The sequence below is a fragment of the Vanessa tameamea genome, chromosome 26 (genome assembly GCF_037043105.1).
Source record: "Vanessa tameamea isolate UH-Manoa-2023 chromosome 26, ilVanTame1 primary haplotype, whole genome shotgun sequence".
Taxonomy (NCBI): Eukaryota; Metazoa; Arthropoda; class Insecta; order Lepidoptera; family Nymphalidae; genus Vanessa; species Vanessa tameamea.
The window spans coordinates 6,262,764-6,330,224 of NC_087334.1; the positions used below are offsets into that span (position 1 = coordinate 6,262,764).

Consider the following 67,461-nt stretch of genomic DNA (forward strand, 5'->3'; position numbering starts at 1 on the left):
AAGTAAGAAATGACCCATATTAATAAAGTTTAATCAAAGCCGGTCTAAATATGTTATATTTTTTGGAATTTATTCAAAAAGTGTATTTCGAAAAGTTATTGGTTTGAAGTATTTAGCATATATCTCAATAAATCTTTTATATCGATTTTCTCTCTACCGCTTGATGGATAAGTGATTTCCGAGACAAGTTTTCGCGAAAGGGATGTGAAATGTTTTCGATATATATGAATGAAGATGAGATGCTATTGAGAAAGTTGGAAGTTGTGAATCTTAATTGATGTATTTTCACTTGCTTAATTCGTGTTTAGAAGTCATCTCGGGCTCAGCGATGATAAATAACGTCGTGAGGAATCCTGCATGGGTATTCCGGATTGGAGTAATGTGGTTGAAGTTACTAACCTTCTTCTTAAAAAATGGAGAAGTTAGATCAGAATTAAAAAAAAAATTGTCAAACAAATAAAAACAGCTCAACACTAGTCGCTGTTCCCTGCTTCTGTCACTTACCCCTTTACTGGAAAAACCGTGGCACCTACCCGGAAGGGGATACGATATTTAAATATAAGAAGAACCACCCTTTTTTAAAGGGAGGCCTCCCTCAGATTTATAGATCTGGCCCCGACTGCGTAATTACTTATCTTTGAAAATACGAATCAATCGGGTTCGTTTTAGATCGGTTTGTGTTTTGTTAATCTTGAACTCGTCTTATTTCATGTCGGTAATGTTTAGAATGCTAATGTAATATTCGTTTGAGTTTATTTGATGATTACTTACGACGGATTATTTAATTGTGATTACTGCTGATGTTATGATAGACTAGGGACTGAACGTAGCTTCGTTCAGACATTGTTGATTTTAAATATCGAATCATCGAAATATTTTTGAATAGATAGAGATACCTAGAAGCAAATAGTGGGTGGGTCAGAAATATCAGGGTATCTTGGTGTAATATACGAATTTAAAATTCGAATCATATAATTGATACTGATATTTAAAAGCCAATAACGAATCACTTTTAAAATGTCTTAGTGTTTTTCGACTACGTCTTATAAAGTTTATAAGTTTATACAAAAAATAAATTGTCCAATGTTATCGGAGTATTTATGTTAGTATACACTAACATAAATACTCAGATACGTACTCGAGTTATTAAGCCTTATTCAATAAATCACTGAAAAAAAAATACCAGAACGAATGAAGTGCTTCGCATAGCTAACATTATGACTGGTATAGATAAACTCATATTATGCTTATAATTCTAATAATAATCTTTTCATAATGTATTAATTTAAAAATACTTGATTCATATTTATAAAATCAGTCATATATCAAAAACGTTTTAGTTCACATTACATTAAAAACAAGAGCAAAGGGAAATGTTAGTTATGTCAAGTTACTAATAATTACTTAAATTTATCTCAACATAATAAATAATGAGGATACGAAATCTTAATACTAGGTATATGTATATTAAAACAAAATTCTCTAAAAGTATTCGTTATAAAGTAAGTTTCCTTATTCCGTCACGCGTCATAAAACTCCCCGGTTTAAACGTCGCGGTTTGCTAATCGTTAAGTTTCGGTATATTAATACCAACTTTCGAGAAATTATTGAACGTTTCTTTAAAAATAAATCTGTATATTAAGATCTCTTTAAGATTAGAATATTTTTGGAGACATTTTAAGTTTTACTAACATCTTAATTTATCTTTATATACAAAAAGACAAATATAAGTTTATGTTTAATGTATACACTTATATAACATTTCCAATTAGAATTAAATATTGTAACTCCTTTTTAACAGTTGATAATATAAGGACGAGTCACTCAAGACGACGCGTGCCTATACGTATATAGCCTATTTCAATCGAAGTAGGAATAAAGATTAACAAAACTTAAACGTATGTATTTCATGCGATTTGCTAATAACTCAGCTGTATTGTCCACTACTAATAGTTAATGATTAATATATCTTTATTTATAATAAAACACTGTTACACTTAACTACTTATATCCACTTTAATTTTATTTCCAAGATAACTTTCGTCGACGTTCAAAACGTAATTCATATTGAATATCATCAATTAATCAAGTTCTCAACCAATGTCTATTTGCTGTCAAATGTTATGTCCTCTTATGGATGGAATAAAGTATATATTTTATGTACGAACATTTGCATAGTCAATGTTTTAATGAGTAGTTCAAAATTCAATTATTTTTGACGATTTTTTTTCATTGAATTATTTGATCTATCCTCAAAGAATGTGTTTATTCTAAGACGGTATTTGTTTTCTTATCTAGCACCGACTTTAAATTATTTAAATACATTAGCTTAGGATATTGTTATTATTATACTTTATTGTACACAAACATAATACAGAAAAATCTTTCGACTGCAAGAATAATAATAACTTATGACGATCTCTTCCAGACAATCTGAATTGTGAGAGAAAAAAAACATAAAAAAAAATAATTGAGATTAAAAGGTGTTGTGTTTTGCCTATACTTTCCTTTATACGTTGTTTTTTTGTTTTTGTTAAATTGTATTTTTTACTAATATTGTTAAAGTAATAATTCATATTAAATAATTTCAATTGAACAAAGAAAATATCGGATTATTGCATTTCGTCTTAGAATATTTTCGCTCTGACCGATTTCGGCCAACGTGAAAAATCCCAAGGTTGATCATCCAACTGCACAGGACATAAGTATAGTGCACAAGTGTGTGCGTAAACACAGGTGTACACACTTTTAAGTTTTAAATCATAATCTGTTGGGATGGCCAATCCGTCTCGACCGGAAATAGTTCACGGTGACGGATCAACAGCCTAACGTGCCTTTAACATTGTAGAATAATGAATATTTCGATGATCTTTTATTTACACTAAAAGTATCCATATCTTATGAGTTCTATATTGAAAAAACATATACAATAAATTATTTACGTTTTAAATTTTTGTTTTTTAAATTTGGCTCTAGAAATTTCGACTTGTGCCTCGGGGAGAACATAACCTGTTAAAACAATGTACATATATGTATTAATTTTTTTTCTTTAATGCTATCTTACACTCTTGAAGCTGTATTCCTTACCGCTTATGACAAAATACATATACCATGAAATTGCGGATGGTAGCTAATAAATTCATTATTGAGGACCTTCGTGTTTGCAGACATCAATGGTGACGGATTTTAAATAGGTTGGCTAGACTGCACTGAGTTTTTTTTTTTAAATTTAAAACGTAATACAGAAGTTATTATAGAGATTTAAGTGTTGCAAATAACGTTTGAAAAAGTATCGTATTAATGACTTTATAACAGTTTGGCCATCCAAAAAAACATTTTTTTTAAGAATTGTCATTTTACAACTTTGTGGTTGGTTTTTTTTTCGGATCTAGAAGGGTCCATGAACCCTTTGGCGGATCGCTTTTACCAAATAGAAAAACATATTTACATTAATTTCACTAAATTATGTTATGATAATTTAAAATCGCAAGAATGACTTTAAGTCATAAATAGGTGGCTAAACATTGTTTCTATATTTTCAACATCGGAAATGAGGAACTTCATTAATTTTCAAAAACGCCGTAACACCAGTCTTTCACTCATAAAGGTCAGATTAAAAAGAAATTTTCATATTTCTAACTTTACCACTGAACCATATTGATCTGAAAACAATATCTTTAAATTTATTTTAACTCTGTATTTTGACGATTCAAAAGTGCTGCCAAAAGTTTACCTTCTTGAAAAAAGTATATTTTGATTTTTTTTTTGCTTTATTAACTTTGACATGACGGGTACTCTATATAATGAGAGATCTAGTTAATTCTATGTCTAAAAGGATGTTATCGTTCAGCACGGTGTGGTCGTACCTTTGCGGGCTACTCTACAAAACGTCTTGCAAGTTTTGATAACACGAATCATGTTCGAAATATGAAAAATATCAGACTATTGCGTCATGAGCACGTCTTCGAAATATCTTTAGTATTTCGTATGAATATAATAGTTTTTATTGAATTTAGAATGTTTATGTTATCTGCTATGATTATAATTTGTTTTACATTTAAATAACATTTTTGAATGAAATTTATCAACATGAAAAGCGAGCTAAGTTGAAACATCGATAAAAATACAATGAGGGAAATAAAATAGCATCTTATAAAGCGGGCGTGGGGAGGGGGGCGCCACTTTTCTTTCTCTCGCCAAAGCCATTCCAAAATGTGAGAAGTAATAGTGAGGATACGACTCAGAAATAGTTTAATTAATATATTTTATCGATGGGGTATCTCATCGCTATCACCGAATTTCATCCCGAATTTCACCCTCTTAGGTGGAATAAAACTTTTCCATCACTCATGATTAGAAGCCTATGTTTTTAATCGTATATAAATGAATAATTAATATATTCATATCTATATGTTGTGTCATGTTAAAAGTATTTTGAAGTAGTGTTTTTGTCTACTTCATGCGATTTCTGTTTTATCCGCTGTCATGTACGAGTATGTAATGTATGTGTCATATATGTAGCCTTGTACTTAATTTTATTGTTTGTACAGAAGGTTGACAAGAATACAGTCTTAACCGACCTGTCTGTTTCTGAACTAAATGTACCTTTTTTGCAATAGGCCTTCTTCTTTCTGTATTTAATAAAAGTGAAATCTCGGCATTAAAGCACTATCTTAAACAGGTTGATATCATTGCAAATATTAGAATTATATCTTGCATTAAAATTAAAAAATACCTACCACGCTTCTTTTAATCTATATTATATTATTATATTTAATAAAACACCATTTTTATTAATCAATAATATATAAAACTTAATGCATTGTTAGTAGCGTAATAAAAAAAAATCAAAAGTCATGTCCGTATAAATCGTTGGTGAGAGAGTACGGCAGTGTTTTTTCTCGTTTTATATTAAAATCGGGCGAGCCAAGGAAATTGTCAGTCAGATAGGAAATTGCCAGCGCCTTCTCTCAGCATCGTGACCGGCGTTTATAGCGCGCCTTTTGATACCTACTGTTTATTAAAGTTTTTTTTTTATAGTTTTTATTTTGTTTTTCTTTTGATATATTTTTTTAAGTAATTATTTTAATTAAATTAAATTAAATGATCGTTGTAAATGTGTTCGTAATGTTTTAGAAACTACGCGATGTGTGTTGTATGATTGTGTCTCACTGAGGTAACCTTCGGGGTAATCTGTTGTACGTATGATTTAGAGTTATTAGTTGTTCTATTTTCAAAAAAAATTAAAAGTAATAACGAGTGACTAATGAATGAAAATAAAACTAGAATAAGATTACACATTCAATTTAGAATGCTTAGAAACGAGACGATACTGGCATTTTGTATTTTTAAATGTCTTTAAAATGTATATACAATTATGAAAATGTTTTTCATTTAAATTACCTACGTATCTAGATTCATTGGCAACCTTTAACGAAATAGGGTTGAAGTAGTTTTGCTATGTTGTAAATAACTAAGAGCTAATTAAGACCAGGATGTCTATAGAACTTTAACCTGTATAATAGTCATAATATATTTAGTATGTATTTATTTATCAAGACGTATTCCATAAATAACTGTATAAGATTTCTGTCTTATTCGAAATATGAATTATTTTTAACAACTATGTAGAATATTAATAATTTCATAATTTTTTTAATTACTTGAATTCCGTTAATGGTAATAAAATTATTAAGTAATACTTTTTTTTTATATTTCGAACGTTACTCATGGAAGCGAGAAAATATAAAAGTATTTTGTTTTAAGTGTTAACAACAAATACTGTAGAAGGACCTGAATCAACGATGGTTTAATTTTGAATGGTAATATAGGTCAGTAATTTCAATGATATACTAAAATATTTTAATTAAAATATAAGAAAAAAAAATGTGGGCCTTTTAAAAAGATGTCTTTGCGCAATAGGTACAGACAGATAATAAAATTAAAGGCCTTGGCACCGACTCGAGAAAGCTACACACCCCTAATAAAAATAAATTTTACGCATATAATTATGTATATAAATATGTCATTTTAAGTATATTCTGTTTTTTTTTTTGAAGATTGTTATTAAAAACACAAATTTCTACCATTATAAAGTAATTAATGTTCTTCTTGTATTATTCATTGTACGTACCGTGCAAAATTGTGCATTCAACAATATAAATACGTATATTTCTTTTGATAAATTTTATAAACGGAAGCAAGTAAAAACTCTATATATTTCAGGACTTTTCGCTTGCCAAAGACAATTATCAAAGAACCAGTTTAAGTGATCTCTGTTATATTAACAATTTACCCCGAAATCATCCATTTTTACTTCGAAGAAAGCGCTGAGGGAGGTCCAGTTATAAAGGATGGTTATTTATTTTATTTGATGCGTCATTTTTGCCTCGACTCCCCTTTCGCGGATCGTTTTGAAGAGCGTTGTTACTTTCAAGTGGTCTGGAAATAAAAAAAGAAAAAGAAAACTTAAACAACAAATAATCATTTGTGTAATTCTATGCATCAATCTTAAAACGAAAACTTAATTAAAAATGTTTTCTATTGGCCTTTTGAAGTATTCATCAGTCAACAAAGTGTTAAAAAAAAACAAAACAGGGGAAGGGCAGAACGCTTGTTAAATTTAAAAGCAAGAAGTTTCCAAGCAAAAAGTATCATTTTACGTGGTCGAAATTTACGTTAAATATAAATATAAACGGGCGTTACAACGCGGCAAGGAGGTCCGAGCTATCTTTTTGCGAGACTTTCAAATAATTGTATAGATAACAGAACAAAGAAATACCCCCACCCGAGGGGGAGACATTTTTAATGTCTCAAGACCCTCTTTTGATCAGCGTAACGCTTAGCGTTTAATTAAAACAACAAAAAAAACTTTAGTTTTTTTAAGAAAAGAGGTAAAAAAAAGTTTCTTAATTTTTCAAACGATATATACTTTAAATATATACTTCACTCTAGTAGGTTCTTATAAGTACTACATACTAATAAGGTTATTAAATCGAAGGCTACCATTGATTATGAATGTAGATTCTAACGACAACCGACAAGAAACTCAGCAGTTTTATTCTCAAATGAAAAATGAGACAACTATATATTTATAAGCCCTGTATTGAAATCAATCAGTACGAACTCTACGTTTTTTATCGTCTATGTATTTTTTATTGCGTTACAAGTCTAACGAGATTTTTTTTTAATCATACTTAATTCTAAATTTAAAAACATCTTATTATTGAAACAAATACTTCAGGGAGGTTGTATTGTCTAAGCTATATGTATATTTTTTCTTGAACTTTACCCTATAATTAGGATATAGCTCACCAAAACCGAAATCGTCGGGTTCAAACCAAGAACATCAAAATAATCTTAAATATTGATATTATACACAATAAAAATTTAATAATGAATAATTTAAAAAATCTTATAAGCTACTAATAATTTCATGTTTTTAATTGTATTAGTGATTAAATTTCCTCTACGGTTTCACCTCCGTCGAGTTGAATAAATTTAGATATCATATAAAAAATCATAACAAATAATGCACGTAACCAGAGATGTAGGAGTGGATGGAGGTGTTCCATTAAATAGGGCATATTTTTGAAGATTACGGATTCAAACCCAGATTAACATTCTATACAGTTGCATCAGACTTAGACGAAATAAATCTTCGTATTACACGTGTAAATTGTGATGCATTGGTCACAACGCCGCTGTCACCTGTACAGGGTCTACGCATTTTGATAACGTTATTATGACATTGGATTACGAAGAAGAAATGAAATGTTATGATTCCTTAGTAATAAAACAATTCGAATGTTTTTAACTACATGATAATGCCTACATGTTACATAAACAGAACTAAACTGTGTCCACAGTGCGCTATATTGGTTTAAGTCTGTTCCTGCTCCAATCATTATATAATGCGCCTTATATACAACCTTTAATCTTCCACAATAAACGTACTATCAAATGTCAAAAATATTTTTTAAACTGAACTGCTAGGTATCTTTTAAACGTTAAATAAGTTTGTATACTTTATTTTATTTTAATAACAACGCTATCGAATTCTAATTTCAAAATTTAACAAACAAATCTATCCTTATCTGACAGGCTTAAGAAATAAATTAAAATACATAGCTATTCCTGACGATAATAAGATCCCCCTCCAAAAAAAAAAAAAACAAGAGAAAGAAAATCTTCAGCACGAGTTAGAAAAGAACAGACGATCTCCCTGCGAAAAATTAAGATTCAAATAGTAAGAAAATTAAAATTCGAGGAACGGTCAACTCTTTCTCTCATTCTAACTCATTAATCGTCTATATTGTTGTCCCTTTCGCGGCAGGGTGAAAAAAAGTAGGGTGATCGTCTCAATGGGTGGGGTTACCAGATGTTATTGGAATGGTAATGATAGTGGCTCTTGACGGTTCCGTTACGCTTCGTAAAATGTAATTTGCATTTTTAAGAAAGTTGGTGTTTTTAGTAAACAAAGTTAGCTGTTGAATTTATTCTTTGTTACAATGAATCCATTTGGTTAATGGTTAATTAAGAAAAAAAAAATCTTTTATATCCTGTTATTTAAAACTTATATTAATTTATTTTTATTATTACTGTGTACTAAGGAATCCTATTCAGGATTGTCTCTTCCAGTAATTTATTTTGCTTTTGAACAATAGTGGATTGGTTATTTTTTAATATAATAAATTAATATAAGTATACGGTGAAAAATACTTATGTGGATATAGTTTTCAAGGCACTATGAAAAAGTTAGAATAACCTCTTCGCATCTACAAACTAGTTTCGCTCTAAATAAGCCACGGTAGTTACTTTTATTATTTAGGTATATTACTATTGCAAAATATAGTATTGTTATTTGTGTTTAATTTTTATTCTGTTTCAATTAATTAATAACAATGTTGGTCAAATTTAATACTTAAAATGTAATAATATTTTTTTTATTCCTTGTTTTTGAATTATATTTCATGTATATTTTAAATTTAAATATATTTATAAAGACAAATTTTGTCTTTAATAAGATTGTTTAAGTAATTTTTAAAATAAGTAACGTAAATAACACTTTATTATGAAATAAATTGATATAACGGTAATAAATAGACCGTTAACATTAATTATTTAAAAAAAAAACGTTTTATAATAAAATTATGAAAGATCTCATAAATATTATATATTTTAATTTTTAAGTTCCAGCAAATACACTTTTTTTAACTGTGAATTGTTTTTTTTTTAACAATGATTTAATTATCTTTTTAATCTGTGTCCAGTCTATCATAGCGAGGTAGCTGTCTATACAGGGGCGGGCGTAGCTCAAATTGTCTTAATTTTTCATCTCGGAGACGGCCCTCCCTCCTCCCTCTCTCATAATTGTTTTTAATTTAAGCACGGAATGAGAAAAGCCGAGGAGTTTCAAAGAGAAAAATTACCAGATCAAATTGGATGAAATAAAAATTCTGTGTTGCGTTTTGTTTAGTTAACATTTTTAAGTGGGTTTTTAAATTCATTTATTAAAATTAACCTTAATATGATATGATAATCATCAAGATAATTCTCATAAACACTAATATATATATATAACATTTATAATCAGCCTGTAAATTTCCCACTGCTGGCCTAAGGCCTCCTCTCCCGTTGAGGAGAAGGTATGCACGCCACGCTGCTCCAATGCGGGTTGGTGGAATACACATGTGGCAGAATTTCGTTGAAATTAGACACATGCAGGTTTCCTCACGATGTTTCCCTTCACCGCCGAGCACGAGATGAATTATAAACACAAATTAAGCACATGAAAATTCAGTGGTGCCTGCCTGGGTTTGAACCCGAAATCATCGGTTAAGATGCACGCGTTCTAACCACTGGGCCATCTCGGCTCATATATATATATATATATATATATATATATAGAGTTATTTAATATGAAAAAAAAAACTGTATATATTTGTATGTTATATATATATGATTTTTACTACGCCCCGTTTTTTTTTGTTCAATAATTTTTAAGAGATTGTTGGAACCAATAAGATCGCCTTTGCTCATTCACTATATAAAAGTACACTATTTACATAAGTATGCAAGTAAATTTTTCTATTATAATGTATCACTAGGAACAGATAATAGGATAGAACACGTGAAACTTAACTGATGGTTGCGGTTTCAAACCCGAGCATTTTCATGTACCTACTTAATTTGCCTCCATAATTCATTTAATGTACGACTGTGAAAGAAAACATCGTGAGGAAACCTGCACGTGTCGGATGAAAATCTGCCACATTTTTATCCACCAACACGCATTAGAGTAGCGCGGTAGAATAACCTTCCTCAGAAAGGAGAAGAGCTCTTAACTCAGCAGTGTAACTTTCACAGGCTGTTATTTGACTAAGATTAAAAAGCGAAATGTAGTTTAACCATGAAATAATATCTCAAACTATGTATATACATACGTACGTACGTTAACTATCGACATGATAATATGCAGACAAAACAATTTCACTTTTTTTTATATTAAACAAGTATTCAAATAAGATATGAATGTTCGGAATGGACACTAGCCAACCTAAAGTTAGACTTGAAGAAAAAAATAGCATTGTTTCAGAATATTCCTGGCTTGGTGCCAGCGACTCTGTCTGTCTGTCTCCATCCGTTTCCGCAAAACCCAGAAAATATGTTTCAATGCGCGTTTAATGTTTTCTTTGCATTTGGCGTCTTTACAAAATGTACAATTTATACTTTTACCGGAGATATTTATTGGTGGTGGCGTTTTAAGTGTATGTAAGGGCTGGAACGCACTTGTTCGCTTAGTATTTTAATCGGTTATGAAATAACGGATTGCTTATTATTTGATATCTCTACAGTTTTTTTTATTAATTAAGTAACTTATTATTCGGTTTGAAAATACATAATGTACAACGATGTACAATATTGGGAACAAATAATTTATACCTTTGTCATTTACTCTGTACCAAAAAAAAAATAAAAAATATATACATAATGCAAAAAGATCTTTTTTAAGAATGTCAAAGGGATTGTGGCACACGTATAAATTAAAAAAAAATCTCAATTATATACCGACAATGTCATGGAAACAGATGTAGCTTACCTAAGGGTGGTTGAAGTTTTTAAAAGGGTGATTCACCCTTATTTTTTATTGGAGTCCAATTAACGGACTGCTACTAGAAACTGTTACTGAACTGTTTAAATCGTTACCATTTTTTAGTATTACTATGTTTGAATGAAGTAGAAAAACTTCGCTCTAAGTATAAAAAAATTGTATCTAAATTTATCATAATTAAGTATTCTTATGTAAGTTGCTATTGTACGTTTTATTTATTATATATTTAGTTAGTAGTAGTTTAGTTAATTAAGAATAATTAATTCGCGAGTCTAACAACAGTTTTTCGTGATACCGTAATAAACTTTTGTGTTTAAAATGGAAAATATTCTAATATTTAGATACTATTATTTTAAATGCGAAAGTAGCTCTGTCTGTTAACTCTACACGATTAAATTACTGAATCGATTTAGATGAAATTCGGTTTGGAGATAGGTTGAGCTCGAGGACTTCCTCGAGCTTAGACTCGAGCTCTTAGACTATTTTTTTTAATTCATGTCTCAAGAGAGTTAAAAAGGTATTGACGGTTTGTGTGCTATAGGTAGTTTCATAAATTTCGTTCGGGTAAAGCCGCAGGTTCAGTATTAGTATCTATTGATATAATAAAATCTTCTTTTATGCATTTCTATCTAATAAGGGAACTGAACTTAAGTTGATTTAATATTTATTTCGGGAATTGTATTAGAAGAATATTGTTTAACGATTTGTTTTATTAGTAAATAAAATTTAATATTAATTAATTTTTATGTGTGAATAAATAAAAATATTTTTTATGATCATTTTAGTTTTATTTCTGTATCTTAAATTTATTTGTATTTATGTGACATTTATCCGTGAAATTCTTATTTTAAACTTTATTAATTTTACCTATAATTAGTTCTATAGGTGATTAGTTAAACATTGTCGTCTTCTTCTTTCAAATGACAATCCACTGAAGAGGGAAATAGATAAACAGTGTTTAACTAAACACTTTATAATTATAAGATAAGTAATCCTCAGATTTTTATTTTTTTTTCACTTACGACAACTATACACTGACATTTTTGAACACGGTATCTGGCTGTGTGTGATAAAACCGCTCATTTATCTTCAATCAGCCTGTTCATCGTACGGAACCAAGAATAAATGATAATATATTTTAAATGTTAGGCCGATAATATTTTATGATGTCCATTAAAATGTAACTTTTGTAAATGTAGGTAAATTATTTCTTACGTTTAACTAAATTAACAAAATGATGTACTTTATACATTTCACGTAATACATAAAATAAAATTAACTAAAACTCTTTTATATTTTATACATTAAGGGAAAAATATTCAAATAAAGGTAATTAGCAGTATCCATCAGACCTCTCCCGCGGGTGGCAAACTTTCTGGGAGGGAGAAAAATAAATCTAAATTAGCCCAATCCTTCGAAATCCTCGACTTTTTTGTGTTGTTTTCAAGAATAATTGCTTTGTGTTTAAGACGATTTTCTTTGTAATTTTTTTCTTAAATAACCAAAACCTACGTCTTTACAAATATAGATATCTAAAAATTATTTGGTTTTAATTTTTTGTGAATTAAAAAAAAGTCAATTGATGAATTTTCATACTTTTTAATTAGCTTTAAATGATACGACTCAATAATATACTAATATAAGATTAAAATTCACAGAACAGTGCATTTATAGGCAATTAAAAATGAACTATTTATACCAAGTCTTTAATTGGGAAAATCGATGTTTTTACAGCAGATAAATTGATTTATGTAGCCATTTATAAGAGCTTGTAAAAATCGTATTAATTCGAAAGTTCCCGTTCCACGTTCGGAAGTGACGTAATAGCTGGCTTCCGGTAAGACAGGATGTACTGCCGGATGGCACATAGTGTCTATGAGAGTATAATCTCATTATCTATTTACGTACAAGGGCTACTTCTTTTCAAAGTAAAGTAATAAAAAAAAAACATAGCAATTACATTACTTTATATTTTTTTATTTTTTCATCATATTATAATATTTTTTTCACTTCAATGTTTATTTTTACTTTTTAAATAATAATTACGAAAATTTACTTTTGTTTATTTAGTTTAAAAAGTTAAAGACGAGTACATAAACTTGAAATATAGTCTATTAAACTATTCCGCGCTTCGAGCGTTCGAAGTTGGCGGTGAAAAATTCGACTTCCGAACATGGACGTTCGCAAATTAAAAAGTTTCGAACACTTTCCCTCTCGAATTGCCAACTATTCCCGCCGCCATTTTGGTTGAAAGCTTAACTTTTTAATTTTCACTCTGTCATGACGTTTCTGGATAAATGGGTCTAATTTTTTTCTCGTTTATTTGGTTTTGGTTATCGAAGAGAGTATTTTTTCGCAATTATATTTAAAATGATAAAGTTTGTAATTACAACTAATTTAAAATATTTTTTACGTTAATACGTACTGGCATTCCTTGAAAACTTTATTTGCACTTATTTATATAAATTAAAAACACACAAAAAAAGGCATAAAACTTTCTTTCATTTGTTTTGTAACAAAAAATGCAAATACAATTTTTACTAAGCATCATAACTAAAGATCTTTGTCATGAAATAAATTTAAAAAAGAACCCTACAGCGTCGTAGAGATCAATGTTATTTATACTAAGTCACTGATACAATCCTGTTAATCTACACGGAGACAGCTTCTGACTGGATTTATACTCATCCCCCGTCTACTAACACTAAGTACGGACAAGATGTTGTATCTTATGAGTTTTTATTAGAAATAAAGTTTGCTATAGTTAATATGTAACATACATTTTTAGAAGCATTTTTTTAATTCGAATTATTAGTTATAAAAGATATTATTCTATAACACACTTGAGCTAATGAAAAAATAATGAATTACTTAATAATATATGTATTATATGAATACTAAAATATTTATATGTATTTTTAAAACGTGTAATATATTATTGGAATTTTCTTAAAAAATCTCATAAATGTTCAACGTCTTTCTCTTTTTCTTCTTCAATCTTATTAGATATTTCGAATACAATTTTCAGACGATAAAAGTATTATTCTTTTTTTTTTTTTAATTAATCTATTTTTTAATATTTTTTTATCTGTTGTCGCTTTACCAGTGAATTTATTTATCTGTAATCGAAGAAGGGTTGCGTCCGGGAAGAAATGCAAAGAAAATTATACCTTGATTGTGAACCCCTTGCTTCCAATTGGATATAATGAATGAGAAACAGCTACGCATTTATTTTGGAAATTTATGGAGCCATTTTGTTTTTTTTTTTTTCAAACATAGATTAGCTAATTAATATATAAACCATTATTTTTTTCACGTATGGAAAAAAAATCGCACCTTTTTGAAACGTTTCCTTCTAAAATTTTGTTTCGTCTATGCTTAAATTATTTCTCAACGAAAGTAATTCCTTGACATAATGAAATATACCATTTGGTGGTAGGGCTTTGTGCAAGCCCGTCTGGACGGGTACTCACCAGTTATTCTAACGACAAATAGCAATAGGTAGTTAGTATTGTCGTGTTACGGTTTGAAGAGTGAGCCAGTGTATAGGCACTAGGGACGTAACATCTTAGTTTCTATCGCATCCCTAATATCTATGGGCGGTGATAACTACTTATCACCAGGTTGTCCAATTGCCAGTCCACCTAACCATACTATATTAAAAAAAATTATGTCATATAAAATCATTTCTTTCGTACGTCGAAATAACTTTTTAATGGTAAACAAATATATTTTCAAAAACATTTATTTTATATGAATGTGTATATTATACAAGAGCGACCTTTGCTTCATTATATGAAAAAAAAAGAAAATAAAACTTCATAATTTCAAACCGCTTAAAAGAAGTATTATAAAGATTAAGGACATATTTTATTTCCTCGTTCCTTACAAATTTGAATCCAGTAAAATCCAGAGACTCATTACGAAGAGATAAAATTTAAATTGCAAAATTCCCCCTTCGAAAAAAGGGCTAGTGGGCGTCAAAAAAGTACCTAAGGCCCTGAGGGCGTCCAAGGAGGGATCGCCTCTCCCTCGGTATTAAATATTTTTCCTTCGTTTCTTGCTATCGCGAAATTTTCGTTTCTAATCGCGTCGTATTTCAAAATGGCGGTCTTTTATTTTTTAAATACTGTAAGACAAAGGGTCTTGAATAAATTCTTCTTTAAGAAAAAAAAAACGTAACATTTTAATTTTTACGAACATGTCTTACAAAAGTTTTCTGTTTATTTATCAGTGTTTTCAAATTGATTTTAAAGGTACTACCGATAAAAAAAAAGATGAACTACACCTCTACAATCTACAGTCTACTATCAAGAATCCCACATTATAAACTAGAAAAAAAAATGTATACATTTTTAAGAAATGTTTGTACGTTTGAAAATTTATTGTTCACATTATAAGCCCGGAGCGGTTCGCGATGTTTTTAGACAAATGAGCACACTTAAAGAGCAAATTGGCTCTCAAAGTTTTCGCCGCGGCCCCGAATGACGTGTCAGAGTGAAAAATACACACCGTGACATACTTAGGATTATTGACTCGTTATATTTAAAACCACATTATCTTTCAATAATCGCCTAGACCTAATTTGTAGAAAAGTCTTAAATGTATGGAAATATGTATGCATTCGTAACGTGATCAACCAGTGATTGAAATGTGATTTTAATGCCTATATATTATATATAATTTAATAATTATTTACCGAATATATCGATTCTTCGCAAATCCGGGTGAAATATATAAATATAATAAAAATATTAGTAATTATTAGAGAATGATTTCAGAGATTGTGTTTAAGGTCCAACATCCGTTACGTATACACCATACAACAGTAAATGTCAAATGTTTAGTGTATAGTATTTGATACTAATACAACGATCTTCAGTTTTTTTTTTTTTTTTTTGTATAAAAATTTTACACGTATTTTGTGAGGTGTTTTTCTTTTTTTTTTTGAAACAGGCAGACATTCTTTTCTAAACTTCCAATGGATGCCTGGTAGAGAAAGATCTAAAGAAGAATAAAGGTTTATTTTAAATAATATTTCTATTTTATTTAATACAAGCAAAATCTTCTGTATACGATGTCTGCCATGTATAATATTATATTAAGACAACCTCCTAATCGTTGCATTTTTTGGTATAAGTTCATTGTATATTAGTTTTTTTAAATTAGGGAACACAAAGTAAGTCTCCTCGTTTATTAAATTTAATATTAAGAAAAATATTTTATAATAACATTGTAAGAAATACTCTGTATGTCCGAATAAAGATTCAAATTCATTAAAATAGGTAATTTATCTACAATTTCATTACGATATCATTAAATATTTAAAAGCAAAATATCCATCGACAAATATTACTTTTCTGCGATGACGTATAAAGTTAGTATAATTTTTTCTAAAGGGGAGACATGTTGTGACGTAATACGCGTATCATTAGAAATCCCCCTTTATTAAAAAATCGTGTTCTTTTGCAAATAAAATCAATTCCGTTTTCGTTTCGCAAGTTTTTCTCGTCGCCCTCGAGTTTACTTGTAATTATATTTGTCATTACAAAGTTTTAACAGAACCCTTCCTTAACGAAGAGATTTAAGGAGGTATTTTTATTTAAGAATGTTAAAAGCAGGTACAGATGTAAAACATTTCTAATATTAGTAACAATAAATTATAAAAGTCTTTTATAATATATATAACGGAGAGGAGGTTTTCCTCCTCTCCGTTTTGAAGAGAAGATTTTGGAGCTTTGGAGGTTTGGGTTTGGAGGTTTTAGACCACGCTTCTCCAATGCGGTTTGGTGGATTAATAATCAAACTGATGTTTTTTAAAAAATCTATAGTACCTACCTACTTGCCCGGTTTTGAAACCCTTATCATTGATTACTATTCTCGTGTTTTACTGCACTAAGCACTGGGCCACCTCATCTCAAAATAAATTATAGCGCGTGCATAGAACTTATGCTGCAATTGTTACGTATTATAAATTTTGAATTGAAAAACAATCTTAAACTTTGATTCAAAACATTATTACTTTTACATACGAAGTGTGGGCTATATTCAAGTGGGCTATCGAACTGTGTAGTTACGATGAACTTATATGAATTTAATGAAATACTACAATAATACATGCGTTGATACGCTGAGCCCGTCTTGTATCAGGGAAACAATGTTAAGAGCTAGAGCGACCAAACGATCTTAATATTTAAATCTTATTCCAATTTATATATTTGTCCCATTTGGAATAGTAGTGTAACCTTAAAAGTATAACACCTCGCCTTATTGCCTCCACTGGCGACAGAGCTGGTTTTTTACCCAGAGGATTGGAATTGCGATTCAGCGAGAAAAGCTGCCACTATTCCACGTGATCGTGATTTGTACATTTTTGAAATTTATTTTGCCTTCATTTTAAAAAGTCTTATGTAATCAATTTTATGTATATATTAAATACTTTTTGAATACTATGTCACTGTAGTTTTACGTGTGATAGATAAAAGTTATAATATATCTATAAAACAGCGATAATACAGAAAACATAGATAAGAATATAATGTTATATGTTATAAAAAGTTCCTTGTAAGTTTTTCTAAATGGAGTTCTTTCGATTCGTCATCTTACAAGATTGAATTCAATGTAAAGTTTTCTTAGGCTTATAATATAGATTGCTGCGAAAGGACTCTACCTACACGTCTTTATACGACGTGTAGATAGAAGAACAATGATTTTTTCCGGCTAGGAAAGTTGAAAATATCTTCTTTTCTCTCATATAATAAGCATGTATTATACTTATAAACCTTGCTCGTTAATCGATATGTTTCTTAATGTAAACCGCATTAAAATTCGTTGAGTAGTTTAAAAGATCTAAGCGAACAGACGACGGGAAGCGAATTTGATTTATATACTATTTAGAGATACTATATAATACTGAAACCATTCGTTCGACAATTTATTTCCAAACAGTATATATATGTATATAAGAAATATGAATTAAAAATAGTTACTGTATAAATCTTGACCGCGTGGAATTGTGGCAAGAATGCTAGCAACATTTCTCCGTTGAATCGCAATTCAGATCCTCTGGGCTAAAGACGAACCAGCCCTCCTGTCACCAGTGGAGGCAATAAGGCGAGGTGTTATACTTTTGATGAAGCTTTTTGCACCACTACTCCAAGGGCCAAGTGTTTCGACAGCATATGGGGCAAAAAAGTATTTTGACATAAGACACTTTTTTTGTTGTATAACATTTAAGCACTTAATGATATTAATTTTTATGTTAATAAAAGTGTATATAAGATATGATTGATGAAAAAAAAATACAGAGTTTTTAACGGACTTTTTCGGTAGGAACTACCAAACAGTAGCTATTTATGTTTGTAATATGACAATTCAAAAGTACATTATTTTATCTACGTATCGACTTCGTTACTTTTTATGAATATATATCGATAATGATCATTAAAAATGTATCGTATAAAGATTAAGATTACCTTAGAATTAAGTTTAAATGAAACCATTATTAAAGTTCTTCATAAAACAACGAATTCAAAGTATTTTATTTACGTATAGATGTATTTAATTTTCTATTTGAAAGATACCGAAATAACGCTTGAATATAATTATAATTTCTTTACATCAATGACGCGATAACTATTTAAAAGCACAAAATATCATAAAAGCCATTGAATGAATACGAATTTTCGCTTCAAAATGAGTAATATTAAGTATAAAGGGTTCTTTATTTTTAAGGAACGCCATCGCCCCCTCCACGCCACCCCCACCCCAAGACGCCCACGAGAAAAAGCTTTAGAAATTCGAACAAAAATGCGAACCAATGACGGCCACCCTTAAAAATATAATCGATAGCGAGGGTGGTGACTTTGATAAAAAACCGAATTGTATTTTTAATCTGTTACCCTTTTTGACTTCCCAAGCGGAGCCAATGAGTTGAATATATTTTGTTCTTAATAATAGTTTATAAAAAAAAAACCTTTACCGCGGACAGTGTTCGAATTTTAAATTTTATCGGTACGAACGAGTTTATGAAACTTATATGTGAACTTTTTTACTTGACGTTCTAAATTTAAACTGACGGTAGATAGCAATATTAATTTATATTAGCAGGAGTGTTCAATATATTTGAAGAGTTTTATTTTTAATAACAAATCCCGGGAATCATTTAACGCAAACATTAAATTAATAGGTTACACTCAAATTATAAATTAGTTTAAGTTTAAAAAAAAAATACACTTACCTTTTTGAGTGATTTATCCAACATTTTAATTAACAGTTTGGTTTAATTTAGTATCGAAGCACAGGAACAAGGATACTACGACATGGTCAAAATGCAACTGACTTAACCCTTTCGAAGCCATATGGGGTCAAAAGTTGTCTTACCAGTTATCTTGCTAGGGGACCGACAAAAGATAGTTAAGGGCTAAACTGGACAATAGAATCACCTTTAGCAAAGGGTTAGGCGATTTTTAATAATACCGGATTTCATTATAATATTTGGACCTATTTAAGTAACCATTGGGTTCTCTATTGTTGTTGCGAAACTGACCTGACCGGTTTTGACGGTTTTTAGTGATGTGCGTGTCGATAAAAGTTTTGTCGATGTTTTTTTACTGGGACATAAGTAATATATTTTTTAAATAAAATATACTACAGTAAAACGTTGGATTATTATATACGAGTAAATACAATGTGTCTTATTTATTACAAAATTATAAATTAAGTAATTAAAGAAATATATGATAGATACAAGTGTTCGAATTTTAAATTAAATATCATAGTATTATTTGTAATATTATACAAAAATATATTTCACTGCTAATTTAATATCGATAGTCGATAACAGAGAAGCCGCAAGACATCAGATTAAAAAAAAAAACTAACAATTAAAAATAAAGAATTGTCCACACTACAAAGGCCGAATTTGCATTCCGGTATAACCGGTTCTCACGGGGGGTAGCACGTCATGTCTCTGTTTGACACCTCATGGACGCGGGGTTACTTTGACCCTGTTTGACCGATTTGAAATATGGAAGTGTTGAGTTTGAATTGATATTATTAAAATATTTTATACATAATAATATTATAAATGTGAAAGTAACTCTGTCTGTCTGTCTGTTGCTCCTCCGCGGTCAAACCACTAAACCTAATTTGATGAAATTAAGTATGAATCAAGCTTGAACTCCAAGGAAGGATATGGGTTACATGCCTAATATCTGATAACCACCCCTAAAACACGAGCGAAGCCGCGCCAACTAGTAATGTATAATTCAGATGGAACGCGCGAAACATTTTAGGAAAAATATGTTTCGTTATTGCGTCTAAAGTTCGGTCACTTTAATTAAATACATTATTAATGTTTTTATTTATTATGGTACCGTTAGTTGGACCGCCCAATGGCAAACTGATGGTAAGTGGTCACATGTTCATCGACTTTGGCACCGTGTGAATTATTAGCCATTTCTTACATAACCAACGCACCATCAACCTTGGAAAGTGACATGTTATATCCCTTCAAACCGGAATATAATAATACTAAGCAATACTGTTTGACGGTAGAATACCTGATGAGTGGGTGATACTGACCCAGATAGGCACAAAGCCTTACCACTAAGTAAACAAAAATATTTACAAATAATTGTTTACAACACACAAACCTTTTGTTTTATAATTTGATAATAATTAGATTATTAGTTCATATATAATATCTAAGTAACATTTTGATATCAGATTATTATATTAAATATTATACAATAATATCATAATCATTTTATATTATAAGAATAGTTTTATTATGAAGAGTATTGTGCTACGCGTCTACGGCGAGTGTGCTGACTTGATTATTACTCTTTCAGTAATTTTGTAATACCTACATAGAATGAAATATATATTTTAATTTATACTTATTTCATCAGTTTCATTATCTTTCGGATTCAAACTAATAAATACTTTTTACATAATTATAATTTAATTGGTGGTAGGGCTTTGTGCAAGCCCGTCTGGGTAGGTACCACGCACTCATCAGATATTCTACCGCCAAACAGCAATACTCAGTATTGTTGTGTTCCGATTTAAAGGGTGAGTGAACCAGTGTAACTACAGGCACAAGGCACATAAAATCTTAGTTCCCAAGGTTGGTGGCGCATTGGTGATGTAAGGAATGGTTAATATTTCTTACAGCGCCATTGTCTACGGGTGGTGGTAACCACTTACCATCAGGTTGTCCATTTGCTCGTCCATCTACCGATACCATAAAAAAAATCTTAAGTTCTCGTATTTATTGTAACAAATGCGTATATGTTTTGGATATTATATATTTGGCATAATATATTTAATCTATGAATCCTTTCTAAGAATATTTTCTTAATGAATATTACAAAAATGTGTTTTTTTATATGGTGGGTATGTTCTGTGTGAATAGCTTCTAATAGAAACTAGGATCCCGGGCTCAACTCTAATGCTGGTTTTTTCTATCTCAGTCATAGCACTCTTTCTTGGAAAATAAATATCTAATGCCAATATATTTCAGTTGTAGAGCTACAACTGAAATATTTTTATTTGTGTCAGATTTTCCATCTCATTCAGAGTGATGGATTTGAGTACCTACTTGTGTTTGTGCAGATACTCATGTAAGTCCGGAATTTCGGTACCCCATCATAACGGACTCCAAGGCTATTATCGACCAAGAAAATTTTCAACGTTCTATCACTTATCAACCGACTGACGAACGTGTATGGCTTACGATATATCGTAGCTTAAAAAATATTAAATTATAATCGATTTTTATAAACTATAACTCGGAATTCTACATCCAACTTTTGAACAATAACTCTTGCACGACGTACCAACGGCTACATATTATTATTCGTTATGACCATGATCTTAAAACATCTCAGATTCGGTCCCATTCAACATTAAACAATGAAAGACAAACATTATCGTAACGGTCTCACCCGTGGGGCGTAATAAGGAGCCATTAATTTGAATAACAATAGCGCGGTCCATTCGACCTGAGTTTTTTCATCTGTAGCATTACAAGGGTTATCTTAAAGCAATGTTATGGTGGGATTTTTATAGTTATCTCGTCTGTTGGGCTCCTTTTTTACTGAGACGTTGTGAGGGTTGTTGGTTATTAATTGTTTCTTAATTATTTTAATGTAATATTTTAATGGTCGAAATGAAAAATTATTTAAGTAGATTTTGTATTCAGCGGTGATAGCTTTATCAAAACAAATCTTCATTCTTGTAAAAACATTTTGCAAGCCGATTTGATGTTTGCTTTGAATTATCTGAAAAATGATATGGTGAGAAGATTAATCAGCTGATAGAACACGTGGATACCGTACGATTGTGGTTTCAAATATATTGTATTTACAGAGTCGTGAAAAACTATTCTACAGTACAAATAATGCAATACTAAAAATACGTGTGTCTGAACTATACGAGGTACATAATTTAGTTGTCATTGATATAAATTGTCATTGTTCATAAATTTTTGAAAAAAGAAGATAAGGCATTGTATAAGAAATCAAACACCTTGTTCGACTTTACCTACAAAAATAAGTTATAGTTAAATCGAAAAAAAAAAACAATAATTTATCAAATAGATTTTTGTTGTTCTTACTAATATTATAAATGTGCGAGTTTGTTTGTCTGTTACGCTTTATTATCAAACTTTGCATACACACTTTTAGCGGTACAGAGAAGTACTTAGGGCACTAAAAACTGAGACGGGGGCGTTGAGGGCTCGTTGCTCGCGTGGAGAAACCGCAGACGAAAACTAGTATCCGTGTGAAAGAAATATATTTATTCATAACTGAAATTTAATTATAATTTTGTGTTAAATTTAAATTCAGAACCTTTTATTGGTTTTGATTTAAGTCGTTCGACTTAGTACAAGGGCTTTGAGCAAGCCTGTCTTGGTACCTTCAACTCTTAAAATATTTAACCGCCCAACAACAATATTGTTGTGTTCCGGTTTGGGAAATAAGTGAGCCAGATTAACTAAGAGCTCAAGGGACATAGCATCCCAAAATTGGTGGGTTAGAAGTAAAAGATGGATACCCATTTTTCGAACTAACAAAAATTTTATCCTAAAACCTAAACCTAACTTAAACCTAAACCTGAAGTGTGATGCTACCTGTAATCAAAACATGCAGGCAAACTTAAACAAGAAAAGGCATTGATAACATCTCTTTTGTGGACACAATTATAACACAAAAAAAAATGCCGCATTCGTATCATAATATAATATTGTTTTTTTTTAAGTTACTTGTTAAATCCATCTAATAAATATGACGTCATTAATATATTTAAAAAATAGATCAAACTAGTTGGATTAGCTAATGTAAAAAACAATATAAAATTTCTATTATTAAAACTATAAACGGTCAATGACAAATTTACTTTTAATTTACGTATTTGCATATATATACATTTTAAATATAAACCGTCTGACATTTGTAGATTAAATACATATCTAAAGATATAAAAACAGAAGGTTATGCTATATTTATCATTGATGAACTTAATTTTATAATTATTGTTCTAAAATAACGCAGAAAAGTGACATCTATTATTCAATAGCTTAAATTATAAGCGACATCTAGCGATAAAAAGCAAATTATTTAACGCCATCTCTTATGAGATAGAATTAAAAGTAAAATACGCCATCTATCGCCAAGTTACTACGACTTTATTTTACGCCATCTAGTAACTACTAGCTAACACTCATAAATTATACTTTAGTTCATTTGGATTTATTTTGTTCAATTACCTAAATATTATTTGATGGCATTGATTTTAATTTTTTTTAAAACCTTAAATAATGATGTGTCACACTATTTTTAATTAAATTTTTATTTTTCTAGTCTTGGCTTTATGCTAGTCAATAACAGATGTCGCTAGCTGTTTTTCGTAACAAAAGATTGGTGTCAGTCTTGTCTTCGGTTCATCGATAAAAATAATTTAGAGAACTGGTATCATATTGAATTAATTTAATTCAATTTGAGACGAAACCTATTTCTGGATTGTTTCTTTCTCGCGGTATTTATTTTAATATAGTTTAATATAGATTCAGTTATAATTAAATATTATAATTATATATTATTATGAAAATAGAAAGAAAACTGTGAAATTGAAATGAATATGCTATGCGATTATGATTTCAGGAATGAAACAAAATATTTTGTTTTAATTAATTTATGTTAGAAAACTTCGGTGTAAGCCACTGAGTCTGTTTCGACTATTTAGCAAAAGCTATTATTGGAATAAAAATATTTTTTCCAACAATTCTAGAAACTGATCGCCTATTAAAATATTATGATAACCAGAAAAAAAAATTAGAATACACGATTTTTCTTAAATATGTTTCTCTTTTGATTATTACATTTAATATATGATTTGCAACGATATAATTTATTTTTTCAAAGAAGTAGGCAGAGTGGCAAATGAGCCCAATGGTAGGTAGTCACCACCGTCTATAGACAATGACACTGTGAGAAATTTTAACCATCTCTGGCAATGACAATGTGTCTATAACTTTAGGAACGAAATTGCTATGTCCCTTGTGTCTGCAGTTACACTGGACACCTTCAAACCGGACCCCGACAATACTAAGACTTGCACAAAGACACCGAGTAAATATTCCCTGTAAAATATACTCAAAACTAACACAATTTGATAATTCATATTTTTTTCAATCTGATCTGCTGAGATCTGCGCTCCCCTTACAATACATGATTGGCAATAAAAAAAACACTCCATCAGCATTCAACAGGTACGGCGTTAAAACGCAAATTAGCCGAACAAAAAGTGAACTACGAAGGCAGGGCTCATCAGTAAATCGCCGGACAAATTACGGTACGGGTTTAAAAGAGGATGAAAAAAAAAATGTGTTAGCAAGCGGTCGAGTCAGTGAATTAATCACTGTAATAACCCGCGCCGGGACACGGGAAAAAATCTGTTAGCCTTCCGCAGAGTCCCGGGGAAAAAATGCCACGGGACACTTAAAAAGGCATTTATATTCGACGCTGTCCCGTTTGCGGATAGCGGGAAAAAGCGTGAAACGGGTGAGGGAAGACTTGATTTTTTTCATTTCGTCGATTTATTCTTTGGTAATCTTTTTGTTTATCGGTCGTTGAATGAAGTGTTTGTGGATTATTGGCACTTGTGTAAAATACTTTATCTTGATAATCAATATATATATTTTTAATAAGATAAATTGTGACCGAATAATGTATTATTATGAAGACATACCTAGCTTATATGTAATTATTAATGTTGATTTATGGGAATAACATTTATTTCTAAACGGTGCACTAATATAATTTTAGTTGGTTGCAACCTAACACCCATTAAAAGAGTTACATTAAGAATATTTGACAATTTCTACCTTAATAAATGAATACCTCCGGTATTAATAAAGTCTTGCGTATTTATAGAAGTATATTTATATACTTACTTAAAGATAGAAATGAGAGGAGAACTAGCTTTAGGATATTTTTCAGTGACCTCCCTGAATGACTCATGACGTCCAACCCTGTAACTTCGAAAATGAGAGAATGATAAAACTAAAACAAAAATTATGATGTACCATGCAAACTTCCAGCGAAAATTGGTTTGAACAAAATCTAGTAAGTATATTTTTTTAATACGTCATAAATCGTAAACCACAATTTACCTTTCATTCAATCAACTAAAATATTGGTATATATACCAACAGTAGATACAATATCACATGAAAAAACAAAAAAACAAAATTACATTTAAAATAATGTCTTGGCAAATGTTCTACTATATACAGTCTCAAAATATATATTAAAAAAAATAATAAACATTAATCAATCACGTATGTGTAAAACATAACACATATTTCAAAGTTGAAAGTGAATATCAGAAGATCTCTCGTACCTTTGTTAAAAACTGAAAATCAACTTTGTTTTAATATTGTGTGAATTTTTAAAATTTAACATAATTGCGGTCGTAAATGGTGCGTATAACATAAAAGTTACCCTTAACCTCCGGGGAGGCGTTAAGGGGGGATGTAATAACTGAGTTATTTATATATGAAAGAGCAAAGTTTTAAAAGAGATGGAATACAGAGTGTATATACAAAAGTAAAAACGGCTCAGCATTTAACATGTAATATAATTTCCTCATAAGGCCACAGACAAACAGGCCATTAAATAAGTTATTAGGTTCTTTCGAGAATATGCCAGGAGCATACTTACTTTACTTGATGGGAGGGCTTAGTGCAAGCCCGTCTGGGAAGGCACCACCCACTCATCAGATATTCTACCGCCAAACAGCAGTACTCAGTATTGTTGTGTTCTGGTTTGAAGGGTAAGTGAGCCAGTGTAACAGGCACAAGGGACATAACATCTTAGTTCCCAAAGTTGGTGGCGCATTGGCGATGTAAGGAACGGTTAATATTTCTTACAGTGCCATTGTCTATGGGCGATTGTGACCACTTACCATCAGGTAGCATTTTCTCGTCCGCTAAACTATATTTACCATAAAAAAGCACCCCGAAGTTTGGAAAGAAGTTCTCTCAATGTATACACTCCCTCGAAACACGTAAAGTCATGTGAAATAACATAACATCCATTACCATCTTTGTCATAAGGGCACACGGGGCACGTGCTCTTGCTAGATATGTGCCCAAGGGCCCCAGCATAGCTTGAGACGGCTCTGATCACATCGTATTACGAGAGTGAGTTTATAGAGAATTCACTTGAGTTGCTCAGACATGTGCATTATCTGTCCAGCACAGTTGATCAGTATCTCAAGAATGGCTGGTGTGGCCGGTCAGAAGGATATCAAACATGTGTTGGTTTAATTGTTACAGATATTATTGATGGGTGTTTGAACTCTTGATTGATTTCACGGTTGAACACCTTCATTGATCGTGGAATGGGAAGTATTTTACCTTCAAAGTGTTGCGGTAAATTTGTTATCGTAAATACCTAACCTATGGTTATTTAAATAGAGATATTTCTATAAGAATTTCTATTAATGATATTGTTGCCTAAAAAAACTGGAGTGGAGAGGAAGAAAAGCTGAAGCGCCAAAATTGCATTATTGGATAATGAAGTTTAAAACTATTACTTTAAATTACGTTTATCAAAAATTTTAATCTAAGAAATTAATAATATGTACGTAAATTGAAATAAAATATATTATATTATATTGGTCTCTAAGTGCATACACCTTTATTAAAAATATAACACCTCGTCTTGTTGCCTTCACTGACGACAAGAGGGTTCATTTTTTGATCGGAATTGCGATTCAACGGGGACATGCTGCTATCATTCTTGCCACCATTCGACGCGGTCACATTATGTAGTTAAGGCCTAAATTTAAATAATACGTATTTATAATAAAAAATATTTCTATTATAAAAAAGCAAAGTATGTTTTAAAGTTAAATATTAATATATATTTAAGACCAATTGTGTTATCGATATTTAAATATTTGTAATATCATAAATTAAATATATTTTTTATATAAGTATATAATATAATACATAACTTTATGATCTTTCAAACATTAAGCTTAAATTTCAAGTATAATTTTATATTTAACTTAATATCTGAAAATGTACACGCTGAGCCATCACGAACTTTTGTTAATAATGTTGTATGTGAATGATATAATAATAAGGATGACGTTTATTAAATAATATTTGTTAGAAATATAAAGTAAGTTATATAAAATTATTTTTACTAATATTTTTATATGGAGTAAATTAAATTGTATTATTTTTGTTAACGAAAATTTAACTATGATGACGAGTAGTTTTAAGCCCTTTTGTAAACACATAATAGATCGTGTACTTACATAGTGGAGAGTGTCAGTAATAATCACTGGCTGACCTAATTGTGCATATATTGGTAAATTCGTCAACGATTCCACTGGCTCACTAACCATTGCTGAAATCATTTATTCAGTACACTAAAGCCTAGAATTCTAAATACATTTCTGTGCTACAATAAAAATACCGCGTTCATTTTTATTTTCCAGAAAACACCTTAATTTTTAACATTTCTAGTAAAAGCAAGGAAAGGTGAAATGAGTTACATTAAACTGTCACGCTTATGTCGCCCGTTTCGGTTTCCGAGGTTTTTTCCGGGATCAGCAGCTTGTATTGTAATGCTTGAGACACACTGAGCGGAGTTTATTGAATTCGTTTAAATTACAATATTATTTTTTTTGATTCATTGCTTTTGGTTAAATGGTTTCTTTTTTGTGTAATGAAAATAAATTTTAATTAGAATAACACATTATTGTATTTAAGTATTAAGTAAATAATTTAATATTTTTTTAATGAAATATTATTTTAAATTATATTCATCAATGATCATTACTTCTATTGGTAGGCGAAATTTTCTATTAAAAGCAAATTGCCAGCATCAGAATTAAAATGTTTCGTTGTGGCTATAAATTAGTGCAATCCTTTCGGTTCATCACCTTTGATAATCTTATGACAATATATATATAAATATTCACTTTAACTACTTATGTTCAATTAAACATTCATATTTAATATATATATATTTTTATTAGTAGTATTTCTTATATAGGTATATTATTAGTAAATTATAACGATATTTAACTGAGATTGTTCGTTCCTTAAAGTAAATTAAAATAATCTAAACATTTTCATTGTTTGAACATAATTCCTAGTAATACGTATATATATACGATTGATCCTTTTTTAACAAATTAATGTATTTAATTAACAAATTAATTCATGTATTTTAGAAATTATATAAGAAGTTTAAGATGGTAAGATAATAAGGACGTCAGGCTAATGGAGCGCCATTGGACTGGAATTTAAATTAAAGCATATATTTAATTGCCTCGTGGGTAGAAACAAGGCCACAGATCCCAGGTCCGTGGGCTCAAACGTCAGATCGGGACGATAAAACAATATTGAGTTTTTATATGTCGAAATATCCAATCTATGAAATTTCAGTAACAGCCCGGAATCTGGAAGTTGGGAGTGTACACTCTCATGCCTCAGAAAGCACGTAAAGTATCCTTCGCCTGAACTCCTTCTGGTCGAGTTGAATTTGCCGTCCCTTTGGATTATGAGAGATAGACAGTGAATCTGCACGCACCATTGTGCACCATAGTATGTTCTGCTGGTTTCTCTTAAAATTTGGCGCTGTGGCTGGAATTGGTCAGAACATCATCATCATCATAGTAAAGTTAAAAAAATGTATTTTCCTTTTACTAGAAACAAGAAAAATAAAGTATATATGATATTGATGATCATAATTGCTATATATATATTTTATATATTTTTCTCGTTGTACCTCCAGCTTTATTAGTTCATTAGTATTCACACCGTATCTTTGTGTTCGATGTCAACACGTCAAATTTTTCATTGCGCTCTCTTTGTTTTTAAAATAATATGACATGACTTACGAAAATGTTATTTTAAAAATTCGATTACAATTTCAAATGTATACTATTTATAAGAGACTTAATATATTATTTTAAATATTTTAAAGAGGTAAACTGTGTTTGTTATAGGGGGTAAATATCCGGAACTATGGATCCAATTTAAAAAATTAAAAACCTGTATGTAAATGTTAAGATATAAATTATATTAATTTAATATTTTCTTTATTAATGAACTTCACCCGTAGAGCGGGATTGTCAAACGTCAATATATATTTCTTTAATTTAATATAGATAGGCTTACTGGTAAGTTGACCACCAGATGGTGGTAGGGCTTTGTGCAAGCCCGTCTGGTTAAGTACCAACCAGTCATCATATATTCTACCGCCAAACAACAGTACTCAGTATTATTGAGTTCCGGTTTGAAAGGTGAATGAGCCAGTGTAATCAACCATCAAGTAAACCAAGGGCTTAGACAGATAGATAGATTTTATTCAGTCCTTTGGCAAAGGTAAAAAAGACCGAAATATTATATTTTTAGACTAATTACGAAAGTATTTTTTTAATGAGCCAATCACCATCCAATCAACATTCAACTCCCCGATCCAACGACCAATGCGAAACTGCCTCAATTTAAGCTCATACGAATATTATTCAATCATATAACTAATTTCAAGATTATTATGTTAAGTTATCAAATATATCTTCCAAAACAAAATCAGTTTATACAGGAGCGTATAAATTATACACATATGTATAAATTATACAACATAGGAGTAAAACAATTTTGTTGAACATTAATGTAGATAGGACTCGATGGTAATCAATTTAATTGGAAATTTCCTTTGATTAAACGCAAAGACGTTGTTAGAAGTTCAACCAATAAAAGGGTATCGTCGGCAGAGAAATTTGTATTACGTCCGACCTTCTTAGTAGACTCGGAATATTCGGAGGACTTGTATTGAAATGGTTTTTTGAGTCTCGATATTAAATAACCTTCGTATCGTATCTGTCCTTTGAAGTTTCGTGATCAGAAACATATTAGTACGTTAAAATACCATTACTTATTACACAGAATTGGCTGGAATGGCCTGGAAATAAGACGTGGTAAGGTCCTTTTACTCATAAACATATAGTTGACTGTACTTGCACCTTTACACCAATTACGATATTACAATACGTTAAAATACCTAAAAGTACACTTCTCTATAAACTTTCACATCGATTTCAACCTATATATATAACCTATATATATATATGGCGTGATAAATTTTCGAAAACGGTGTAACAGTTTTCTCATACTCCTAAACACCTTAACTTTCATCCTAAATTTGACCCAAATAGGTGATGAATTTTCTTATTACCATTAGCCTAAATACCCATTATCATATTTATAACATCTGAAATAACGAATATCCATTAAAATTAACTTCATCCCCCAATTTTGAAACAAGTCAAAGTTGAAAATTTTTTTTGTGATCATCTACGTCCTAGTAGGAATTCCTGTGAAAAAATTCTAACAGGATTACAGTCATTTAAATTATTAGTTATTTAAAAAAAAAATCACAAAAGAAGAATAAAATTACGCAAACATTATATGATCATCATTAAATAATTAAAGTATTTATAAATACTTTAGTTATGTTAATATTATTGTTATTATTTTGCTGACCGTAGAAGATTCGTATATCTTAAAATTTCCACCCAGTGAATCTTGCGGGTAGGTCAGATAATGCCAATAAAATTTATGTGAGGCGCATAGCGGTACAGCCTTCGCATAACTGGTGCTGTTATACTATAGGATATACCGGCTTTTGTTAAAACAATATTAGTGAAATTAGTTGAATTATGACGAAAAGTTATGATAATACTCGTAGATATGATGATTTTTGATTTAGCAGAAACAAATGCAGTACCTAAAGGTATCTGTAATAAAAAAAAAATTTTTTTTTTAATAACGCTTTAAAGAAGTATGTAGGTATAATAATACATACTTCTTTTAAAGCGTTATAAAAAAAATGAATATGATTTAAATACAATAGGTTACTTAAATTGAAATACGAAAAAGGCGAGAGGTACCTACATTCGGCCATTTTAATTGTATTTGACACTTGTCACCATGTATAATGTTTTGTTAGTGTTATAGGTTACTGCTGAACTAGCTACTGACTGAATTACTAGCTGAAACTGCCTTTACTCGCGCGAAATTTATAAAACTTATACCCACCCCCTCGGGGGGTTATTTATCTTTTTAAGTTCTTGAATTTATAGTAACTGTTAGCATACATAACATACATATATGCTGTTTATTTAAAACTTTATTACACGTAGCAGAAAAAAATACAGACATCATAGAAAATTTGAAATGAAAAGCATGCTTATCTTTAAATATATGTATTTCTGCCAGTACACCAATGGAAATAATATTAACAGACAGACAATTTACAGGTAAGACTACATAGATATATAAATAACAACGTACTCCTATAATCAAAATATATACACTAGATACTTATCCTATATGTTATTTAAATTTTCCAATGGATTTTTTTCGATCAGTTCCTGATATCGTGTTGTAAAATCGTATAAAGTTTAAAAAAAGTTACAAATCCAGTGTAATACGGTAACAGAGGTAAAAAATTACGCTTGTTACCTCTGAAATTTTTATTGAGAAACGACTGTCAATACGATTTACTTTTCAATAGAAATCGAAAAGGCACCAACGAAACATCCTTAGAATATAATAAAATACAAATAACAAAATTAATTTACATAGGTGTCATAATTTTTTTTTTTTAGAAAGAAATTCTTACATTAGAGTGAGATGGCAGAAATCGTCACGTAAGAAAAAAACATTATTCCACTTTGCGGCGACTTTTCTGTCTCTCTCTCTATATTAAACGGCTTTAAAAAATATTATAAACTCATTTCTTTGGCGTTTTAATAACAATTTTATTTCTTGTCATTTCATTAGCCTCAAGCATTGTTAATTCATTTAGGTAATTGTGTACGTGTGTGTATACATATTTAGTACAAAATTTAATATATATATATATATATATAATATACAATATATAACATCGTTCCAACCAGGTGTCTCATAACACACCCCACTTACATAATACATAACATAATCAGCCTGTAAATTTCCCACTGCTGGGCTAAGGCCTCCTCTCCCGTTAAGGAGAAGGTATGGAGCATATTCCACCACGCTGCTCCAATGCGGGTTGGTGGAATACACATGTGGCAGAATTTCGTTGAAATTAGACACATGCAGGTTTCCTCACGATGTTTTCCTTCACCGCCGAGCACGAGATGAATTATAAACACAAATTAAGCACATGAAAATTTAGTGGTGCCTGCCTGGGTTTGAACCCGAAATCATCGGTTAAGATGCACGCGTTCTAACCACTGGGCCATCTCGGCTTAACCTTTGTTTTCTTTTATAAGGCTCAAGCAAACGCTATAAGAGAATTTATTTTTATTTGTGGCTTTTATTTGTGATATGAGGCTTAAGAAGCGTCCAGTTGGTGTCGTTGACGTTTAACGTTTCGTTTTACGCAACTAACTCCGATTTAATTTGATATCAAATCAAGATATAGTTTTAAAATTTGTATGAATATTTATTCAAATCATAAAATGCTAATTAGTATATCAATGGGTATGTATCACGAGGGTAATATTCGCATCTGCAAAGATTAATTTTATTAACAATTAAGAAAAACAATAATTACATAAGTATAGAAATTTCATATACGTATACAATGTTTATATAAATTTTACATTTTTATATATATTAGCTTTTCTGTAAATTACCTTTAACTGGATTGGATTGTCATATGACATACGAGGGATCCACTAAATCGCACTGGAGCTGCGTGGTGGAATATCCTCGAACCTTCTGCTCAAAGGAACAGAAGGCCTTAGCCCAGCAGTGGGAAATTTACAGGCTGCTAATGTATGTATGTATAATAAATACGAGGGATAATTTAATTTTACTAAAATTTAAACGTTCAAAATAAATTCAATCTTGTCAGAAACTAAATCACGAACAATAACTTGTATAATCCAAGAGATTTTATATCTTCTATCATAAAGCGCCTACATAATCCTCCAAGCAATCTACATACCAACATAAAACTCCATCATATAAGGAGCTTCCCAAGGCGATATTAATATTAAGATTACACCCCGGCCCGGGAAAGAGGGAGGAACGTCTTGGGAGGAATTCAAGGGAATTTCTACTTTATTACGCAGCAGTTAATGCTCTGGTAGTTCGTATGCGGTGTAGCGTCGGGTGGTTCGCGGTGGGGTGGGTGTACTTGAGGGAGAATGTAAAAACCACCCTCGCGATCGACTTATATGCTGTATCAAGACACATACGATGTTCGTGAATAAAGTTGTAACTGAAATTTGTTTGTTAACTTTTGTATTACATAAATATATAATATTGTTTCATATATGGATCTGCATGGGCTATTCTGTAAGGAGGAACTCGAAACTCACCGCTGAACACGAACGTGAAATGTCAGAATATGATATGCGATATTGATTATAATAATTATATAATTTATACGACACACGTATCGAAATGGCGTATCACTGTAAGTTGTCAACCTTTCACGAGTGAGATTCGAAGTGAATTCTTACATAATCCCATTGCAGATCCATTTAAACTACTAAGCAAATAGTTTATGTTGAGTCGTATTAATGATCATTAATATTATGATGCAGTCAAGTTGATGTCAAAAGAATGATAATGTCATCTATATAAAACCTACAGCAATTTCGAAAGAAATTAATCTACTCAAATCAAATCAAATCAATTTTATTCAAGTAAACTTCAAAATGAAGCGTTTTTGAATCGTCGGTATTAAAATACTACCAACGTTTCGGAAAGCAGCCTCGAGCGAGAAGAAACGGCAAGAAACTCGCATACTGATCTAAAGCCTAGTTCACGGTGGATTAACAATATTGCGAGAATGGGACAGGCATATTTAAATATGTTACAATTGAAGACTTTTGTAGCCGTAAGCAATACGCTAAAACGTGGACAGTTAAAATATTATATACAAACTTTATCGATTGGGTAACACAGGGCAATGATCAAGAAGATATACATACAATTTGCATAGTATCAGGACCATAGCTAAGATTATTTAAAATTATAATTTAAATATTTTTCATTCGACCATGAAAAATGTCATGTCATGGACTACCTCGCAAAAACCAATACATAAAAGTTGATGTACTATTGAAATTATTCCTGGCTTAGTTATATGTATAATTTGTATATAATTTAATTGTGATTACATAAAAAAAAAAATTACAGAGATGCGTTGATCTAAGCCGGAGATGCGAGTCGAATCTGAGGAGCTCTTAATTTTCAGGTACTCAATTAACGTTGTAGTGACTTTTTTTTATTACATACTTATTAAAAACAATTAAATCAATTAACAACCCACGCTATATTTAAATGTATTCTGAGATATTCGATTGAAACGCAATTGACATCAAACTGCATCATATCTGTAACGCAGTCTGTCTAAATTTATTAAATGAATTCAATTTCGAGTCAGAAACGAATGTTATTATTTATTAACCTTCGTAATATTTAAACTAACGATGAAATTTCACTTGCAACCTTATAACCGTAGCTTGCGCATCCCCCTAAAATTTTACCTTAGCTCATTGCTCCGCGGCGCGTATACCGTACATACATATCTACTGTAGCTACTGCGTATCTTCGCGACTTTATATACTATATAAGACATTTACTACCTACGTAATACATAAATGCTTTCAATTTTTAACGAGATTTAAAGTAGAATAGAATACGCTTTATTGTACATATAAAAAAACTTTAATAAAATTAATGATAAGTAACAAGAGGCGATCTTATTGATAAGAGAGCGATCTGTTCCATAGACGACCTTTTAATAAAGGACATGAGATTAAAGCGGCTAGAAGTTACAGTTCGCACCCTTGACGATGACGACCTCCGTGGTCGAGTGTGTACACCGGTTTTCATGGGTACGCCGCTCCGAGGTCCCGGGTTCGATTCCCGGTCGAGTCGATTTAGAAAAAGTTCATTAGTTTTCTATGGTGTCTTGGGTCTGGGTGTTTGTGGTACCGTCGTTACTTCTGATTTTCCATAACACGAGTGCTTTAGCTACTTACATTGGGATCAGAGTAATGTATGTGATGTTGTCCAATATTTATTTGCTTATTTATTTGTTTTAAAATATATATTCTCATCTTTATACACACATCTGAACATTTATGTATAAATAAATAATGATAGTTTTTTTAAAAATAAGAAAACCCGCTGAGTCTCTTTCGCCGGTTCTTCTCAGGTCTGTGTATTTTTTTTCCGAACCGGTGTTAGCATTTCAATCAGTAAGTGTAATGTAATATTGAATTAATTAATTGGTTTTGATGAAACAAAACCTTTATTACTCGTTTAAAATTTAGATGATATTTTATGGTACCGTAGCTATTAATGGGTACTTGAATTTTAAATTCAAATCAGTTAATTATACCTAATTATAATTAAATAGTTATCACTATTATTTTTTTAACACTGGTTTTTAAATATGTTCACGATTTACGGTTTAACTTATAAACTCTTAGCTGTTTATTTAAACACTGATTCCTCCCTGTTTATTAATTGATTTTACCTTTAAAAGAAGAAGACACGATATATTTTACTAATCACTAGCCAAACAACGTTTATTAGTACCTAAGCCCGTTAGTAACTAACAATATATTGAAACAAACCCTTAATAAATACTAACATAACGAATGCGAAAGTAACTCGGACTGTCTGTCTGTCTGTTGCGCTTTCGCGGCTGAACTACGTAACCGAATTTGATGAAGTTTTTTTTATAGCTTAAACCACCTCCAGCTAAGGCGCGGACGAAGCCACGCGAAAAAACTAATCAACAATAAATTAACTAATCTCATCACTAAAAGAACATCATCACAGAAATGTAAATAAAAATTTAATGTAAAAAAAATCCTTCATTTTAAAAATTGCATATGTCACTAACATTTGGTGCAAATATAAAAATATAATAAATTTTATTATTTATAAAGTTATAGTGTGCCACATGAATTCTCCGCTATAATAGGTTAAACGAAGAGAGCAGTGTAATCTTATTAGAGTATGGTCTAACAAACCGGAAGGTTCTATTACAGGGAGTTGAGTTTTAAAGATGTTATTACCTGGAATATTGTTAATACATTATTATGGAATAAATGGCAACATTTTTTATTAATAACATATTTATTTCATTTAATAACTTTATAGTTAATAATCTATTTATTAGTTTATCTTTATCTTTATCTTTATCTTTATGCTTTTATGTTTAAATAGATAGTACGAATAAAGTAAATTAACTTAAATTAAATTATTTAATGCTTGTGACGATTGGTTGCTTTTTTATCATATATAAGTTATAAAATGATAACTACAAATTATAAAACATATTTTAAAAGTGTACTTTTAAAAATATAATATTTAAGACGTTCAATCTTTTTAATTATGAAATATATAATAATTGAAAGTGATTCCAACAACGTATTTGATGTTGAAGAAAACTAATCAATATATTAAAATGAATAGAATAGCCATTAAAACTTGATGAATACTTATTAGTGTTCACAAAAAGTATTTGACAAAAAAATAACGAGAGCGCTATCTAACAATGCAAGCGGAGTCGTAAAAACATTATCCATTTTCGGCAAAATCCGTTGAAATTAAAACTAAAACGCCTGACCCGAATTTGAAATTCGAATACCCACACCACTACAAAAACAATACTAACACCAATAAGCGCGTACGTAAAAGACAGGTATCGCCAACCCTCGGTAAGAATTCACTTTTGCAAAAATATAGGAATAGTTATACGACGCGGGTGGGGTTAACCCGGGACGGAGCTGGGGGTGGGAGCAGGAAGTGGGTTGAAGTAGTGGGGTGTTTTCTGCGCCGGGCGGGGTGTCTCCTAAAAACGGTTAAGTAGCTCCCTACCCTCTATAACTATTTTATGCGGTCCCCTTAGAAAGACAGCGAGATGGGGCCGCGGCGATACGCCTATAGCGTAGTTCGGCTGGGGGAAGTGAAATTTTAACATGTCTAGTCTGTTAAGAATTCATGTTGGATTTATAATTAAATGTCTAATTACGGTATTGCTATGTTTTCGTGCGTTCTCCTATGAATATTAATTTTTGTTACAGGAGTTTGGATGTGATTAATGATTTATTAATAAATAATTAATATTATTTTCTTTATTTCAATCGAAAACATATTGTTTAGTTTATAAAAAATATGTAGGTAAATTGTATGATTATATATTGAAATTGAATATTATACCTATGTTAAATTAATATAAACATTATATAAAATAGTTATAATATGTAGTTTAAATATCACTGACACTAAATTTAAAGTCGAATAACTATACACACAAAAAAAAAATTAAAGTGTCCTACTGTTACTGTTGCTAATATCACAAGAAACTAAAATAGACTGAAATCGTACAAATCCACCTGTCAAAGGAAGACCACTTGCAATATAAAACAGGTTTAATGTTATGAATAGACTTTAACATTCGCTAGATAAACCAAGAAAATAAACCAGTTCAATTGACTTAGCTCGTGGGAACATTGGCTTTTTATGAACCTGTATTAAAGATTGTCATAGGGGGAGCTATTTCGATTATGTAGACTTTAAGAGATTTATTCTTTTAATTTGTCGAACATTATTCATAGTTAGAATAGAAAAGGATAAGAAAAATGTCTCTATTTATTAGTGTAGTGAATATTTAACAATATTTTTTAATATTAGTTTATTTATTTATTATTATAAATCATTAATTTTGTAATTATTAACATAATAGAAATTTTAAGAAGAATTAGTATAGAAATTGCAGCACAATCATTTAAAAACTTTTTTAATAAACAAAAATAGTATTGTGGCTGGCAATGTATTGGCGGTGTGTGGAATGGTTTACACATAATACTAATTTATGAACTTTTTAAAAACACGTACCTATATATTTAATGCAATACATTTTAATTGCGTGAAATTTTACTATCAGGAAAATTTTAATAAATGTAGAATTCAGTTGTTAAATATTTTCGCTACTACAAGCATTTAAACTATATAATTAAATTTTAAAAATCAAATGTACCTACTGTAATTTTTTTTTTGTATAACAGTACAATTAACGAGAATGTTTTTGGTATATCTTACTCGTGGGAAAAAGTAAATATGTTCAAACGCGTCACAATGAGAGCTTTCGAGTTAAAACTTGTTTTCCAATAAACCAGATTACGAAACTATCGTCTACACGTAACAGGTTAGAGAAACTTTAGTAACACCAAATTCTCAACTTTATAGAATTCCCACTAAACAACATCGTAAGAAAAACCAGTCATATTGAAAGGGACGTCTCAAGTCAATAACGAAATCAAGATCAAATTTATATCCAACTGGTTTTTTTAAATAGGGTAAAAACTAGATTGGACAATACAATTTTATCGTTTTTAGACATTTTTACAATGTGTAACTATTTAGTTGTCTATTACATTTTATAATCATTGTTACCTTTAATCTATTCTAATTTAACGTATTATACTACAACTTATTCAATATTATAGTTTATATAAAATAAATTCGAATTAAACAAAATGTTGCGAAACCCTGTACGGTTGCTTGTAGCCATGTAAAAAGCCAACGTCTAAGGCGCACGGAGCGAACGGGTGGGGGTGGTGGAGGCGCGGTTCATGTACACACCTGTTTTACATTTGTGTGAGTGCATTCGCCGTAGAACTTTTATGTGTGAGTTTATATTTTCATTTCAATAGTTTTTACGTTGCAACGGTAGGCGTGAGGTGCCCGTGTGTGAGTTAATGCCGTATTGATTTAGCCGCTATGGCAAAGTTGGCAAGAAATTTATTACCTTCAAGATAAGTGGTTACGAAGTAAGCCGTTTACTTTTGGGTTGGTGTTTATACTTACTTGTTTATATTAAATGTTTGGTGAATGAGGTGTTATTGGTGCTCGCATCTAAGCTTTAGTATTAGGACTAGTTGAATTTTGCAATGAAATATATTTGATTATTTTTTTAAATATTTTACTCAATATGTAGTCATATTTAAATGTGATGACGTTTAACTTATATCGATATTTAATTGATTGATTGACGATTATAATCGAGTACGAAATATTAATTTGAAAATATTGTAAATAATATTTTCTCTATTGCTGTTTTTTTTAAGCTGTGTTTATGTTCTATTCATTGGATAAAAAAAATAATAAGTTCTAAATAATCTTATTTATTCACTCATTTAATGCTCTTATAAATAAATCATCTCGCACCCAATTTAGTTTACGTGACAGAAAGAAAACCTTCTTTTGTCAGAAATTATTTCCTCAATAGTCAGTAATGTAAAAATTATTGAAGTAAAACATTGATAATTAATAAAATTAAAATTTTCAAAGCTTAAAGTATTGATAAAATTAAATTTTAAAATATAACAATCATTTTTAAACACATTTTTTCCACCAACCCGCATTGGAGCAGCGTGGTGGAATATGCTCCATACCTTCTCCTCAACGGGAGAGGAGGCCTTAGCCCAGCAGTGGGAAATTTACAGGCTGATTATATGTTTAATCATTTTTAATTAAAAAATCTTAAAATTATTACCAAAAACAAAATGTTGGCAACCCCGGCGCGTTTGAAAAAGCATCGTCTAAGGAGGCGAGAGGGAGGGAGTTATATTTTAAGATGGCTTCCGAGCGCGAATATCGACGCGCCCCCGCCGCCCGCGCGCCGCCGCGCCGACGAATTTTACTAGCACTGATTTGTGCTGTACCCACCCGTGGGGACTTGGCTCTTACTTATGCTTCATGCGGCTATATTTTTTTAATTATAAATTTAGAAAGGAGGTTTGTATTAGATTTTCATTTCTAATTTGTATTTAGAACACTTTTTTATTGTGATTCTAAATGTAGAGATATTATTTTTTTAAACTTTTAATAACTGTGTAACTGTGTGTGTGGGTTGCTAACTAAATGACGGGTTATACTTAAATAATTTAAACTTTAATTAATTTTTTTGATCAACTTCCTCGATTTGTTAGTGATGAAAATCGAGCATTCGTTGAGAGAATACTGTATAATAATAATTATTATTATACGAGGAATTGCTATGTTATATTTTCGTACTGTCTCTTTAACAGAGCCATCTCAAGCTATGCTGGGGCCCCTTATTTTAAATTTTAAAAATTCGTCTACCACGTAGAAATAATTTGCTTATAGCTAGGTCTTAAGTTTAGTTTCAAATAAACGTTGCAGTAATTTTCGTAAATTCTTAGGAATCTGATTGTTAGTACAATCTTATGGCACGTTTATATATTTAATAGGTTTCGACTTTTAATATCGACTACCGTCACAAGAATTTTGATCAATATGTTAGTTACTTCTTACAAATATGGCAATTTTTAAAATATACATAGCAGTCAACGTGTGAGAGGAATTGTTGGTTCTACGGGAGGCCCCTCCGGAAGGGGCCCTTGGGCACGTGCCCCGTGTACCATTACGGTAAAGACGGTAATGAATAAACTACTATGAAGTTGTCAGGTAAAATCTGGTAAATAGGAGGTATTCAAGATAATTACGTTAATAGGCTTTAATAATCAGATTATTAAACAAAAGCGAATACATAATAAAAAGCGAATACAATTTCCCAGCTGTACGAAACGACGCGTCTTTTTGGTAAGTATGTCCATAATTATTAATAATTGGTCAAAAGTATTAACTTTTGACGTATTAATAAAACGGTAACGCATACCGGCAATTTTAATTCGCTTTTATTGGTCCATGCGCTCCATTTATCTGTCATATTATAATCTGTGCGTTAATACTATACATTATGTGAATCAAATAAATTCTATATAATTATCAATATTATTATAAATCTTCTTACACAATTCTTCTTTTTTTTAAAAATAAGAACATAAATGACACGTATCCGTAATATAATAAAAATATTTGACATTGGCAGAATATTTTATGCGCAAGTATATATCGTGATATCACGCGATATTAAGAAACAAAAAATAATTATATTTACGAATATTGTTTACTTATATAAATTAAATATTTTATTTATATCAAGAGAGAAGTATCATCAATAAATCATATGTTTATAGTATTTTTATGGTCTGAATTTTATTATTATGGAAAAGCTCAGTAATGATGATCAACCGTCCGATAATCGGCCTACACCCGACGATTTTCTTAATTTTCTGCCCTGGGCTTGCAACCAGCTTCAACTAGAAACAACTGTTCTTATCACAAAGGGTTTTCAAAGTAAGTACCTATTTAATAGATTTTTATTGTATTCTTACGGGAAAATCTTGTATATGATATCCATGTGTTTTCGTGGTATACTTATATACACAAGTTAAGACTCTTTCGTGAATCTATTGATTACCTTATAAGGTTCCTAAAGAATAGATATCCTCTGCGCAGGGGCTCTCTTTTAAGAATGTCCTAATTAGTTTGAACAAATGTGTTGCTGGACATAAATAGACATATTGTTTTTAAATCTATTTCGTATATATGACAGTCTCTGTCAATATTGCTTTATTGAGATCATTCTTGCACCCAATGTATGAGACATAGGGACAAGACGAGACACGTCATCGTCACGTCACGTTACGAGTCGGTCATCAAATATGCGATGAGAAGGCTACAATAGCGTATCCCGTGCAGTGGTTGCAATATCGCGTCACAAGAGAAGCTTCTCGTTTCATACTGAAGAGAGCGAAGATGCTTCCGAACACTAGTTACGAGAGCTCAAATGGCGAACACTAAAAAGATTCTGTATTATAGCCTATAATGCATATAGAGATGATTCGATTATATAAAGACTATCGAATAGTAGACAGATCAAGACAAGTTCAGACCTGCTAAGGAATCCAGAATCCCAAGAACACAAATCACTACCCTTCAAGGACACATTCCAAGTCAACGAAGATAACGTATGGAATCGTACTGGCTGGCTTATATTTATATTGTAGTGTAAATTTCTATCTTTTTAACTCTATAACTTAACTTGTGATACTGCCTGTATACAGGCCAATTAAAAAAATCTTGAGAACATTAAATATAAGATACATCAAGAGCGCGGATCACCTGTTTGTTAGGATAAAATACAATATATTATTTATTTAAACATATATTTAAAACATTACTATATAATTAATTATTAGTTCACTTCGCTAAAGTTAATTTAAAGTAATTATTTATTGATAATGTAATTTAATTTTACGTCATACCATACCTAACATATAAGACTTTTACGACCAAATTTTTTAGAATGCCTACAGACATTCGAGTGTGGTAGCATACTTAATAAATAATATTTTAATGTGTATTTTTTTCAGATGAATACGTAAGTGTAGCTTTAACAGATAGAAGCAAGAAAACCGGCAAAAGTCGCATTAAGTTAACGCAATCTCGTCATGATGTCGGATCAGACCAGGATAGAGAAAATTCAGCATCAGGTCTTCAACAATCCATATCCTATCATAACATAGTAAGAATTATAGCCATCTATGATAGTTTTGAACATTTAGTCGAAATAAAATTCCTAAAAAACAGACAAATACCGAGGTTAATCTTCAAAATCATCGGACTGACTATAAAATTTCTACCGAATGTAACCAATCTAATTATCAATAGTGGAATGGATCAGTACACACTTTATGAAATAAATAAATTTCTTAACATCTCAAATATAACAGAAATATGCTTAGATGGTTCCTTTTTAAAAGAAGGAAACTATGACATACTGCTGGAAACTAGCAGCCCTCTCCGGCATTATTCCTTATGTAGATGCAAACTTGATGATTTGGTTATTGAGAATATATCAAGAAAGTTAGTCTATCCAAGGTCTGCTTCTAAAACTCTAATGATTCTCAATTTATCATCGAATAGCATAACAGATTTAGGTGCATCGTATTTAGCACAAGCTTTACGATCGAATCGACATTTAATTTACTTAAATTTAGCTGATAACAGACTAACTGACGAGGGAGCCAGGCAAATATTTGACATACTCGTAGAATTCCCACTGACGTCACAAGAGCTGTTTGAAGCTAGGCAAAGGCATATGCTTTATTTAAAACATAAAAATGAATTAATCGAAGTTATGATCAAAGAAATACGAGCCGGTGAATTTGATAAGAAATCGTCTAGGAGGAAATCGATAAGACCAATATCAGCCGCATCCGGCAAGAAATCAAAATTAGACAAGGAATCTTCTTTAAAGTCCATCGGTGATGCAAAGAGTCTTGCTAATATAGATTTGATATATTATGAAAAAGCATTAAACATGGTTGAGAATTCTCTTGGAGATTTTAGGGATCCATACAATTCATACGAGACAATCGTGAAGGATGGAAATGTATTTTCTAAAGGGAACAACGTCCTTTGCTATTTAAATTTGGCGTATAATAATCTTTCATATTTATCATTAAAAAAATTGCTGGGAGTTCTTATATTTCAGAAGCTTCTCGATAGGAAACCAAGAGGTTTGATTAATTTGTCTGTTGAAGGTAATAACCTCCCCGTAACTTGTAAGGAGATGGCTCAAATCGATGACATTTTGGAAATGGGCTTAATGGTCCATAATCGTAGACTTTCTGGGGCTAAGAAAAAACCTCAGTCAAAATGTACATCACGCTGATTAATATATTTGTATGTTTTGCTAGGATTAGTTAATGGTAACAATTCCGTTATAATTTTATTTTGGTACTTTAAAGTGGACTACACATTAGATTTTTGCTAGGACTAAAAATATTGCTGTTCCGCTTCAAGAATGGTACAATGTTTTAAGCTTAGGCCATGATCAGTGTGCGAGCGTTACTACAGTTTTGGCAACTCGCTGTAGGTTGCTGGTGAAGTCTGTCAGTCAGTCACGTCAGTACCTTACAGACTAACTAGGCTCATGTGTTGTCAAAATGCAACACAAGACAAACACGTACACAGACATATTTCTTGGAAAACCTTAACAACATTGTGTCTTTCCCTGATGCATATCAGGCATCAGGAATGACGAGCTTTGAGTAAAACCGACCTAATATGTACTGTATACTTATGACTTTTGTCGATAAAGACTTCTACATACTTGGAACCATTATTTTTATTATTGATATTGAAAGTTTCTTGTAATAATTAATTTTAAATATTTAAATTATTTTATAGAGTTTAATTTTTATCATAAATAAAATTGTTATACCTAACTGAAACCAGTTTTTTGTGTAAATGTTGTAAAATCAGATAAATATAGAAAAAAAAATTCTGCGTTTATAACTTTAATATATAATATCAAGAATTGTAATTGAATACATAATAATCATTTGTGTTTATTACAACGATTTTCATGATTAAGGTGATAAGGCTTGCGACCAAAAGGTGAAAAAATTAACGTTAAAATTGAATCTGTCACTGTCAATGTCACTGTCAAAATCACTAACGTTTCTGTTTATATACTTACGTTGTTACAATAGTTACCATGGCAACGTCACGGGGATCATTAAGTAAAAACAACCAAAGTAATAATGAGTTTTCATGCTCTCCTAGGAAGAAGTCAATTTGTACTTACGACCTTTTGCATTAACAGTATAAGTGTCCTTAGTTTTTTGTACATTTTGAAGACGTGGTGTGAAAAATATTGTTTTTCCACTATTTCTCTTTTGGATTTAACAATTTTGTAATAACACGACATGATTAAATAGGTACCTTCAAGAAATCTCAATATTATGTTAGCGTGGAATTCGCGTAATCCTGCGAATTTGTAACTGAAATCACGTCTCGTGAACGATAAATTGGGTTTGAAATGTGTCGTTACTCGGAGAACTGTCTTACTTTATTATTCAGTTTGAAGACGATCGTTTGTTTAATAGCTTTTATATATCTTCCCCTAGTTTAGTTGTTACATCGCCTTTATATGTATTCGTGTAGCTTTAAATTCTTACGTGGTAAGATGTTAATATATATATATATTTTAATTTTTATTGATTTAATTATTTCATCACGAAATTTAAGGTATTTAATATCTGAGATCTTAATAAAAAATAGAAATTTGGAAGACTGGTACGTTTTAAATTATTAAACGATAATAAAATGTAAAATAATGTATCTTATTTAGTTGTGTCATTGTTTCAAACTATGGTCTTAAAAAAGTAACTACCTACATCATGCATACCAGATAACAAAATAAAAAAAATAAAAATTTGTCCTACCTGTATGTATATTCATATATTTAGGTTTAGGTTTAAAGATTATTTATTCTCATAAAGACAATTACGTCACTTACATGAGAACACAATTAAAAAAAAATTAAAACAATTTACAGATATTCGTTGTCGTAGTTACATTTTCCACTGTAGAAAATAACATACAAATCATGAAATCATCAAACACAACTACGTTTCTACATACTTAGACAGATATTTTTGTAATAATGTATTGGGACAGTCGCTTCTTGAATATATCGAACGAGTCAATATTTTTAATGTCTGAGGGTATATTACTAACAGCATTTAAGCTCGATATTTCGACATTATCTACGAATGTCTTGTTCACGAGACTGACGTTTGCGGGTAGATGTTGACGGCATTAGAAGTGTCCATATCGGACCACCTCCTTTCTCGTACGTTTGCTGCGTAAACACGGGTCACCACTGACACTGTCACTTTAAAAATAACCATGTTAATTTAAAATCTTATGAGGGTATATTGTTATAAAGACGCGCACCGTCATATGTTATTGCAGTTTGACCGAACTTGGTACGAGTTTGTCGTGGATATATTTAAATGTTTGAAAAAGTAGAACAAATACCACTATTATTATCCAATCCGGTTCGCGAATTTCAATTTTCGATTCCGCAACTTAGGCCACAGACACACAAGATTATATATATATATATATATATATATATGAGTATGTTAATTTAAATATTTGCAGTAAGTAATTAGTTACAAATTATATATCCTTGTATTGTCTAACATAACCAAAATAATATATATACAGTCGAATATATAGTAACCTCGTTTTATATGTATCCCTAATGTTGATAATGTGGTATTTATAAATTATATAATGTGGTATTTATAAATTATATGTTTTGCGTTAGTATAATTAGCTTTAAAGTATTAAAATACAATTCCTTACCGAGTGAAATATTAAACTTCATTACACACATACGAAGATAGGAATTATACGTAATTATGTAAATAAGTAAGGCATGAAGCACCCTCCCAAGACTCCCCCCACCCCCGCTAGAACCAACGACATTATAAGTCTTGTGTAACTTTGTGCGCATAACATGGGAAATAATAATAACCTGGGAACATGTGTGTGAACTTAGCAGATCATTGTCCAGCAGATCAAAATTAAATGTGAGTTCTGCGAGCATGCAGAAGAGTTCTATAGTTCTTGATACTTTTTGGAAATAGTTCCGGTATTTTTACGGAGAATATGATCGAAAAATAAAAAAATAGTAGGAACACAAAAAGTCGAGAAAAACCGTTTTAATCGTTTGAAAACATTTTTAAAAGCAGGAACTCTTTTGTTTCTGGTAGATAATTGTGATAAATATCATTTAAAACTTGTTATGAGTTCAAAACAAATATTTTTCTGCCAGCAGATCATGGTAGAGCTGTTAAATAAACGGAAAAATATAAATCAATGGTTTAAAATTATAATTATCACTTCTAAAGGCTAGAGCTCTCTTAATAATAGAAATAGAATTTACGAATTTTTAATTTTTCAACCATGATCTTCTAGCACTTAAATGCGAGTTCTGGACTCGAAAAGTATTCTATACTGTAGTTCAGATACCCATGTGTGAGAAACGAAAGAGTTCTAGCCTTTAGCGATGATTTAAGTTTGAATCGAATAAAATTGAATATTACGAAAACTATCAGGAACTATAGAACTCTTCTGCATGCTAACAGAACTCAAATTTAATTTTGATCTGCTGGACAATGATCTGCTAAGTTCACACACATCCTGGGAACAGAGTCGTTATCTTAGAGTCGTAGTCGTTTTATGTATGGAAAGCGCTTTCGTTGCGCACTATCGCACATCTGATAATAGATTTTCGTGTCAGTCCTTTGACCTAAAAAAATTATATTTATCGTTTTAAACTGCACGAATACACTAAACATGTCGTCGTTTTGAATTTAATTTAAAAATAATATGTTAAAAATGTTATGTTTTTCTTAATTTTCATAAACCTATATACGTGGTTACGTAAATAAGTAAGGCGTGAAACCTCCCTCCACCCAAGACGCCTCCCCCTCCGCGAAAACCAGAGATATTATAACTTTGTGCGCCTGCTGGGTGAATATATGGAGATGGATTGTGTATTTTTATTTGAATTTTTTTTTCTTTTTAATATGTTAGTTGGTATGTTGTTATGTCAGATAACAGTCTGATTTAATATTCTTGTTAATGTTCTTCATTGAGCCAACATTGTATTTATTTTCGAAAAAAGATACGGAATATATTTAAGTTGTTGAATGAACACAATTAGCTTCTTCTAGGATAAAATTGTTTTAAAATAATACGAATAATATATATAAATATAGTAAACCATACAAAAATATAATACTAGTTGCTCGACCGATATATATTTTAACCTTGGGCTCGACTTTTGTTTGACTCACTCACATAAAACAGGATTATAATAACACAAAATCTTGCCGTTTGGTTGAAGCATATGTGATGAATGGTTGGTACCTACTCAGGGGGTCTTAGACAAAGCCTACCTACCTAACACTTAGTATATTATTTTTTGTAAATATCAAAATACAATAATAATAACATCCTCTCTTGAACCATAGGTTAAATCAATTTTACTAAATTACACTGGATCTCTAAAACAGATCCAAATCTTTCAAGATGTGCAATATTAATAAAAATAAAACATTGTTAAACATGTAATTGTTTACAGTCCATTATAAAAACGTCGAAAATATTAGATTATATGTTTTTTATAGTAAAATGTACTGAGAAACAAAAGCCGCTTCCATGCGTAACTAGCTACGCGCTAAGAAGTACTCGTGGCGCCATCTTGCTCCTCATCCCGTTACTTAAGTTACGTGCGAGATATATTAAAATATGTAGGTGCTTATACAGCTTTCCAACTATATTGAGATCGCGGTTTCGTTTGAAGATTAATGTTTTCGAGTTCTGTCTATTGTTACGAAGTTTGTTTAATATGGAACTGTGCTTCGCGTTTAACTTCATATATAATCCTTTATGTAGGGGGATATGTTTCGTATTAATTATATTTCTTCTCCTTCCTTGCCCTCTATCCTAGATCAGCTATCTTTATTTGAATTTATAGATGACTTAATGGATTTTATATTTCTTCATTGTTTTATCTATTTCTGTTGTCAGCTTCCTTTATTTTAGACACCAAGATAATATTCTAAGATAAGCTGACTGTATTCACCAGCTGTGCCTTTTCCAGATCTTTAGTTGGATTTTCGGTATTCCACCACGTGACTAGCAAGCGTTTTTTAAACTTTTTTTTTAATCAATTTTGAGCAAACTCTTTTTGGTGTTCTCCACAACAGTGTAAAATAAACATAAATCCGAGTTAACAATTATAACAAAACTAATTTAACAATGATTTTTAGAGAGACGATTTAACAATTTTAATGTTATGTAATAATTGTGTAAAATCAAATATGGCAAACAAAAAGAAGAGAAGGAAAGAACAGGAAAAAATGTACGAGTTAATTTGTTAAATAATATCTACATAGAGACACGTCTGTTGGCCCAGGAGCTTCAGATCTTTAAATCATGCCCTGTTGTTGTTGCGTTCGACTTTCAACAATGGCAACCTTAGTAAGCCAAATTTATTATGATTTCAAAACTCAGTTTTAAAATAAACTATCAGATTTTTTTTTTATTAGGTAGATCATTGTTACACGTCACATCCTGTTGTAATATTATATAGTATTTCTAAATGATGCTCAATTTTAATTCAGTTTTGATAATGATTGAGTCCCTCTACAATATATTTTAAGGTTATAGAAACAAAATGGAAAATACACCTGTAACTTGATTTAACAGATTTAATTAAATATATCCTTACGTAGGTATATATATATATATACTAATATTATAAATGCGGTAATAACTCCGTCTGTCTGTTGTACTTTAACGGCTGAACATTAAACAGAATTTGACGAAGTTTGTTATGAAGTCAGCTTGAACTCCAAGGAAGCACATAGGCTACTTTTTATTGCCTAACACTTGACGAAACCCTAAACCTAGCTTTCAGTTCAAGTGAAAACACATTCTATCATAAAAACACCATGTTCCGTTGTTTAACAATCTTTCGGTTTAGGTTAGTTTGTTTATAATTAAACTCAACTTGTTCCGTTACAAATAATATAATAATAAATAAAATAAATAAATAAATACTGGACAACATCACATACATTACTCTGATCCCAATGTAAGTAGCTAAAGCACTTGTGTTATGGAATATCAGAAGTAACGACGGTACCACAAACACTCAGACCCAAGACAATATAGAAAACTAATGAACATTTTCTACATCGACTCGGCCGGGAATCGAACCCGGGACGGAGTAGCGTACCCATGAAAACCGGTGTACACACTACTCGACCACGGAGGTCGTCAAATTATTACAAACAAACGGTTCTTACAATTTCACGATGAATAAAGTATTGTTTTGCAGTTTTAAATGAGATTTACATACGACCTTTTCGCTTCGTAGTAGCGATATGCATTCTGGTCAGATTTCCTATAAAGTTGTATTACGAGCCGTAATATGATGGAGCTTAGACATTAAGTTGCACGTGTGCTCTTGATCTATTAAGGATAGGTTTGTTAGTATCTCAACTCAGGTATAAATAATAATTGAAGTTTTTATTTGATTTAGTTTAAACAAGGTCGAAACATTATATGATAATGTCAAGGTAAGTTCTTTGTGCGTTAAATAAAATTAATTTGAATTAAGTAATTAATTTCGCACAAAAACGAATTGGGTACGTTGATTCAACATGATTGTTTTATTTTAAGTGTTACTTTAAAAATTAAATATTTTTGATGTAGATTTAAAACTCTACAAAAAAAGAAATATTTTTAAAGTAAGACTTAACTTACATTTTACTTAGTAACTACAATTGAATGTAGTATTTTTTAAGTGATTTCTTTTTTTGTGATTTAGTAGCTTGTAATGAATATTCCGAAATCTCAATTTAGTGTTAATAATCAGGAAAAAATACTGTTACTAAAAACTCACTAAGTTTTACACTCTGCGTCTCAGAAAGCTTGTAAAGGTGAGCAATGGAATAAAGGGCGATGTACCTGTTTTTACACATGAACACTACATTGCATCAGTGGGGAAGGAAAAAAAACCGCTGAGTTTTTTCGCCGGTTCTTCTCAGGTCAGGTTATATTCCAAACCGGTGGTAGCGTTTCAAATAAAATCAAATCAATTTAGTCAAGTAACGTTCACAATGAAGCGTTTTTGAATCAATATTTAAACACTACCACCTTTACGGAAAGCAGCTTTCAGCGAGAACAAACGGCAAGAAACCGGTAATATGTGGAATGTTTAATATATCTTAAAGTACAAACGTCTATGGGCAGTGGTACCACTCACAATCACGTGACGTAAAAAACAAACCATCAGTCTTCTTTCTATCTTTGTTAACACAGATATATCTATTTTGTTATAATTATACACATTAAATTCCCGTGTTACATTGCACGAAATGATAATAGGAATTTTAACACTTACTCGAGCTTAATTCAAACATGTTAAATAGAACTCATTCCCTCATTCGCTCGTAACTCATAATATCAAATCTCGTAACTGTGGCCGCCCGGAATTCTACGGCGCTCGTTCAACATCGTTCCGGCACGTACTCCTTTCAATCTAACTTTGCTCCTTGCTTTGCTTTCTTGGAAGGCGTCTAGTGTTAGGGTTGCCAATTTTAAAATAATAATTATTATTTTATATTTTTTTTATAGATTTAATTATTTTTATTTGTGATTATTATTATATGATAGGTAATAATGTCCTTTTTAATAATATCATTGATTTTTATATCTCGGTATGTACGGTGTCCCAAAATCAAAACTATTAGGTATATTTTATAATTATCATAATATAAAATCAGTCAAATAAGTAGATATGCATATGTCATGCGACGATTGAAAGAGACTGGAACCCACAACATATAAAAAAATTCAAAATAGCTCCAATTATAAACGCGATTAGCTCTCATTCATATTTTAATTAAAATATAACAAGAAATAAAACAAACAAACTATGGACAAAAAGTAGTTCGTTTTTAATATTATTTAGCCGGTACCCGAGGAGACTTTAAAACATTATCAGACAATCCCTTTTGTTATTGCGGTTTTTTTAAGTTATATAAGTAATATAATATTCAAAACAGCAGTCGCATAACATTCAGTCTGGATACCATTCACTTAATTAATCAGCAATACTTAGTATTTTTGTGTTTCGGTTTGAAGGCTGTGCACTGTGCATGCTAGTGTAACTACAGGCACAAGAATCACAACATCTTAGCTCCGAAGAGTGGTGGCGCTTGGCAATGTAAGGAATGGTTAATATTTCTTACAACGCTAATGTATATGGACGGTGATGGTCTACTTGCCAGTCCGACTATATCATATAAAAAAATGTATATAACATCTGTGAGCAAACCTTGGTATTTTGCAGCATTAATATTATATCCTCTTAGAAATTGGATTTGTATCTGACGACTGATCCTTGCATTGCGCTTTCCCGTCTCCTTGTTACATACTTCCTTTCCTATGAGTGAAATTTCTCCCACAGATTGCAGGAAAGCGAAGCTACACATCAAAAATCTTCTATCTACCTACTGGCTGGTATAATATTGTAGTATTTTATAATTTTTTTTCGTTAATCACATTTCACGCAAATGTCACATATAATAACCTCTTATTATTTTATTATTATTAATTTTTTTATTTCAAAAAGCGACAACCCTTGTTGTAATTTAAATTCAAAACGAGCACGCAGCGAAGTTTCAAACCGTTATATCAAATTCTTGGTCGGGGCGGAATATAAAGCAACTTTAATATATAAATAAATAAATGTTATGTTTATTTATATATTTTTAAATTTATTTTTATATATCATGAAACCTGCAAGGTCGTAACTTGAATAGCTGGATCGTATTTCACCACGCTGTTCCACTGCGGGTTGGTAGCAGTTCTCTTGACCGATATCCGCCACGGTCATTTTCAGTCGAGCCACCTACGTGGATATAATGCACAAGTATGTGCGTAAAGGGTGCTTCCTAATACCGGGCTTTATCTAAGAGTTTCTGGGCGGAAAAAGTCAATTGCTTTTTATAGGAAGAAGGACATTGAACCTAGTACATCTTCATCTGATGCATTTTAAGCTGGCCGCTAGCTAAGTACTACACATGCAGGTTTTCTCACGATATTTTTCTGCGCCTCCGAGCACGAGATGAATTATTTACTTATATATCAAAGCATCAAAAAGTTTAATTATGATTTATTCATTTTTTATCGTATATGCTGGTGACGTCAGTATGACGTGGAGAAACCGTGACAGCCAAAAGTGTCATTGTTGATGGGATATCGAAAAGAGATATATTACGAACGTGAACGAATAGACTTACATTTCGGATATCACCATGTCTGATAATGAGGATGCCTAACCCCTACAATATATAAATACGATATTAAAAAAAGACATTTATTCACGAAGGCTCTCTTAATGTAAGATCTTATAAATAATCATGCAACATGTTTAAATTAAATGTTAAACTGATAATATAATCCAGAAGAACTGGCAAGGAATTCATTAGGTACAATACCTTGGGTGAATTTTTGTAGTAGTATATCAAATATATACAATTATATGAATTGTGGAATAAGTCTTATCTCAAAATGTTTATCTATATATATACTATACGTATAATATAATTGGAGGTTCTGTTTGTAATATTAAAATAACCGCTTTTTACTAAATGCATATATTGGTACAAGGTAAATATACCAAAATAACATTTTTTTAAATTTTTGGCTGTAGGTATCTGTCTGTCTGTTTGTTCCGGTTAATCTCTGAAACAGCTGGATCGATATTGGATTTTCACTGGCAGTTAGCTGATGTAATAAGGAGTAACTTAGGCTACAATAATAACTTTTTTGTTAAATTCAAAAGCGCACGAAGTCGCGGGTACAGCTAGTTTTAACATAAAATTGAAAAAAAAGAAATAGTAGTTATTGTCCATAAAAAAAAAAGCGATCTTCTGTTTGATTTGATTCGCGTGGTCCATTTATTAAGTTACTATTTTGATTGATTTGAGTTAGTAGTTCAAATGTAAGTACCAGGAAATCATATTTGCAGGACAGCAGTATAAAAAACTAGCGTTATATAAGTACATATCACGTGTCGTTAAGCATCACATATACCGATATTTTTGTATGCGTGTATCTGTATTTATATGTATGTGTAACAGTATGCTTATATATATTTTCTTACGCACACTACAATCGTAATTTCGAAAGGAAAGCCGCACTCAGTGCTAGTGTAAAATCTATCGTATATATGTTATTCGTAAGTTGAGACGGAGACATTTCGCACTGGGTGGTCGGGTGGTGAGGGCCACCTGAGACAACGGGAAGGCGATGGCACTTAAAATTTCCCATTACATAAACGTTAATTAAATAGATTCGTATTTTAGACGGATTTCTATTTGTTCGTTTCGATATTATGGTTTCGATCAATAAAATTTAACTCATGGAAGTTTTATTTTATATAATATGCTGTATAAAATATTTGCTAAGCTGTAGGTAGGTTTATATGTAGTCTATTGCTATATATACTTCCTATACCTATCCTATTTCAGTGGAAGGATTATTTATTATTGGACATTTCAATTTTTTAAATTTTCATATTCTATGTGATTTTCTCATACTTCAGTTGTTTATTGTTTTCGATAACAATTTCGGTGACAATCAAAACATATTCTTTCTCGAATCCATAATAAATAAATACTGGACAACATCATATACATTACTGTGATCCCAATGTAAGTAGCTAAAGCACTTGTGTTATGGAAAATCAGAAGTAACGACGGTACCACAAACACCGAGACCCAAGACAACATAGAATAGTAATTAACTTTTTCTACATCGACTCGGCCGCGAATCGAACCCGGGACCACGGAGTGGCGTACCCATGAAAACCGGTGTACACACTACTCGACCACGGAGGTCGTCCGTCTTAATTTATTCAAGTTATCTCTTATTAAATTGTTCAAGTTTTTAATCAATGAAATCATTTCAATTAAAAGTATGGATTTAGTGTAACAAAAAAATCTAACTATTCCTATAGAATCAATATCATAAAAATTATAATTTGAATAAATGTATGTGTGTCACATCCTATCCATATAAAGACGTTAACCCGTTGGTAATTTTAATGACGTCTTACTAATCCTTCGGGGGCTTATTAAGCTCCTACCCTGAGGTTCCGTATAAAATTACTTCGACTATAAGCTGTTATTTTGTTAGTTGAGTGTGTGCGTTTGTTTTATTAATATTAAGCGGGTAAATTCAGAAGTTGGGATATAGATATTGTATTAATGCTATTAAGGGGGACAGTTTAGTTTCTTTATTTGTTTGTGTTAGGTATATACCTATTTAATTGTATTAGCTGTAATCCGATCGCTTCGCTGGTAATTAAATAAAAAAATAATTCATGTCATGTCATGCATATATTTATAAGTATAGATAACTTAGTATTGTTATTAGATAGTAATGTCTTTAACATAGTATTATATAACAGATTAATAATATTATATTGGTACATTTAAAAGTTTACGAATTTATCTATTAATGATAAAAATCGTTTAAGCAATAATCCAAACGAAATACAGTCATACGGTAATGTGTTACTTCGCGAATGTGTTTAATGTTAAAGTAAGTATAATTTATTAAGACAGTTTTTCTAACCGTTGAGTATAATTATGAATAAAAATGGTCGAATTAAATTTTAGGCTTTAATTTTTTTTTCGTTATTATTATTTTTCAATTTTTTTTTTTTTTATTTTATTTGGTTCTTCAACAATGTGTACACTGATTATAATAATATAATATAACAAAGTAAAATTATATTCTAAGTGTCACAATTACTTAAAGAAGAACACAGCATGCACAAACAGAAAACAATCAACATCTAAAAACAAATTACATAATTATTAATATTTTTAGTAGTTTTAAAGATGGAATTGTAATATAAGGGATTATATGTACCTATATTGATGTATATAGTGTTAGCCTATAAATTATTCTATATAAAATATTTATAAATAATCATTAAAGGCCGTATAGCTTCTAGCTATTGAGTTATATTCGATCACAGAAATTATATAAATGTAATGAATACTTTTTGGTTTGCAATTTTTATAAATAAAAGTAGAAAAAGAATATTTTTGAATTGAACATGGGAATTGTTAATCAGGGTTGAAAAACGGAAGATAATGGACGATTGTAACAAAAACTGGAAAGATAAATATTGTTAATTATTTGACGTTCCTGTTTACTTGAAGCTGGTCTTCGACAGTTTTACCGAAAGGTTTTTTCTTTTGTTTTTTATCAAATTACAGAATCCTGTTAAATGTTGTTTTAGGGAATGATTTAATCAATGCTGTCTTTTTCTTTCGAATGTCAAATCAACGTTGACAGAAAGAGAAATCTGTATTGAACTTTACACCTTCTAAGTATATAACTTTTATAAGTAAGTCTTATCAGATATTCAGCCGCCAAACAGCGATACTTAGCGTTGTGTTCCGGTTTGAAGTATGAGCAAGTCAGTGGGACTGCAGGCACAAGGGATATGACGTCTTAGCTCCCAAGTTTGGCGGTGCATTCGCGAAGTGAGTAATGTTAAATATTTCAGCGCTAATGTCTATGGGTGGTGATTACCATCAGGAGCCTCATTTGCCTGACAGGCTACCTATATCATTAAAAAGTCCAAGAGTGAAACGAATAAGGTATCGATACACAGACAGAGCAAGATTATATATAGAAAAAAATAAGAATTAAATATTGTGATAGGTATTACAATATGTTGATTGTATTTGGCGTGATGTTTATTGCGAATCTATTCGAAGTGAAGAAACGTAGGAATTTCATAAAGGCAATAATGTCACCCAACAGGGTGAGTTAAATCACTGGTTCTCAAATTGTACGTGTGTGTTTCTATTAAATATGTAGCTATTATTGCGATTATTTGTGTATTTTATCCTTACTTGTAGTGTTTTTTTTTATTTATCTTAATTTGATAGCGCTGGCCCGTTCTATTAACGAACGAATATTCTTGCATCATACGTTGTCTGTGAGAGACCGCTACCTCCCATACAATAGACATGATATTTTGGCTGTTTTTATAGATGGTAGGGAACCCTTGGTGCGCGAGTCCGACTCGAACTTGGGCGGTATTTTTTCTTTTCGTTTCATCTGTGTTTGTATATAGTAGGATGCGATAAATGCCATATTGAATCTTATCATATGTTTCATTTCTTTAATTGTTCTACTAAAAAAAAATATCAAACAAAACACTACTAAAAATGTTTCCAGATCCGAGTCGTACCACCGAAAACGTATAATTAGTATAATTTTTTACATGTTGAGGTAAAGTTTGAGGAGCTCGTAAGTGGCTGGATAAGACGGGGCGACGATCGCTACGGCTGGTTAGCATTTTGCCCCCCCAGGAATTGCGTTAGAGCAGCCCGACGTGTCTTGTAGACTTAGCGCGGCGTAGGTACGAGCACAGCCATGTATGATACTGATGGGAAATAGTTATTGTTTGTCTGTATGCTCATAACACTTAAACATTACAATGTAAATAGTATTTTTACTTTCTATTAATAAAAATAATAACATGAAATTCACTTTTATGACGTCAATGGTCTAAGTATATTTAAAATGGGTGACACTTTGAAGCGCAGCTATTTTTATGGTCATTTTTTACATTAAAACCTTTTTCGAAACGCGCTCTTACGTCTGGTATAAGGTAATATACCTCCTAGGTATATTTTTCATTTTGATATAAAAAAATATGTCTCCACATTTATTAGTACCTAAGTATAGATATCAATCACAATTACGATATATGTCAGCAACAGAATTAAGACTAACTAATTACTGTGTTTCTTGCCGGGTCTTCTGGGTAGAATCTACATACCGAACCGGTGGTAGGTTCATATAATCTAGTTTGTAAAATGACGTTTCAAAAGTGCTTGTAAAAGCCTAATTGAATAAAGTAGGTACTTATATTTGGACTTGATTTGATTTGTAAAAAAAATAATATTTATTGTTATAGCTTATAAACGTCCTACTGCTGGGCAAAAGCCTTCTCTCCTCTTTTGGTAAGGCTTGTATACTCATTTGATATATTTTTTCCGACACATACACAATATGTGTCCTCACGATATTTTTCTTCACCGCCCAGCATTGGTTGAATTATAAACACAATTGAACACATGAAAAATTAGGTGGGTGGGTTGTGGTGGGGGTGCGACATAATGGTATGCAATCATCCCCTTACATCGCCAAACCGCCATCAACTAAGGGGAACTAAGATGTGTACTCATACTGGTTCATTCAACCTTTTAAACCGGAACTATAAATACCAAGTATTACCGTCAGGCGACCACCAAGTAACATAAAGCAAACAAACGCAATAATATACAAACGTAACTTTAGTACATAAAATGTACCCATTATAGGTATAATTATAATCAATATTAACTCAAATGTCTGCCAGCCACCTGCTCTCTCAACTCCCTCTAAATCACCTGCGTCATTAATTCATTTTAAGACGCCTAACACAGCATCCCCTTAGACTCGACATTTGCATATTACAAAGTATGGAAGTTCGCTAACGAACTACGGGAGGGGGGTGCGGTCGGGAGGGGGGTCTAAGGTTGCGCTGTAAGACGGGGAATTGGATGCAGGGACGTACTGTGCAGATTCGTTATTGTATTTATATTTATTTAATTTATATTTTATGTTTATTTATTTTTGTAGTCTGTAAATATTCGTATATATTAGTTAAGAAAGAAAATAATTTACACGACTTAAGAAAACAGTAACGAGAAATGTATATTGTATATTCTTACTGATTCTTCTTAGTAGATTTTGTATTTGGAATCGGTGTTATCTTGTCAATTAGTGATTCGAAGCTGCTTGTAAAAGCCTATTTAAATAAAGTTATATACTGAAATGATTATAAGCATTATTTTTAGTAATTATTATTTTTTTATGAATAGTATCAATGCCTCAAATTAATTAAGGAATTATTAATATTCCTACTTCCTGTCCTTTTAAACTTATAACTTATGTTAGGAGTGGGGACGACGATAGTCCAAGGGGTCAGAATCGATCCTGCGACTTTATAAATCGCATCGCCCGTAAACCATTGCGTTATAGATGCTTCAATAGATATAGATGTTTCATTCTGTCTTTATATTTTCTGTAAATTAGTGTGTAATTGTCAGCTATGAAGGTCTGTAGTTAGGTTAGTTTATTAATAAATATTTCCATTTCAAATTTGGAATCGCAAAATAAAATATTAATAATGACTATAAATTAACATTATACAATGAATAAATAATGAAAATAAATTAAACAATAGTACATTAATCCAGCCGAATACGTCCCCGTCTACCTCGAGCGCGGAAAGATGAAGGAAATGAAAATGTACGCTGCAAAAAGGGGGGTCGTCCCCCTTAGAGGAAAGCCCGAAAATTCTATAAAGAGGGGTGGGGGTACCTTTTGTGCGATAAGCCTTGGGGAGCATTAGTCTTGCAGACGTCTCGAAATGAGTCCTTATCGGTTCGCTATTTCCTTTTCTGAGATGCGGGTCGTTTTGTTAGTGAATCGGTTGTATGTATTGATGTTTATATAGAATGCTCCTTTTGTAACTTTGATTTTCATTTTAAATTAATGCAATTTAGAAATGTAATATGATTTTATATACAATGTATTTATATAAATATAAATATTGGACAACATCACATACGTTACTCTGATCCCAATGTAAGTAGCTAAAGCACTTGTGTTATGGAAAATCAGAATTAACGACGGTACCACAAACACCGAGACCCAAGACAAACTAATGAACTTTTTCTACATCGACTCGGCCGAGAATCGAACCCGGGACCTCGGAGTGGCGTACCCATGAAAATCGGTGTACACACTACTCTACCACGGAGGTCATTAAAATATTATTAAATATAATTAATATTTAAGGGTGTCTGTGACTCCTCTGTTCAAATAGCTTTCTGTCAACAATATCTATAAAAAAATGTCTGCAAAAGTATCTTAAATTCGAAGATATTATAGAACTGGCAATTTAAAAACATTCAAATTTAGATATAAATTATGCAAATACTTATAAAAGTACACAACTGAACATTTGATTTTTTATTGAGAATTTCGCGTATGTAAATACGTATTCCTAAATATTTTTCATCTACGCTAAGAAAGTTTTTAATAATACTTGCTTTTTTTGTCTCTTGTTGACATATCGATAAAGCTAAAATAAGTTTAATAGCCCTTTTTAACACTATATAGGTCATACACAATTGAATGTGGGGACCACTAATAATTTTTTTTGCGGACAAAAGGTATTTTTTATACATTGAACAAATTTTTTATATAGTCCACATAATTTATACCCAAGATTGAGATACAATACAGACAATATTATAAAGAAGCTGTATTGATATAATACTTTTGACAAGAATAAATTATACTTTACTCTACAAATATAAATAGTTTATATTAATAGAGCGATTACAATTTAATTTAAATAATTCGTTTTTAAAAAGAAATGTCGGTAAATTGTAATGTAAGGCGAAATATAGGAATGTAGGGATAACTAGGGTACATTTGCTATTTACTCGCGTAATAATTGATAATGGAGCAATTACAACGGTTCGCAGATTAGTAAAATACTTTTGCCTGATTTTTCTCAACGGGAGAAATATTGATTTCGTTATTTGTAGACTTCTACAGTGATACAAATATATTGTTTACACTATCAGAACACTAGATATAAGATATGGGGAAGAAATTAATAAAACTATAGACATTCATTCGTTCATTTGTTCAGTTCATTTTATAAAATGTTTTGTATGTAAAAACATTGTTAGTTAAGTCGAAACTCATTCTCAAATCATTTATAAATATTTCGCATGGAGGTACCTACATATATATCCGAAGTACCCGCGATGTTGGTACCTACTATATCCGTAAAGTATCAGTTATGTATACGACCTATATATAGAACTATTCAAACTACTCATTCATTACAGGCATTAATATATCACAGAATTATTTTTAATTAATCAAATTTATTTATAAAATGATTATACATAAGATGAAAAAAATGGTTTCGGATTTTTTTTTATCCAAAAAAATAATTGCGCAGGAACGGTATTGCAAGGAGATAGGTAGGTTTTAAGGTAACAAAAAAAGTGTGCAAAAAGGCGAACTTCATCCAACAAGCCAACCTTTGCGGTACTGAGGGGAGAATAAATCAAATTGGTAGATAGAAAAATCTACCTCTTATTCAAGATAATTCAAAAATTAAAACAAGCTTGTAGAAAAAAAATCATTATACCCGTCTTGCTGTCTGTATATCATGCTTTTTTATACCTAACAGCTGACAACTAACCAATAAAATAAGAGAAACCGCAGGCAGGCATAATAGTAAAAAACGTAAAAAGTACATATATTATTTTTTAAAAAATACCCAAAAAGTTTCTAGTATATTTCAAATAATCATTCGCTTTCCTTATCTAGGTACTAAACAGATATAGGTGTTAGCGGTCAGTTCATCTCTAGAGATCGGGGTCAAGGTCGGTCAAATTGATAAACGTAAATCACCGTCCCTCAACTCCTCAAACTAAATGGACGTGTATTGTTATGTTGTGAGTGTGTTACATTATCTACGGGTACTATGTATTGTTCTATTCTTATATACTTATTTTGTATATATTATACTTTACATACATAAATCTTGTTAATTGACTTTATGGCACAATAAATTTATTCAGTTATGATATATAGCCGAGCCGAGATGGCCGAGTGGTTAGTACGAATTCATCTTAACCGATGATTGCGGATTAAAAACCAGGCAAGCACCACCAACCCGCATTGGAGCAGCGTGTTGGAATAATCTTCAAACCTTCTCTTCAAAGGGAGGAAAGGCTAAAATTATAAATGTAAGTATTCCTACTAAGTTCTATCTATAAGGTTTAAATATATAACCCCGGTTAACAAAATTTTTAAAATTGTTCTTGGTGCTTAAACACTTCCTATGCAAATCCTAAAAACTTTGTACGTTTATGGGTGGGAAGAAGATTTAAAAACCGTTTCTGCGAAAACAGCAAAGGTTCCTTTTTAATAATATAAATTTGTAAAAAAATTTTCTAGTAAAAAATTGTATTAGAAAATGTTTTAATTATTTAGCACTTTTGATCTATTAAAATAAGGTTCATATTTGTTTGACTAATTATTTTATCGATGATCTTATATATCGATGCTCTTATATTATATAATCATAATATAATATGTCTTAATCATTGAAGTCCAAAACTGCTTCTGAAATTTATTAATTACTCTAACTGTAAATAGCCCTTCCAATCTATATATCTATATTTATATAATCTATATGTACTTATGTATATAAGATTTAGTGAGAAGCTGGGGCATTGCACAAGCTTAAAGATGTCAGATATTGACTAGCGGCAATTGGAATAAGCGCTCTTAAATAATTATATTTCAGTATACAAGTACAAGTATCTATAGGTAACGACTTTTTCCACTTTAAACAAAACCATTGATTACATTTAATCGGCATATAAAGTTGAATACCCTTAATTGTAGCAAACACTCCGATTTGAATAACTTTTTTTTCCTTAAGAAAGGTACCCTTCGGGGAAACCGGGTTATGATATCAACTTAAATCACTGCGATAGTCGTCCTCGACACGACATATTTGAACCCCTAGGCCTCTTCAACTAAAACAATATTTTAAACATTTGAGGTAAAAATATCATACTTACATGATTCGTCTAATATCAAATCAAATTAACATATACGTACCTACTTTATTTTTACCAGTACGAAAAGAATTCTCAAAAACAACTCGTGACTTTTGCTCCAAACCAAATGTATTTTATTCAAGTTAACTTTATCGCCAATAAATAAACATTCATCGTCTATAAAACTCAACGAATACTTATTCAACAGTTTTTAACTACATACAATTTTATCACGCGTCTAGTAGGTATCTTATATAGTCGTTTTTATTTCACAATACAATATATAAATTATCGGCATAATTTAAACAGCATCAGCGTTACAGATATATTAACATATATATATTTTTAGGTGTCCATTAACTAATCCAGACACGGTTTCGGTCTTAATATTTAGCTGTAATACGATGCCCTTGACCCAGCAGCCGACCATCAGCTGACCCCTATACACTCGTATCTTCAATCCTGTTTGTAAACAAATCGCATGTCAAAGTTATCCTCCTACGAATTTAAAAACAAATATTAATCTGTTATCAATACAATTTGATTTATTTTTGGATATCTGTTGTTGCTTAGAAACCATTATGACTGGTACAAAGGAGTTCTGCCTGAATACAATCTCGGTGACCAACTTCAAGTGTTAACTCTCGGTTTATTTGTCTGATGCGAGAAAGGTTTTAAGTGTTATCCTTGGTATGGCAGTGTAACACGTCCTTTCTAACCCCAAGATGTTATGTTATTAACGAGGATATCTTGATAGAAATTTCCAACGGCTTTGTTTTGTTCGTACCGACATAGTAGTTTTTAAATATATTCGTTTCCGTCGGATTCCTTTATTTTATGTAGTTACTTATTGAAGACCCAGCTTCAAGTAAATAGGAACGTCAAATAATTAACAATATTTAATATAGTTTACAACATTTATTTTTCCAGTTTTTGTTACAATCATCCATTATCTTGCGCTTTTCAACCCAGATTAACAATTCCCATGTCAAATTCAAAAATATTCTTCCTCTACTTTTATTATAAAAATGTCAAACCAAAAAGTATTCATCACATTTATATAATTCTGTGATTGAATATAACTCAATAGCTAAAAGCTATACAACCGTAAATGATTATTTATAAATATTTTATATAAAATAATTTATAGGCTTACATTATATACCCAATTGAATAATAATGATTGGCATCTTCTAGTTAAGCGTTCTTAGATTGCATAAGTATTACATACATTAGCAGCCTGTAAATTTCCCACTGCTGGGCTTAGGCCTCCTCTCCTTTTGAGGAGAAGGTTTAACTTTAGTTTAGCATATTCCACCACGCTGCTCCAATGCGGGTTGGTGGAATACACATGTGGCAAAATTTCGTTGAAATTAGACACATGCATTCATCCATGTACTGAAATAAATGCAATCTAAAAAGTAAGGTAGATTGAATTATGTTATCAAAATGTAACACGATATTTGAGGCTTGAGTAGAACTGTGTATAAATTCAGTCACAAGAATTTCACCAAAAATACTCAGAGGTTAATTAAAAAATTTATACTTAGTGTCATTTCAGCAGTTTAAGATGACATAATAAAATCAAGTTTTATAATAATGCTCCAATATCTATATTTAAAAATCCCTCGCAATCATGTAATTATTTATAGTGACAGCTCAATATTAAAAAAAAAGAATCTGTGTTTAATGCCAGTCTTAATCATCAGTTTAATCGAACTTCAACAAATTATTAAACAATTAATAATCACAATAATTTTATAAGTACACTAGCTGTGCCCGCGACTTCGTGCGCGTTGTTTGAATTTAAGTTATTTGGATATTGTAGCGTGATTTTACTTTTATTCTATATATAATTCTAAAATAAAAGTAGCCCAAGTTACTCCTTACTACATCCGCTATCTGCCAGTGAAAGTCCCGTCGAAATCGGTTTAGCCGTTCCAGAGATTAGTCGGAACAAACAGACAGACAGACAAAAATTGTAAAAAATGTTATTTAGGTATATGTACCGTGTATACATACATTTAGTAAAAATGAGTTATTTTAATATTACAAACAGACACTCCAATTTTATTATAAGTACCTAGGTATAGATAATAATGTAAAATAAATAGATTCGATTATAATCATTATATGTAATAATGATATATAAGTAATTATGACATCCTATGACGTAACACTGTATAGGCTAGGGTTACTCGCTAACACTGGTTATCATTTAATAAGAGCCTTCGGAAGAGCTACGGTGGCGAGAATGCTAGCAACATTTCCCCGTTGTAACCCAACTCCGATTCTCCGGGCAACAAATAAACCAACCCTCTTGGTGAAACGGAGTGTTATGTGTACTTATCAGAAAATACTCATTCGATTATATGAAATATTTTATTTTATTGTTTCGAGATTATAGCAACTTATGAACCTTTATTGCATGCGGTATTTTTTTTAATAATATTATTACGTTAGCTTACCATTTCGTTTTAGTAGTTTATTTATTTGACACTGCCATAGATGTATACGAATTATTAAGTTGTTGGTAAACCTTATAAATGAAAATGAAACAATTATATCGATATGAATGTCACCAAGAACCGAATTCCATTTTTTTAATATTTCAATTATATATTCTCCTGATGATATTTAAAGTGCTTATTCTATCACTAATATTAAAATAAGCTAAGGTATTACTTACTAACGTTTTAATAATTTTAACGTCTCACGTATGATTTTTATTAATGGCACCAATTATCTTGTTTTTATTAAATTAATGGTGACCAATCGCTATTGTCCTTTACTGAGCCTTTTGAAGAGCTATCTTGACTGAAGATTATAACTCAATAAGACAAGGTTGTAATTATTTTTTCATTCTTTTAAGTACCCTACCTATTCAAAAAACGCATAGGACTATACTTAAATATGAACTTCGTTTATGTATTTTTCATCTACTTTTTATTTTTTATTTTAATTATATAATATATATATTTAATTATATAATAAATTAATTATTTTCCTTAATTAATTTTAGAACGTATCTCATTAATTAATTAACGAACCGCTTTATTTGTTTCACTATTTACAACACTGTTATTATGACACTCGTCACGAGCTATTACATCTGTCAACCTCGACGCCATTTTTTTAATTCCCACAATTTCAGGAATCGTAACAAAACTAACCCGTTATTAAAAATCAAATGAATAGATAAAAATACTATTGTGAAAGTAAATCCAGATCTAATTCAAATACCGATAACATTCTCATGACACCGACGACCTTAAGATTCCCATAAAATCAAGTACTTCTCGAAAATAAACCAAATCAAAGCAGAACTGGTTAAATCCGGTCCGAGCCGGATTGAACTCGATTACTTATGTGAAAGTCTTTTACGCGTCGTTTTCTTAACCTGTTGCGGGGAACAGGTCTTTTTGTGATATCTTTTTGTGTTATAAGAATGGGGTGAGTCCGAGTAGTAAATTTTATACTCGTATGACAATGAAATTAAATGTTTTATGAGTAAGAAATAATTTTACCATATTTTTTGGGTCAAAAGTTTTTGACAATATGCTTTGATTTGTAGAAAATAATTCAGATATACTTAGCCATATCAGAATTATTATAAGATGTTTTAAATGAAATTTCTAATTCCTTGTAATTTTATTGTTTATACATACTGGAGAGTTGGCTACATCGTACTGCCATTTTAATCGTACCACTTCTAAATTTTTCACTTAATGGGTATTTTTTGCGTGTCTAAGTTTTGTGGGTATGCCGGACTGTTGGGTAAATTGTACTGGTACGATTTAGCCGACTAGTCTAAAAGTAACTAAAATTTACAGGCATGTATTTATATCTATTATTATAGATAACGGACCCTAAAGCTAAAATTAAATATTATAAGTGGAGTAAGGAGGACTTAGAAATAGCTATTATGGCTTACAAAAATAAAGATTTAAGTTTGAACTAAATTTCGAGGACGTACAATTCTACCGCATATAAAAAAGAAAAAATAGATTGCTGTTGATAGAAAAATCCAAAAAGGTTATCTCCGGTTATCTTCGATGTCGAAAATAAGTTGGTTGAGCATATACTTTTAATATTTTTATACTCATTTCATATCAATTATACTTTTAATATTGTCCAATAATTTTTCTCTTATTGTGTTAAAATATTTGAGTGCATTTTATGTTTTATCAATCGGTGGAAACTTCGCTGGATAATGTGATATTTAAATTGTATTATGTAATCAGATTATATTTTATATCTGTTTGTTTCCCAAATATTAAATAAATATTCTTCATCTCAAAACACACATTTTTGGTCTAACAATACCTAAGTGATATTCGACGTCTCGCATTTGAAATTGCTGAAATCCATAACATTCAGAATAATAATGTTCCTATTACCTAAGGGGTATTAATAATGTTTCTTTATTACCTAAGAGTTAAAAATAAATAATTTGATTGAAAATTTTATTGTCTTAAATTAAGTCGTACGACTTAAACACCTACGGTACAATTTAAAAAACTTGGTGGTACGATTAAAACGACTAGTTGGCTAAAGCGTACCGATGGCAGTCCTTTATATAAAAGCATTTTTAAGGATGTTAGAGTAAACGTATGGAACTATTTTCTCTATCTTAACAAGGTAAAATATGAAATTTTGTGTGGCATATCCATTAAACATTGTAAATCTTGTCATAGTCGAAATATTTAAGTTAAAGTAAAAAT

General features: G+C 30.8%; 1 protein-coding gene across 1 annotated transcript; it reads left to right on the forward strand.

Moving 5' to 3' along the window:
- The first annotated feature begins 41,767 nt into the window (after positions 1-41,767).
- Positions 41,768-44,283, forward strand: LOC135194178 (uncharacterized). The gene is made up of 2 exons (XM_064219192.1): positions 41,768-41,900; positions 42,980-44,283. The coding sequence occupies exons 1-2, from the start codon at positions 41,768-41,770 to the stop codon at positions 44,281-44,283; spliced, it is 1,437 nt and encodes a 478-aa protein (XP_064075262.1).
- The last annotated feature ends 23,178 nt before the right edge of the window (positions 44,284-67,461 follow it).

Bases quoted from the DNA above. Each gene is read 5' to 3' on its own strand.
- LOC135194178 (XM_064219192.1), top strand. From the start codon at position 41,768: ATGGAAAAGCTCAGTAATGATGATCAACCGTCCGATAATCGGCCTACA. The intron at 41,901-42,979 runs GTAAGTACCTAT...TATTTTTTTCAG, and splicing joins TATCACAAAGGGTTTTCAAA to ATGAATACGTAAGTGTAGCT.